The sequence below is a fragment of the Xiphophorus maculatus genome, chromosome 9 (assembly GCF_002775205.1).
Source record: "Xiphophorus maculatus strain JP 163 A chromosome 9, X_maculatus-5.0-male, whole genome shotgun sequence".
NCBI lineage: Eukaryota > Metazoa > Chordata > Actinopteri > Cyprinodontiformes > Poeciliidae > Xiphophorus > Xiphophorus maculatus.
In genome coordinates this window covers 30,997,071-31,058,018 of record NC_036451.1, presented here as the reverse complement: position 1 = coordinate 31,058,018, position 60,948 = coordinate 30,997,071, and the positions used below count along the sequence as shown (strand labels likewise).

Sequence of the window (60,948 nt, the reverse complement as noted above, 5' to 3'; positions counted from 1 at the left end):
GACTTTGTGTTTTTATGATGTAAAGCTCTTTGAAATGCCTTGCTGCTGAAATGTGCTGTACAAATAAAATTTGATTGATTGTAAATTAATCCTGAAGTTGTAAAGCAGAAACTCAGATGCAGGTTAATTATTTTCCTGCTTTTAGATCCACTGAAAACTTGAAGAATAATGGAAGGAAACGATTGGCTGCTTACGGTCTGCTAATGTTTGACAACTGAGACAATATTTTATAACCAAATAGAGTTATGATGGGGGCAAAGGTTTGAGTTTTTTTAGATGACAATCATACTTCATTGGTAATAGAAGTCAGAAAAGGTCAAATGAGAAGGTAAACCACTATTATTCAGCTTTTTATAATAAACTAAAAATGTATCTCATTATTTGGTAAATATTTTACTTGATGTTTCTTCTTGATCTGTCAAATTAACTTTCCTCGTATTTTATTATCAATTGTAAATGTGAAAATAAACTAATTTCTTTACGAATCATTTATTACATTTGATCCAACCGTAGAACTATCGAACTGCGTCCTTTCATCTGGAACATTTCAGTTCCGACCCTTTGTTTCTGTCGGAGCTTCACTTTGCGACACTAGACGGAAGTAGAAATGGCGCTAGTGGCGTTAGCATAGTTAGCTTCCATTCTGCTTGGATCCAGAGTTGAGAAACATCTTCAGGAGGTCCTGAGATCCGAACCGGACCCGGAACCATCACAGGAACCCCATACAGAACCGGCATGGAGCGCAATACCGACCCGACTGTGAGCTAGAACCGGAACCAGAGGTCCGGAGGGTCGGAGGGCTCGGATACTTTATGTGAAAACCTGAAGCTGGACCCAGAACCGGTTTTAGTCCCACGGTTTTCTGGAAGTTTCGGACAGATCTTGGATCAGTTTCAGGTAGAACTTCCGGAACCAGCTGCAGAAATTCAGGCAGAACCGACAGAGGCCATTAATCAGTGTTTATAGATTAATCAATAAATAATCAGTGAACCAGTTATGACCAGTTCCGGCCAATGTTATGTTTTTGACATGAAACTATGGTTGAAAAACTAATAAACGCAAACACAAGGATGATTGTGTTTTATATTATATTATATTATATTATATTTATATATATACATATATTTGTAATATGAACCTTTTATTTTGCTGAAATAACTAACCGGAAATTAAAATATAATTTGATGTTATTTTCATATTTAAATAGAAAATAAAATCAGTGACACAAATAAGGAAAAGTTGATTAAGTCCTGCAGAGGACAACGGGGCGCTGCCATGGTTACGGCTTGCCGACCGGAAGTGACATCATCGTCTCCCATTAAGCCTGATTCTGTTTAGACTGTGTTTATGGGTCTCAGTGTGGGGCCCCGACCCCTGGGGGAGTCGCAGAGGTACTGCGGGGGGTCATAACATTAATCACTTTAGCACAAATCCAACTTGTAGCTTTCTGAGAAAAGGAGGCATAAAATAAACAAAGACATTTACTGATCTACTATTGGTGACCCTTCAGAACCACCGACCCAATAGAGTCAGTCGACTTCTGGTTTTGACCCAATTACTAAAGAGTTTTGCAGTCTAATATTGTAGATCTAGCTCCTGCTTCAATGAGCATCAGGCTGCTAACAGAAGAGAAATGATGATGATGATGGCTCTTTAACCTTCCTCCTCTGGTCTCCAGGTGTGTGCAGGTGGAGGTGTGGCATCCTGCAGGCCACGCCCACTCAGCCCCTCCCACCACCACAGGCGTGTTTTCAGCAGCAGGTAAAAGAGTAGCACTCAGGTTATCACCGTGACGACGTTAAAACTCTCACAGGCCAACGATCGACATCAACATGAGAAAATCTGATCATCCATACAGGCTGATCTGATGATTAATTATTGATTAACTGATTAATACCTGGATGGAAAGAATTTGTACAGAATCTCCAACCAGGTGAAGCTAAAGCCGAACTAGAGAAGTTCTGCTAGAACAGATTTACAGACTAAGAAGGTTTTTATCTTACATGTTTATATTATTTTTAATAAAATTTTTAGAATCTGTTTCCTGCAGTTAATCGATTATTAGGTTTCCAGAACCGTTAAAGTATTTTATGGTTCTGAAGGAGAATAAATACACAAACACTTTTTCACACTCCATTCTTTTCCCTGGATAAAAGAAGATCAAATGTTTTATTTTAAAGCTCAGCTCAACTTTTAACTTGTTTTATATTGAAATGAACAATCACAACAGCAGCAACGTTCATCTGACTCGGGTCGCCTGGGAGGTTCTGGTTCTGGTATCGGCTGCAGTGGCACTGGGTCCATTCCTCCCTCTGCTGATAGACGAACCTTTTGTCCTTTGAGGTTCTGATGAAGACCCAGATAATGTTCTGGACCCGACAGTGAAACCCTGAAGAACCCGAGTAGAGCCGGTAGTGTTCTGGCGGGTCGTTGGTTCTGGTCCGATGGTTTCCTTGACCTCTTCTTGTGTCTGTGTTTGTTTCACGTCCAAACTCCATTTTATTGTTGCAGAAACTCTGGGTGGAACGGTACCAACAGAACTTTTCAGTACTCCTCCTGGGGTCCGGTTCCTTGCAGCCCGGTGCGTTCGAGTGCAACTAGTCAATGTTTTAAAACACTTTAAATATGGCCGCCGTCGTCCTCTTCAGCAATATTAACCGTTACTAAATAATGTAATCAAATAACTAAATTAAACCTGATGAAAATATTAGAAAATCATTTTTATTGGCAGAACAGTTTAAAATCCTTCATTCCTTTGCTGAATAAAGTCAATAAACCATTTAGTGACACCAGTAATGAGTTTTAGAGGCTCGACTGGCTGAACATGTTGGTTTAATGTGTTTATAACTATATTTAATACTTGGCTCTGTATCTCTATTGTCTTTACCGCCTGGATTGTTTTTAATGCATTTTCCACATCTTATTTTTTCCTTTTAAATCAAATCTGCTGGGTTGAAACACAAAACTCCTAGAAGAAGAAGAGGTTCCATGTCTGAAGTTTATTCTAATAGCTTTTATTCCACAACAAATAAATGATTAAAAAACAGCAAATATTTCAACATTTTACTGATTTCCAAATACATGTTTGCTGAAATCTCTTGAATTTTTTCTTGTGTTCTTCATCTCCTCAGACGTCCAGCAAATATTTTCTGTAGAATCGAGAGGTTTTTCTTTTACAAAGAGAAGAAATCATTCAGAACCAGAAGAAGCAAAACTCTGCCCTGATGGAAGAACAGAAGGATCCAGATGGTCCAAATATAAAGCAGGAACAGGAGGAACTGCTGGATAAACAGCTGAAAAATGACCAACATGCTGAAGATCTGCAGATTAAAGAGGAAGTGGACGAATACTGCACCAGCCAGGACGAAGTTCGCCTGGTTCTGAAGGAGGAGACGGACACATTGGGGATGAATACTGCTCCTGAACAGAGAAACAACAGGGAACCAGAACCAATCAGGGACCGACTCCAGAACGCGCGACTGGCTGAAAACCAGCAACAGGAAGGGAAGAAGGAAGAATCAGGATTCTGTAAACATCCACAACCAAGGTCGAATAAGAGCTGTCAGAAATCCAGAGTTCAAAGTGACGATGCACACGGTTCCAAACGTAGAAGGCGGAGCAGATCTCTGAGCCAAACAGAAAAAAGTTTGTTTTCCTGTAAAGTGTGTGGCAAGAGTTTCTTCCAGAGTAGCCATCTGAACAACCACATGAGATCGCACGCAAGTAAGAAACAATACCCCTGTGAGGTCTGCGGTAAGTTTTTAAATGACAAAGGTAGCTTAACGGTTCACATGAGAACCCACACAGGTGAGAAGCCTTTCACATGTCCCACCTGTGGGAAAGGTTTTGGTGCGAGGAGCAGCTTCATTGCTCATGTAAGAACTCACACAGGTGAGAAGCCATTTCCCTGCCCAAGCTGTGAGAAAAGTTTCATTGTAAAAAGTCATCTAATCACACACATGAGAATTCACACAGGTGAGAAACCTTTCCAGTGTCTCACCTGTGGAAAACGGTTTGGCGCTAAAAGCAATTTAAACACTCACATGCGAACACACACGGGTGAGAAACCTTTTGCATGTGTGAGCTGCGGGAAAAGTTTCAGTGTAAGGAGTCACCTGATCACTCATCTGAGAACACACACGGGTGAGAAGCCATACTCCTGTCCATACTGTGGCAGAAGCTTCAGTCTGCGAAGTCATTTAAATGTTCACATGAGCACACATACAGGAGAGAAACCTTTTCCATGTGTGGCATGTGGAAAAAGCTTCAGAGTGAGAAGCAGTTTGACAATTCACATGAGAACGCACACGGATGAGAAGCTGCACATCTGTGATGTGTGCTGTAAAGGTTTCACTCAGAGCAGCCGTCTGGCTTCTCACATGAGGATCCACACAGGGGAGAGGCCGTTCCCATGTCCCACATGTGGAAAAAGTTTCAGTGCCAAAACATATCTGAATACACACATGAGGACACACACAGATGAGAAGTCCTATCTGTGTGTGATCTGTGGGAACAGCTTCAGTCGAAAAAGCAACTTGAACAGACACATGAGGACGCACACGGGCGAGAAACCCTATGATTGTGAAGTTTGTGGGAAATCCTTTGGATGTAGCGGTAGCTTGACCGTCCATATGAGATCTCACACAGGTGAGAAACCATTCCCATGTGTCACCTGTGGAAAAAGCTTTAGTGTAAGAAGTTACCTGGTTATTCACATGCGAACCCACACAGGTGAGAAGCCTTTCCCATGTGTCACCTGTCGGAAGAGCTTCCTTTTACGGAGTCATTTGACTCGTCACATGAGAGTTCACACCGGCGAGAAGCCGTTCCCATGTTCGACCTGTGGGAAAGGTTTCAGTGTGAGATGTCACATGATGGCTCACATGAGAACTCACAAACAGGAGAAAGATCTTTCTGACACATGGCCTGTGGGAAACGTCTCCAAGGAGTTGAGATGACTCCGCTAGAGCCCAGCATACCCTACCTGGGGAGACAGGTAAGCGGCTGTGGCTTTAACCAATGAGAGACAAGAGCTTTGTCTGCTAAAACATTGAACTTTGTGAGAGTTGTGTTAAACTGGGAATCATTAAAAGTTGATGTATGTTGCTGTGTGATTTCTGTGAATAATTTCTAAAGCAAGGATTTGACCTCAGTGTGTTTGTCGTTCAGTGACAAATGTGCTGCTTGTGTAGATTTTGTGATGTTTATCTGAATCACGTTTGTCCTCATGTCCTTTAAGAGTCTGGGTCAGTAATGTTTAAGGTTTATGTTCTGCACAACCTTTTCCCTGTTTTCTAACAGTTTATTAGCACCGAATGTCAGGTTTCAATCAATCTGAAGCCTTTTCTTGCCTCAAAACATTTTTTCCCTCAAACATTGTAACCATGACCTGGCTTCACAACACAACAGGTACAAAACATCAGAGAAAGACAATATTACTGGTTAATAAGTCTAACTAAATGTTGGCTCCTCTGAGCAGTTTAGGGTTCCCTTTGGTCTTATCCACAGTCTGTGATTGGCTCCGGCTTTGCAGGCTCACACTTCCATTAATGGCTAATAGCGGAGATCATTTTTCATTTTGCACTTTGGCTAACTTTGAAAACACTTAGCGCACTTAGCTTCCACTAAGTACATTTTTCCAGATAAAATCCAAAGCACTCATTTATTTTGCTGTTTGTAAACGTTCAGTTTAATAAAGTTTATCATCTGTGTTGAAGTTTTGTTTATCAAGTATTTGGAGTTTTCTAAGTAGATGTTTGTATTTATGCTCTTATTTTGAAGGAGTGCTGTTTTCAATGCAAGTCTGTTTCCTCTTGCTTTCTTTATTTCTCAACCTTTTTTAAAAAATAAGAAACATGCAAGAACAAAACACAACATGGACAGAAGAGAAATGAAATTGGTGCTTTAGGGTTGTTTCATTTCAGAGGAAATATCATTTGAATTGAAGTTAGCGCTTTTGCATTAACTTCCTCCAAATACTGTGTTGCTGTAGCAGTTAGCATCAGTGGACCTGTTTATGGAGAGTGCTGTAGGATTAGCGCAGCTAGCTTTTCGGTTAGCGATGTCCAACACTGAGTGACTTTCTGTGAGCTTCAGTTACAAAATCTGGAGAAGTGGGTTCATAGTTCAGCACCAGGGAGGGGAACCTTCATATTGAGTTATTTCATGTTTTTATGAATACATGAACATTTTCCCTTTTTTATTGTAAATGTTGATGAAGGTTCTGCATTTCTGAGCTAAACATGAGAGTTTGTTCCTTCAAATAAGGTTGAGGAAGATGAGAACCAACAATAAAACATGAAGGTAAACAATGTTCTGTTGTTCTTGAGTTTCAGTTCAAACTGAGTCTTTTTCTGGGAGAATAACGGCCTGAATTCAGCTTTATTCCTGTTTCTGCTTTCGATTCTTATGATCTTAACCTGGAAACTCCGATCCAGAAAACGTTGACGGGTTTCTGGACCGTTGGTTTTTGTGTGTCCAGCAGCCACTGGACAACACAGAGACACACTGGAAGCTGGAGTACCCAGAGAGAACCCACACAGCCCTGATCAACAAACCAAATGAACAGGACAATGAAAGGTCATTGGAGAGGTCAACAGCTTCCTGACCATCGTTCAGCTGAGCAGGACTCCGGCGTTCTGGATGAGCTCAGGACTTCAGCTGGACCTCTGGGATATTAGAGCAGATTTTATCGCCTCATTTTCTCCTTTTAAACCAACTCAAACAGAAAACGTCCAACAAGTCTTCAGTTCTCCTGAACTTCAACTCCCAGTTAGGTTGTTACATTTTCTGACAAAATGTGAAATAAGCAAATAAGAATTTGCGCAAACAGACAAAATTTTGTTGCATTACATGGTGGAAATTAAAAGCCCCCAATTATTCATGGAATCATAACTTTAGGAAAGCGTAGCAGATGTGAAATGTGCTGTGATCAATTTAAACTTTAAATGATGTTTCTAGTTGAAGGTGTGTGGATGTAGTTGGCTGTGAAAGTTTTTACAATGTTGGGCCAAATGTTTTAGATTTTCCAATCATTTTAATGGGTCAAACATGCATGAAATTAAAATGTTTCAAAGATTATAGAAGCTGAAATTGATAAATGACACAGGATGTCTCTTAAGAACAAGCTCAGCGCCCAACGTGGGTTTCAGTCTGTGACTTTGGGCTGAATCCGTGACGATGACATCTGAGATCTTTTCCTGCCGGGAGTAATCTTCCTCTAGAGCAGGGGTCTCAAACTCCAGTCCTCGAGGGCCGCAGTCCTGCAACTTTTAGATAAGCCTCTGCTGCACCACCTGAACAGAATAATGAGGTCATTAAGGTTCTGGAGAACTGATCTACACCAGGAGGAGGTCATTCACTCATTTCATTCCAGTGTTTTGTACCTGTGACACATCTAAAAACTGCAGGACTGCGGCCCTCGAGGCCTGGAGTTTGAGACCCCTGCTCTAGAGGATGATGGACTTCAGATAATTTGGAGATGACCTTTGACCCTTCCTAGGTTGATGAGCAGCAACAGTTGCTTCTCTGGGATCATTGCTGATGTCGTTGAAGCCTGGGATTGTACTAGCAACACCTGAGCGCTTCAGAGGAGCAAACTAACCAAAGCTGCTTCTACCTGCTGCTGCCGACCAATCAGAGCTGGCGCTGTGGTCGCGCAGGAACCAGGAAGGACGGGCAGATTTTGTTCAACAAACATTTTCATTTTAATGAACATAGAAGGTGAAACTGGTTCTCTCATCTGCAGGAGTTTGTATTGAGTTTTCATTTTGATAGAGGTCACATTTAATTTAAAACGCTTTCAATTCAGCCAAAAATCTAAATTCAGCATCAAGACCTGTTGAACGTATCCGAAGGCCAGAAGAACAAAGCTGCTGTTAAAAATTCAAAAACTTTGCACTTTGACTTTGATTTAGGAGATGAGAGTGGGCTGGTTCCTCTCTGGACTTTTATTTTTTAAAGGTTTTTTGTTGGCTCTCTCGGCCCTTATTTTGAAATGCTTAGACAGGAAGAAGGCAATGAGAAGGGGAAGACATGCGGCGCAGGTCACCAGGCTGGGATTCGAACCTGCGACAGCTGCGTCGACGACTGAGGCCTCCTTATGTGGGTTGTGCTCTACCGCTGCACAGAACCCCATGGACTTTTATTTTGAAGAGTCAAGGCAGAGTCAAACAAGGTTCTGATACAATGTGGAAAAATTTTAGTTAAATGTTTTAATCACATCAAACAGTGTTGGGTCAGATCAGAACGACCTGCTCTGAACTTCGCTAACCTGGTTAGAGCTGCTGTGATTAGTGATAACTGGAGCACTGATCAGTCAGTCAATCAATCAATCAATCAATCAATCAATCAATCAATCAAATTTTATTTGTACAGCCCATTTCAGCAGCAAGGCATTTTAAAGAGTTTTACATCATAAAAACACAAAGTCATGCAGCATAGAATCAATAATCAAACATGACATAAAGTCGAGTTCCATCATTAAATTGATTATTGATTATGTTTCAAATTAACTCTAACCAGCTGGTTTTAGTCTGGATTTAAAAGATCTCAGTGTTTCTGGTGCAGAACCAGAACCAGAACCTGAGGGGTCTGGAAGGTTGATCCAGCAGCAGCAGATATTTAATGTGTTGTGGTTCTGATCCGTTCAGTGATTTATAAACTAACAGGAATTAAAGTTTCTTCTCTGAGATGCAGGGAGCCAGTGGAGGTTCTGGAGAACTGGGTTTATGTCTCTGTCCTCCTGGTTCTGGTCAGAACTCCAGCAGCAGCGATCAATATATTTGTTGTGTACTGATGATTTTGATTAGTATTGTTTGTTTGTTTCATAACTAGTGACTGTGACGTCATTATGATGTAAAGAACTTTGAACTGCCATGTTGCTGAAATGTTTATTACAAATCAGCTCGTCTTGTCCTTCAGTCATTTATTTGTGATTTATTTGTTGTGAATGTTAAACATAAACCACCCGAGTTCAGCAGCGGATTTATTCAGAACCTGAAATTCATCCTGCCGGCTAGGAGCGCCGCCCGTCCCGCCGGCTGTGAAATGATGCGGAGCCGATGACGCGTCCAGCGGAAGTAATCGGAGAAGTGGTTGCGTTAGCTTCCGGTTAGCCTAGTTAGCTCGTGGTGTGTCCCAGAGCGTGTCCAGGAGGTTCTGGTTCTGTTCAGCAACAATGTGTTCCGTTGAGCCTCTGAGAGAGTTTATCAGAGAGAGACTAACTGCTGCTGCTGAAGAAATCTTCACCCAGCTGGAAAAAACCATCGTCCAGTACGAGGAGGAGATCGACCGGCAGCGGAGACTGCTGGACCTCACCTGGAGACCCCGAACCGAGCCGAACCCCGCAGGTAGGTCCGGCTGGGGCAGCGGGTCGGATCACCATCGGTCACAACCGGACATAACGGAGCCGCCTCCAAACTCGCTTATTGATGAGAAAACGGACTGAAATCTGACCGAAGAGGAAACTTTGAAATATATTGGTAACATGATCACGTTTCCTAACCATGTGGGCCCGGAACCGGTGGGGTTTATGGCGCACATGAGTTGAAATAAATCCGGTTTTCATGAGTCCAATGTTTTACAGTGTCTGATGAAAATGTTCTCCTCTTTTTCCTTTAACACTATAACAGCTTAACGAGAGCAAACAGAGACCCGTCATGTAGAAAATGTGATATCAACTTTAACTGTCAGGTCTATGAATACATTTTAATTTATGAGCCTGTCTATTGTCCTGTTGGTGTGAAACTGAGAACAGATGTGATTATGTAGGAAAAGTTATTTCACTCTTCAGTCTTTGTTTCTTCAAGTTTGTGGGGGGGGGGGCATTTTTTGGCAGATTCTTATCCTGCCAGTATTTGCCTGCCCTGTTTTTCAGCTCAAAATGTGATATGAAAGTAGCTCTGAGAGTGTCGCTATGCAGAAAACCTCATAAAACACATGACCATCCAATATTTTCACATCGCAGGGCATGCATTTTCTGGCAAGGGACATTTGGAGGACATGATGACCTTCCTCATCTGGGGTCACTGGACTGTTTGACCTCATGCATTTGTTATGTCACAACAAGAAAGGGCAGCTCAGAATGAAAGCAGGGAGCCCACCTGCTGTGGATCATTATGTTTTTAAGGCGGTTGGACCGACTGGTGTCGGAGCGTCTGGCGTCGGAGCGACTGGCGTCGGACCGTCTGGCGTCGGAGCGACTGGCGTCGGACCGTCTGGCGTCGGAGCGACTGGCGTCGGAGCGTCTGGCGTCGGAGCGACTGGTGCAGCTGGACAGGCTAAAAAACTAAACAAGCTTCTTCTAATCCAGCCTGTGGGTCAGCAGAGACGTCTGCTGCTCGGCAGGGGTTACAACATAAAACTTTAGATCTTCGATTGTCCAGAAAGAAGAATTTATGATGATTTAAGAAGCTTTGTCATGTTAGAAGAACATTTTTTCATTTTGGTCTCCTTGGTCCATACAGGTCTCCAGCAGCAGGAACCGGTCCACCAGAACTTCTGGCAGCAGAACCGCTGTAACACTCAAGATGTTCCCTCTGACCTGGAATTCAGTCAGCAGAAGATTGGTTCTGGTTTGAACCCAAAGGAACCAGAACCAACAAAAGAGAAACTCCATGACGTCCTGGGCTGGGGAGCAGAGCGGCTCGTTAAGCAGGAGCCCGATTCCTGCATGGTGACTGTCGAGTACGACGACATGTTCCCCACTAAAGCAGAACCAAACACAACCCAGATCTTTTCTCAGAACTCGCCTAAAGCAGAGATCCAGAGTCAGGAGAGAAGCAACTCAGGATCTTGCACAGATGAGGCTCCTAAAGCTCCAACTTCAGATGATCCAGAACTGAGGATGGCTGAGAACGCACCCCTCACTGAGGAGAACCTGTACTCATGTCAGTTCTGTGGGAAAAACTTCACCACTTCCAAGGACCTGAAGGTTCACTGGAGGAGCCACACAGAAAAGAAGCGTCATACTTGTGGAGTGTGTGGGAAAACTTTGAGCGACCGCAGCAGTTTGAGGAAACACCTTCGGATCCACACAGGAGAGAAGCCATATCCTTGTGAAGTGTGCGGGAAAAGATTCAGGAACAGCTGTGGCTTGACGAAGCACCTCCGGATTCACACAGGAGAGAAGCCATTCACATGTCAGACCTGCGGGATGCGTTTCAACCAGAGCAGCATTTTATACAGACACATGAAGAGAAAGAACCACTGAGAAGATCCCAGAGAGCTGAGGAAGACGAGTCCTGGATCTGCAGCTGGTCCTCCATCAACAAACCAGATGGTCGAGTTTTAGGACTCTGTCCCAAAAAATGTTCGGCTTTGGACTGTGTCTCATTTTCCTTAGCAACTAGATTGCAGATAGTAGTTAAAAAGATTAGTTATGGGGTTGTTGAGCTTTTAAGTTGGGCTGTTTGTTAACAAATTCTCAGACTTGAATAGAAATCGTCGTGTCGGCCATCTTGGGGAATTTTTTTCTAATCGGCATTTTCTGTATTTGATAGCAGTTTGTGTATGAAATGATCAGAAATAGAGGAACGATACTGATTAGAGCAGAGGTGGACAGTCCTGGTCCTGGAGGGCCGCTGTCCTGCAACTCTTAGACGTCTCCCTGGTCCAACAGTTGAATCTCCTCCTAAGAAAACTCAGGTTCTCCAGAGTCCTGCTAACGACCTCATTATTTGACTCAGGTGTGTGGAAGTAGAGACACATCTTAAAGTTGCAGGAGACGTTTAGGCCCTCCAGGCCTGGAGTTGCCCACCCCTGGATTAGAGTCTAATCATTAGGAGCACCCCGCCCAATCCTTCACCACTCCTCTTGTCGCCCCGCCGCCCCTCCACATGCAAACATACAGGTAGCTTGGGCAGCGTCCCTTCTAGAATGGCTGCGGTTTTTTTCTTTTAAATTTGAATTGTAGTAAAGCCTCGACAACAGGGAGCTAAAGATGGCAGAAAAACTCCGGGGCACAAAACAGAAAACTGAAGAGGGGGAGGATAAAGATGTTGGAGAGACGAAGAAAAACTTTTCAAAGTGGCTGAAAGACAGAAGGTGAGTAAAGTCAGAGTATCAACTAGAGAGTTGTAAATATTCAGGTTAGCTTAAGCTAGGCTACAATGACAGGTTGTTGTATTGAACCAAAACGGGACGCGATTTATTCCGTATCGCTATAATGTCTGATAGACGCACCTACCACACACACCTCAACAATAAGTGTAATAATAATGACCAAAACAAAACACAGGAAATATTAAGGCCAGTTAAATTGTCGTTGCAGGAGCTAAATAGAACCCCGCCCCCACGAACTGACGCTGTTGTCATGGTTACCTAGAGACGGTTGGTGGCAGCCGCAGTGAGCTGCTGTCTTTTCAAAATGTCCACCGAGAAAACACCGTCCTTAAAGTCAAACACAGACGGTGGTGGGAAGAAACAGGCTAAACAACCACAGTGACGTTTAATAGGAGCATTAAAATAAATGTGTGTCGATATTCAGTGGGTTGTTTGATATCAGACAGAATGGATCAGGAGAGGAACCGCAGACCCGTCAGAACCTAAAGAACCAGAACATCAGTCTCTTCATCCCTCAGTCATTTCCTGAGACCCAAAAATAATATAGATGGCAATTTATAGAACAAATCATACAAATAGATTAATAGTAAATCAATAAATATTGTGAAGAGATCATTAGTTAGGATTGTGTAGGAAAAATGTTGATATCTTTTATAATTCAGTGTTTTGTGGTCAATATTATTTCACCATTTTATTAATGTGGGTTGCCAGTTTGGATCAGGTTTCAAGTTATAAGAATGATAGAAAACATGCTAACAAAGAGCCTCAGACCTGCAGACACAGGAGGTTCTAGACAGGATAACAGACGAGGCTCTTTGGCTCAAATATATTCAATGATGCAATATTGCAGTTTTTTGTTTCATTCTTTTTTAATTGCCCTGTAGGCAGCAATTTATTCACATATATGTACATTTATTATTATTGATACTTTAATTAAAAATGAGTTGTACAAGTTTATGTGTGTATCAAACAAATTAGTCCTCAGTGTCACTAAAGCTCTGAGACTCAATAAGTTTAGTGACTCGTGTTCTAGGACTTGAGTTTAAATGTCTTTACTCAATATTTCTGCTGTGATGTTATGATGCATCTGATCAGCCAGTAACTGTTATCCAACAAGGACATCATTTAAATTAAAGTTTCATTTTTATGTGGTTTGACTGCTGTAATTTTAAACCTACTGAATGTCATTCAGCTGTGAGGAAGAAGAGAAGATGAATCAGGACAAACAGGAAGGCAACAGGTTGGTCTAATATCAGGTAACAGCTACTTAATCCCAAGCAATATTTTTTAAACATTATTTTTTTAAAACTATTAAGTTCTGTAATTTTTTACAACTAATATAAAAAGCTTTTTGACCTCTGATTTAGTGGAGACGCCAAAGACGAGGGTGAAGGAGACAGAGGAGACAAGTGACGACATCAGGAAGGAATAATTACATCAGGGAGGCAACAAAAACCTAAATACCACGATGGTTTGATTTTAATTACTGTATTTTATGAGTACATGAATAAATAAGAGCTGTATGGTCATATTAAACCTGCAGGGGGCGCCGATGACATGTTTGCAAACACCTCAGAAAGTATGTAGTTGCTCCTCTGCCAACAACAGACCAGACTGGAGGGTTCTTCAGACTCCAGCAGAAAAAATTCAACCTTTAATGTCTGAGCTAGCATTAGCTTAGCATGGCTCTACTGTTTGCTGGAAAGCCAGATAGGAGATGCTAACCTGATGCTAACTGTATGAAATCAGGTCTATATTTCATCTGCAGAGAAGCCACGTTCTGACCCGTCTGTTTTTCTGAAATGGATCGATGTGTTTCGTTGATGACGCTGGTAAAATTATTGTGTTTCTTTATGACGACACTCTGAATGAAAATGTTAGAGGATCTGTCAGAAATCCAACATGTTTGACATTTCTGCCTATTGTGTTCATAATGTCAGTCAGAAGCTGAAAGCGTCAGTGAAGCTGCTGCATCCTGTTTGGCCCCGCCCACCACCTGAATGAGTTAATCATTAATGAACCAGGCAGCGAGTTATACCAAGAGGTTTTACATAAATTCTTTCGGAAATGTTTTTTTCTGAGTATAAACCTTTTGAAAGAAGGACTGAGACGGCAAAACAGGCACCTGAAGGCTCAACACGCTGACATTTTGTCACAGGTTAAGTCCAAGTCCACCTCGCTGCAGCAAACAGGAAGGGCGGGACGGACCTCTGTCAGTCTCAGACCTTATTTGGAAATGGGACCATTGCACTCCGGAAGTGAAGGGGGCGCTATTTCCTATATTATCCACGGTCTCCCGTTTTTATTTTCTTTAAAATCTGTGATATATTTTCACCTTTAGGAAGGATTTTCACTCTCAGCATTTATTTGAACTTTTCTCTTTTATTTACTTCACTGCAGCTCAGTTTTTAACACAAACATTTGAAATATCAAGACTGTCGTGATGGCCATGCTGAGGACTGCTGATTCCTTCAGGAGCTGACGTCACGGTTGCCTAGAGACAGACAACAAACACCTTTTTAAAACGTCCACCTGATACTCGTAGCATTCTCAGAACCAAAAACTGTTCCAGGTGCAAGTAGGAAGTTGTTCGTCCCTGACTGAACAGGATCTGTGAGGATGAATGAAGGTAAACGTGAAAATGAAAATGTGTGTGTGAGTTTGAAATCGACAGGCAGACACACAGCTCAGCCTCTGCCGCTGTCATCTGCACAGGCCAGAAAAATATAGATCTTTGAAAAGAGTTGTGTTTTTGTATTTCATATTCAGACGACTTTATACCACAACTGGTTATAAAAAAGATCATTTTGTGTTAATTCTAGTGATTTGATCCAAAAATGTTTGAATTTTGCATATAAGTTTGTCGGATAAATTGACAGTAGACTTAGTCAACCAAAATTTTACAATTAGTCGACCAAAACTAGACCAAGACTAAAACAATTTGGACTAAATAATGACAGACAAAATGACATTTTAGTCAAAAGACTAAAACTAAACATTTTCTGTCCACATTGACCTTGATCTAAAGATTGGATAACCTATAAAAACAGGATGTTTTCAGACGGATGGATTCAGCTTCACTTGGAAAATAAGAATTTGGTCTAAATGATTTTAGTATGACAGGAAAATATTTTATTCATGAAGTCGTTTAAAAAGGATTTAATTTTATTTGAAAGTGCATTAAAACTGAATTGACCAAAGCTTGTATTACTGGATTATGTGAATGGTTTGTAATTTCATATTATGTTTGTATCCATCTATAGATATTCTTTGAAAAAGGTGGAAATGTGAGTTTGATTTTGTTGTTTCTGATCCTTTTCTGCTTTGGACTTTTCAATGAAGAAAAACACAATTTAAAAACTAGCTTATTGTAAAGATAAGCTAGCTATCATCATCATCATCATCATCATCATCAAGTGGTAATATTACCCCTACTACTAACAATAATCATTTATATTGAAGTGTAATTTCTTTGTTTGTAGCATAAAGCGGAACTCTAATTCGATGTTTCTCTCGGAACCTGAAACTGTAACATCCGGTGGAAGTAAACAGAGCAGCTAGCCCGGTTAGCCTCCTGCTAGCAGCTGTCACTGTGTCCAGGAGGTTCTGGTTCTGTTCAGCAACAATGTGTTCCGTTGAGCCTCTGAGAGAGTTTATCAGAGAGAGACTAACTGCTGCTGCTGAAGAAATCTTCACCCAGCTGGAAAAAACCATCGTCCAGTACGAGGAGGAGATCGACCGGCAGCGGAGACTGCTGGACCTCAGCTGGAGACCCCGAACCGAGCCGAACCCCGCAGGTAGGTCCGGATGGCCTCCCGGGGTCTGAGGAACCGGGTCTGGTTAATACCGCGGAGGAACCAGGGCGGCTAGGCGTTGATGCGCCATTTCGTACCACTGTTCCGTCCAAACCCTACTTAGGTTTCGTACCTGTTTTATCCAATATGGCTGCCAGGCAGAACAAGTTTCGGGGATTAAAGGTTTAATTTGTGGCTCTGGTGGATTTTTCGCGTTGAACGAGTGACGTGCAGTCACGTCATCGTGTCGTATGTGCGGATATGTTGCTTTACAGTTACATTTCCTAGAATGCAGATTACAACTAAGTGTTAGCATGCTAGCTGTTAGCGTGCTCACGGGGTTCGCTCCATTTGTCTCCCAGCGAGGAGTTCTGGCCACCGGAAGGAAGGCGGGGACGTTTGGACGATATTTACATCTGGCAGAGCACGCACTAAAAGAAAATCAAAGATGTGATCAATATTAATTTAATGGTGGAGAAATTCTGTGTTTATTAGTGAGTTAGTATTATATTTACAATTTTTATAATGTTAGCTGAATGTGTTCAGAGATCTTTACATACATTTGGAAGTTGCAAGGTTTTTAGGAAATATTTAGGAAGGAAAACGCAAGTATTGTCTTGATTTATAAAAGGTACATATTTTAATACATAGTTCTTATATGAATTAAGAAGTTGTTTAGAGTTATGTAGGGAGGAAAATGTATGTATTCCTACTGAATTTTGATTTATAAATTGTATTTTAATTCATAGAAATGCCCTAAAAGGGACTGGAGGTGCGAATTAGCTGTAGCTATATAAATATTTAGGGGCTGCACAGTGGAGCAGTTGGTAGCACTGTTGCCTTGCAGCAAGAAGGTCCTGGGTTCGATTCCCAGCTCTGAGTTGGAGCACATGTGACAAATGTCTGCGCGAAGGTTCACCAGCGTTTCTATTTCCTTAGACGAGTTCGATTGTGTGGCGTTTCTAAAATGATGATGTTGATCTTCTATAGGAAAACCGTGGAGTCTGTTCTGATATGGCATCACTGGATGGTTTGGAAATCTTACTGTTACATTAAAAACCCAAATTCAAAGTCTGGTGAAGATGCAAGTAAAATCATCAACACTCCGGATCTGTTGTCTCTGATCGGCAAACTCAGAACATCTGATGGGTCACATTCCATCAGAATATGTTCTCCTGGATTCAGGAGAAGGTTCAGGGTTCAGGTGTAAATAGAACCGTCTGAAACATTCGCTTGGACCCTGACCCAGTTCTACATCACCCACATAACCCTAACCCTCTGTCCATCAGCCTGATGAATGGCCGACTAGCCGGGCCTGGACAGTACCAGGAGGTCCAGACGGAGACCAAGAGTAGCATGTAGAGGCAGTGTGTCAGTGGAAATGGTTATGCGGATGAACGGCCAATCCGACATTTGTGCTTTTATGTATTTTTTGTTTTCAGATTATTTCTCATCAGTAATTTCAAAGTTGTTCAGATTTTCTCTTGTTTTTAATCTCGGGGAGAAAAAAATGCCAGAACTTAACAGGACCAGCCTCACAGCTCCGGGTCAGAACCAGGAGTTTGAACCCAGTCAGCTCATCTCCATGGAAACCACTCAGGTTCATTGGAAGTTCACTTTATCTCTGTCTTTATAATTTTGACATGAGTTGTGTAAAATAGCTTTTTTTGTCCTCTGATGAATTTAAAACATTTCTTGACGCCGTGTGATGATGTCATCAATATTTAATAAGTCACAGTCAGATGTGTTTATGTTCCACATTCAAAATAATGAAATGAGAGAAAATCAAATGAAGCAACGACTGATTCTGGGAGAGGAAGCAGAAGATGAGAAAGTTGAGTTACTGAAGTCAGAACTGGTTCTGATGAAGGGAAGCTGGTAAAGACTTCAGAATAAGAGCGTGAATATAAACGTCTTGAAGAATTTTTAAGTCAATAACCAAAACTTCAACACAGACGTTAAACTTTATTTAACTGAAAGTTTACAAACAAAGTAAGTTAGAATTTTAGAATTTATCCAGAAAAATTAATTTACGGGAAGCTAACTGCACCAAACATTTGCAAAGTCAGCAAAATAAGCTAATAAGTTATGTTGTTAGAAAATTAGCAGCTGTTGCAATAAATTCACCCTGTTTGATGTTTTAGCTGAAATATTTTCTGTTTGCTGTTTGGTTCATCCAGGTTTTCCACCTGGTCGTTTCTGTGAGGAGGACGTCCGTAACGACCAGCGGCTCCTTCACCAGGAGGAAGTCGGACCTCCCCAGCAAGAGCTACAGCTCCCCGAGATTAAAAGGAAGAAGAAGAAGAAGAAGAAGAAACCACTGCAGCCTCCAGAGGTCAAAGAGGAACATGAAGAACTGTGTGTCAGTCAAGAAGCTGAGCAGCTCATCCTGAAGCAGGAGACGGAAACACTGATGGTGACAGTCGAGTATGATGAACCCGAACCGAGCAACGACCCACTCCTGCCTCAGAGATCTCCCAAAGCCGAGACTCTGGAGTCGGGGACGAGCAGGTCTGAGGAGCTGGAAGCAAACTGTCTGTCTGAACCAAACACAAGTAGAACACCTGTCAAATGTGACTTCTGTGAGAAAGAGTTCAGGTTTCAGTACGCCATGAGGAGACATCGCAAAATCCACACCGGAGAGAAGCCGTTCTCCTGCAAGACCTGTGGGAAGAGTTTCATCAGAAAGTTTGCTCTGTTGACTCACATGAGGGTCCACACTGGGGAGAAGCCATACTCCTGCTCCGTCTGCGGGAAATGTTTCCGCTGCAGCAGCGACCTGTCAAAGCACACCAGCATCCACTCCAGTGAGAAACCGTACTCCTGTGAGACCTGCCGGAAGAGCTTCACCACCAAGCGCAGTCTGATCCTCCACAGCAGGTGTCACTCAGAGGAGAAACCTTACTTCTGTCCCATTTGTCACAAAGGCTTCAGGAGGAGCGACAACCTTTCAGTTCACATGAGAACCCACATGGATGAGAAACTGTTCACATGTGAGTTCTGTGGTAAAAGTTTCAACCAGAACGTCCATCTGGTGATCCACAGGAGGACCCATACGGGGGAGAGCCCGTTCCCATGCAGCATGTGTGAGAAACGTTTTAAGAACCGCTCTGCGCTGAACAGTCATCTCCGGCTGCACGCTGCAGACCCGCTGTAGGGAACCAGAACAGAACCAGAACCAGGAGCTCTGCTGACACACCCAGTTTTCAGATTGTTTTATTTCTTCTGGTTCCTTTGAGGCGTTTCCATGGTGATCAAAAGTTAACTTTTGCATGAACGGAGCTTTAGGCTAGTCTAGAGGTTGAAGTGGAAAATTACAATAAGGTCACATCTGCTAGTTGTATTGCTATATGTTTATTCTAACTTCCTGTATAGACCCACTAAAACAGAACTATTTGGGTTCCATGTAGAAGGTTGGGAGTCGTTTTCCACAGCTGCATCAGAACCAGACTGTCTCGCCTCTTGTTTTAGAACCTTTAGAACTCATGTGTTGTCTTTTCATCCAGACCTGCTTCATTATTGATTATTGATTATTGAAGCTTTCTGAGTTGTGCACAATTCATAAATAAACCTGATTGAGTGATTTTTACCTGAACAATGCTTGGTAATAGTTTTTTTTCCACAACAAGGTCCAGTTTTAAAGTCTTGGTTCTGGTTCCATCTGGACCTTCTGGACCAATCAGGAGCTTCAGATGAGTGACCTCAGAGTGAAACTCTACCTGACTCCGCCCACTCTCCCCGCAGCCGATGCTAAGTCTGCTAGCGCTTAGCTGATGTTCCACAGTCGTCTGCTTTGCCAGAGTTACTGGGCCAGAACCCACAGGTTCTGGTTCTGCTGGAAGGACTGCAGGAGTCGGGTGGAGGTGGATGTTCTGGTCTCGGTTCTGGTCAGATGATCAGAACCAACATTTAGAACCTTTTGAACTCGTCTGGTACTGAGCTGCTCCAGATGTTCTGAGGAGGTTCTGTTGTCCTGCTGCTCCATAAAAACCCAGAAGAACCAATCAGAGCCTCAGGAGAGTGAGAGGAGGCGGAGCTTCGTTCTCCCTGACGTTTTGTTTTCTGGTCAGAACCAGGTTTCTGGGTCCGGCTATCCTCAGAACTGCAGAACTTGTCCATGAGGACTGAAGGTCCAGAAACATCTGGTGACCTTCTGACCTTTAGATCCCATCCAGGTTTTCTTGACTTGTTCTGTTTTGCATCTGAACGCATGAATTATGTCTGTAGATTTCTTTTCAATTTAAATGTTAAATAATAAATCTAAATAATCCGATTATGTTGATATTTTCAGATATGAGAAAATCAGCTTCAGTTCAGCAGAAACATTTTAATAACTTTGTTATGACGAGTTTAGCAACATGAAGATTTCTGCTCTGAAATACGTTTCGATTTTCACACCATGGACCATGAAATGGGATAAATTGGAGGAAATTATGTTTTGAATCAAAAATGAAATTATTCCTGAATTATCTTTTTGTTTAGAAACAACCTTTAAAGTCACTAAATGTATTTTTTATTATTTCTGAGCTGCTGATGTTCAATAATTCGCCTATTAGAAGCTGAATTAAAATGATGTAAATATTTTTAGGAAATGACCTCAGTGGTGTTTCAATCCAGAGGATTCTACATCTGTTCACACACACACACACACACACTCACACACGCACTCACACACACACACTCACACACACATTCACACACTGATGATGGGAATCGAACTGGCAACCCACCGATTGGAGGACTCCACCTCAGACTTTGACTGGACCGTCCAGAACCAGAACTGGGACGAAGTGGGGTCAGTTCCACTGGTTCTGGATGGGGTTGGACTGTTGAGGCAGCTGGACCAGGTTCTGGTTCTGGTTTCATGGTTTTCAGTTTTAACTGTTTCATAATCATAACTTTTATTGTAACTGTCATTTTTTTCTGGCTGAATGTTTGAAATCACTTCCTGTTTCTGCGTTTCATAAATTCCATCCAAAGTTTCCACTATTATGAAATTAATAAAAACTCAACATCTTGCTTCTCTGAACGTCACAAATGTACATCAGACCCACAAACAGAAGTTTGGACGGGTTCCTACTGAACGGTACCGCTGGGTTCTGTTCAGCATTACGGCCTGGTTCTAAAGTTACACTGTAAAAAAAATTCAAAGCAATATTTGGGTTTATTCATTTTTCAGTCACAATTTCACCGGGTTTCTAAATGTCAGTTTCAAACTAAATATCAGACGTTAAACATTTAGCTGAAAACTAAAAGTTTAGTTTGGACGACATTTAGAAATGAATAACAGCGAAAATATGAATGTTAAAAAATAAAAACCATTTTTTTCTCTGACAGGCGAAATGAAGAAAAAGAAGAAAATCAATTTATTTTGTTGTAAAACTGGAAAATTATGAACCTGGAATGTTTAGTAAACAATTTCTACATATTTCATGTTCAGATTTATTGTGTTGAAACTGTTTTATTTGTGTAAAATCTCAGATCCTCCTGGAGTTATGACCCAGGCAGGTCAAAGGTCAGATGGAGCGGTTCAATGACAAAATGTTAAGACGTTATTAGTAAAAGTCAAATCCAACCTCAGAGGTCAAAGATTCTCCAGCACAAATATTATTATTCAGAACCGACGAGTCGGTCGCAGCAGGTTCAGGTCCTGGCGCAGGTTCTGGTTCTGGTCCAGGCCCGGTTTGTCCTGATGGTTTCTGTTTCTGATTCATTCTGATGTTTTTTTCTGAACTTCCTGTTTTGTTGCTTCTGTTTTCACGGGAAAACTCCTTAGAGCATCTGACCTTTAACCTCAGCTGAGGTTCTGCTGTTGGCCTTTACAGTGACAGCAAACCTAGGTGAGTTCTGCAGGTCCGCTCGGTTCCTCCGACCCGGTCCGTTTCACCAGAACCTCGGCCCTGAAGCGGGTCGGCTCTCAGTGGATCTGAAGAAATGAATCAAAATGAAATTCTGATTCCACAGAAATGATGAAAGCAAAAACATTTCAATGAAACATTCGGCCCGCAGCATGACTACTTTCTAAATTACGCTTTTGTCCGCCTGATGATGTCATATCCTTTTACTAATGTCAGGAAAGTTGCTGGGCAGGAAGTTGGCCAATGTTTAGTCAACCAGAGCAACCTGTGTTGACAGAAATGTTGCCGACTCCGCCCCGACGCCGGCCCTTTAAAAGGAAGATGTCCGCTGTGCAGCAACACTGAAACGTCCCGCAGCAACTGAAGGCACCACGTTGGAAGATGCATTCAGGTAACTTTGAAATATTCCATATCAGTAACAGAACCTTATTCATCCTGAGGTGAACCGGACTCCACCAGAACCCGGCTGTATCCTTCTTTCGGTGACGTTACCATGGTAACCGTTTGTGTCGTTTCCAGGAAGGATGTCCTGGTTCGAAGCGGTCCTGCTGGTTCTGGTTCTGGCTGTCTGCTCCGGGCTCCCAACAGAACCGAAGGTTTCTGCAGTGCTGAAAGGTTCCGACCCAAATCCAATAATAATAATAATAATAATAATAATAATAATTAGTTCTGGTTAAAAATGTCAGATTCTGTCCAAATTATTCCAGGTTCTGAAGAAAAAACATTTTTATTCTTCAGAGGATCTAAAATAATCTGAATTTTTTCCCCATTTGGAAGAAAGTTATGAAAATATGATTTCTGGATGGATTCTGAGGTGAAACCAGGTTCTGATTCAGGTTCTGGTTCTGGAAACAGATTTAGAAGAAACAATTTCAGCTCTAAAGCTCCTGCTTCATTTATTTGACTGTGAAATTTTTGTGACTATTTTTAGTTTTTTTGTGGGACAAAAATGTGAAGGAAATCAAAGGATCAGTTTGAGGCGGATCCAGACGAACGGTTCCAGTAACCGTCGACACGCAGGAAGTAGGCCGCAGATTTAAATCCATAAACCAAAGAGGATTTTTCATGTTTTCTTCACAGAAACTTCAGTTCCAGTCAGCAGGAGTTTAAAGAAAACTTTTTCTTTAAAGTAAAACTTCTGACACTTGAATGTTTTCTCCGTAACTTGCAGCGTATAAAATGAGTTTCTGACCCGACTGCAGGAAAAGTCCAGGACGTTTATGAAGAACTGTGGCTGAATAACTCGGACCTGGCCCGGCAGACGCTGGCGGTTCCCTTCCTGCAGCACATGCAGCGCGGCGACCTGCAGGCCGACGACTACATGGCCTTCATGCTGCAGGACATCCTGTACCTGCTGAACGTGACGGACATGTTGGGGCAGATGAGCCGCAGGACGCTTCCCGACGACCTGAAGACCTTCATGCAGCATCGCTACCAGAGCTACCAGAGCTTCTCCGACTACATTCTGGACCGGTTCAAGCTCAAAGTAAGGAGGTTTTCCTCAGGTTGGTGAAACATTGAGAGGTTCTGGTCCTGAACTTCTGCTTGCTGCTCTGCCAGGCGCCGCTGGACATCAGACCCATCCTGGCCATGGAGCGGTACCTGCTGGACTACAGAACCATCATGGACAAAGAGGAGCCCATCTTCTTCGCCGTGAGTCTGCTGCCCTGCTCCAGGCTCTGGATCTGGATCGCTAGCAGCCTGGAGGAAAGCTACTGCAACGCCTACTTCGTCTGGAAGAAGGGCAACATGCACGGCAACCCGGAGAAGCACTACAAGGTTCTGCTCAACAAGAACCTGAAGACGCCCGACCGCATCAAACGGGCCAACCAGATCTTCAGGCAGCAGATGCAGAACGAGCAAAACTTCTTCGCTGCTTCGCTGGTGGAGTAGAGCGAAGTCTGGTACCAGAACCGGCACCAGTTCCACAAGCAGAGTGAACTCTCAACTCTAGTACCAGAACCGGTTTATCACAGTGGAGGTCCAGAAGATCCAGTCGGATCACAACAACCAGCAGCTTAACTTAGGAAGAATATTAAAGTAGTTCCAGCTGTTATGAAATGATATTTATCAATCTGAATAAATAAAGTCTGATTTCATTTCTCTGATTCCTGAAGTTTCACTCTTCAGTCTCTACGGTGGCCTGCAGGGCTCACAGGCCCACACATCATAAATACAGAGAGCAGCACATAGTGGGACTTTAACTGTACACCTGCTGCTGCAGACATAACCGCCAGAGGAGCTGTCAGTTCAGCAACAAGTTGTGAAAATAAGTCATTAAATTGTCTTTAATAGTAACTAGATAGATATACATGCATTGTGGTGGTTTCAAAGTGTATTTAAAGCAGAGACTAGCTAAAGCTGCAGTCAACTACAACACACCCGTATAAAACTCATTAACTTACTAAACCGCTAAGTCAGGATGTCACACAGCTGTTAATAGCAAAGTGTCTGACGATCTACGTCATGATTCTATGTTGCTGATTAAATAAAATCATATGGTGATGACAGTGTATACTTGTCTGACAGATATAGCCATCAGTTTGTGCGGATGACGATCTGACAGAACGGCGGCCGGCTGGGCCTGAAAAACAGCTGGTGGAAAAGGGGCAATATAAATATAATATTTATTTATTGAGTTTATCAAAGCTGCAGAATTTGATTTAATGGTTTCAACATAAATTCAAAGATTTTAAATTGTTTAACATTTAAATGTAAGATTTTAAGGAGCTGGCAAGTTTACTTTGTAAAAGTTCAAACAACAATCTTCATCGTTAGATTGTTTTGTTACCATAGCAACAGTCTGATGCTGTGACTTTGAGCCGTTTGTTCTCAAAAACAAATGAATAAACTGTAATTATAACTGATTGTTTTTGGTTTGGCCAGTTAATCTACTCTCTCTCTCCCAGATTAAATCCAACCCAGAAACTGTTAGAGGTGCTGATGGTTTTAGCAGCAAGAGGGGCCCCTAGGTCAGATTCTGCCCCAGGCCTCATGCAGCCTTGGACCGGCCCTGCAGGATGAGTTCAATCTGCTGCACTGATGCAGAGATGAGCAACAAACGGAGATTTAATTGAATGTTTCTAATGTTTCTTTAGCAGCTCTAACATTTCTGTCGGTTGAGTTTTTAAAACACAGAAACTGTTTTGGTTGCTGGAGTTTATGGGACGAGAGTTTCAGATATTTTCCACATTAACTCTTTAGTATGGGCAGCGTGTAGAGATGGAAATGCTGCATAATTCTTTGTTCACAAAGATAAATCATTCTCTTCGCTCCTCAAAGCTCCTCAGAAAGCCACTACAAGTTATTCCTGCGGTTCATTGAGCTGCACAACCAGAGCTAACACGGCGGTTTAAACTCTGACCTTGATCAAAACCTCTGGAAAGAAACTTGATTCCTCACAGGAAGTTGATGTAAATATCCATACAGGTCAGCCTGAGTCCAGTTTGAGTGAAAGGAGGCCTGAGATCTGAGCTGAGGTAAACTTCAGAGATAAAGCAGCAGCAGCACAGAGGCGCCAACGGTGTGATTGGTCCGGCTTTAAATGCACAATCTATAAACCTATTTTCTATAAACTGATCTTTAAGGAATCAATCTGCTCGGCTAGTGAAAAGCTCAGAGCAACACAGACACTTTCAATCCGGCTAAAAAAGAAAAGAAAAAAAAATTAAGTGTGTTTTTCTTTAAATTTTCCTAAAAACATAAACAAGCAATGCTTAGCCTGGCGGGGCATTAGTAAAGCATGGCGGGCCTCCAGGCTTATAATACCCTGGGGGTAATGCTGCATCTGAATAGAAATAATCTACACAACAGGTAATATTTAAAATGATAGAAGTTGATTTTGTATTTGACTTACGATGATTATCGCATAGTGTAACTACAGGGTGGCATTTATAAAATGTTTTCAAAATAATCACAATTATAAAGTCCAGAATTTGCAGATTTTTATTCAAAACTTCAAAACTACACATTTAGTGGTCTGATGACAAAAACATTCAAACATTGTAAATGACAGTTATTGTTATATAAATGTGTCCTTAACTAAAAGCAGTTTATGTAACCAAAGCCTGTTGGTGCCTCATTTTATATTCCTTTATTTAACCAGGTAAACCCCGCTGAGATCTAGATCTCATTTTCAAGAGGGACCTGAGCAAAAACATTTGCAATACATAGCAACCTGGTTACAAGATAAAACCAATGAATACATATGCACAAGTATAAAACAATAAAAACAATTTAAAAACAATGACACTGTTTCATAGAATCTTGTTGCCTATCTTTAAGAACTGATCGAAATAAGTCCAGTCAAATCATTTCCGACATCTTAAGTTCAGACTGCAGCTGATTCCAGGCTGTGGGGTAAAACACTGAATGCCTGTTTCACTGTTTCAGTTCAAAACGTGGGACATGCAGAACAATAAAGTTATTGGAGCGAAGAGAACCGACAGTTCTATGTAGGAGAGTGGATAAATATGCTGGGGTTGGACCGAGTAAAGATTTATACATCAGGATCATTAAATGATTGTTTCTCCGTTCACTTAAAGGAGCCAATCAGCTTTTGCCTACAAATCACAATGATGTGTCAGACGTCTACTACCGGTTATAAACCTTAAAGCTCAATGATACACAGTATGTAATGATTGATGACATTTGGTCGAAGCATTCATATATAAAATGTCTCCATAATCCAAAAGTGGCAGGAATGTTGCTGCTACCAGTTTTCTTCTAGCTTTGAGTGTAAAACAAGATCCATTTCGATAATAAAACCCAATTTTCATTTTCAATGTCCCTAGTAGATTTGCTATGTGATTTTTAAAAGAGAGTTCATTATCTAGAATAAAACCAAGATATTTATAATTACTGACAAACTCGATTTGTGCTCCAGCAGCAGTGGTCAGCAATAGGGAAGTTTCTGGTAGTTTTCTAGCATGTGAGAAAATCATTGCTTTTGTCTTGTCCACATTCAAAACCAACTTCAGAGTTTTAAACGTGTTTGAACTACATTAAAAGCAGACTGCAGATACTGTATTGCCTGCGATAGTGATGCAGAATAGCAGTATATTATTAAATCGTCAGCATAAAAATGGTAAAAAGCATTTGACAGATTGTCACACAAGTTATTTATATAAATAGAGAATAAAAGCGGACCCAGAACTGAGCCTTGAGGTACGCCATTTAAAATAGTGAGAGTAGAAGAAGTGAGACCAGAGAATTGAACTCTCTGGGTTCTGTTTGACAAATAATCAGCTACATGGTAGCTTGATGCTAGAGCCCAATCCTGTGCAGAATTTCAATTAAAAGCTTGTGATTTACTGTGTCAAATGATAAATCAATAAACAAAGCAACATGTTGGACAGAGGAGAACAATATGGAGTTTTATCACAGTAAATGATCAACGGCACAATAAATATCCACTTCTAGTCACACAGTCAAAAATGTACAGTAACTGGAGTTTTTAGTCTACATAAAAGAAAAAAATGGGTGTTAATTTTTCAAAGTCAAAAATGTACTTTTAACTCATTTTTAAATGTTTAAAAACTAACTTCTTAATGAACAAACTAGATACGTAGCCCCATATGTGCCTATTATTAACTATTAATTAGATGTCAAAGATCCCATTAACTGTATGCAAAAAAAGTAATAACTTCAGCCAGAGTTTGGTTTACAAACTTCTACTGGCTGTGAAAAAACTGTACAAGATGAAATTAACTATTTTAGTTAGATTAACACAGGGGTCCCACTGGAACTTAGAAAGAAAATTCCATGACTATTCCATGACTCTCCCTGACCTTCAGTATAATTTTCCATGACCCACGGTCAACAGGTTCATGTAGAAACGCGTTTGACTGACAGAGCGAACAAGTGGAACTAAAAATGAGGCGGATAGGAAGGAAATATTGTGGAAATGAAGCCCAACAGACGGGTCTGAATTGAAAAGTGTCAACATATTGACTGAGGAATCATATGATGATAATGTCATAAACAAAAACAAAAACATATTAACAGTGATGCAAACACAAGATTGTACATGTATGTAGAACCAACAGAGCAGGCAGTAAGACTGCAACATGACTAGTCTTTAATTGGAGGCTTATTCAATGATTAATATATATTTTTAACATAATAGCTACTGCAGTGTGCGCAGAGCAACGTTTCAGCTGCAGCAGTTCATTTACAACAAGGATGAGACGGGAAATGTTTCTAATCTGTGTGAATTCTGACTTGGTTACTTAAACTACTTCTGTAACTGAATTATTTCCACTGCTTTACATCAGAAAGTCTAATCTGTGTGAGATTTTATGTGACCATTCAAATTACTTTTACGACCAAAGCTTTTTCCACATGTCATACATGGAAAAGGTTTCTCAAACGTGTGTGTTTCTATATGTCCAATCAGCTCATCTCTTTCACTGAAAGATTTTCCACAGGTGTTGCAATGGAACATTTTCTTCAGGTCGTGCCTTCTCATGTGGTCAGTTAAGTGACTTTTTTCATAAAAATCTTTTCCACAGGTTCCACAGGTGAAAGGTTTCCCTCCTGTGTGAGTTCTAATGTGGCTATTCAAATGGTTTTTGTGTCTGAAACTCTTCCCACATGTTATACAAGAGAAAGGCTTCTCAGCTGTGTGAGTTCTCATGTGGCCAGTCAAGATATTTTTTGTACTGAAACCTTTTCCACATGTTACACATGAGAAAGGTCTCTCACCTATGTGAATCCTCATGTGGCATTTCAAATTATGTTCCTGACTGAAAAATTTTCCGCATGTTAGACATGAGAAAGGCTTCTCACCTGTGTGAGTTCTTGTGTGACGAATCAAACTGCTTTTATGACGGAAACCTTTCCCACATGTCATACAGAGAAACGGCTTCTCACCAGGGTGACTACTTAAGTGCCCAATACATTTAAGACTATGACTGAAACCTTTTCCACAGGTTGGACAAGGGAATGGCTTCTTCTCTGTGTGAACTCTCATGTGGCTATTCAACCGACTCTTTTCAAGGAAACGTTTCCCACAGGTTAAACATGAGAAAGGCTTCTCACTTGTGTGAGTCCTCATGTGTACAGTCAAATTATGTTGGTAACTGAAACCTTTCCCACATGTCATACATGGAAAAGGTTTCTTACCAAAGTGACTACTTCTGTGTTCAACCCATTTAAGACTTTGGCTGAAAGATTTTCCACAGAAGTGTTTTTCGCCTGTGTAATTCCTCATGTGGTCAGTTAAATCACTTTTTTCATTTATAACATGTAGAAAAGGTTTTGGTGAAAACAGCGTCTCTTCTGAATGAACTACCATGTGTTGATTCAAACTACATTTTTGCTTGAACGTTTTTCCACAGGTTACACATGAGAAAGGTTCCTCACCTGTGTGACTTCTCATGCGAGTTGTTAAATACCAATTCCATTTGAAACTTTTCCCACACACTTTACATTGTTTGCATGTTTTACTTTTGTGAATTTCCCTGCCCTCCATGCCTTCCTCTACTTCCTCCCTCTGTCCTCTGGCCGGCTGAGCTGTCTTCTGTTGCTGATCATCTCTGCTGGATCCTGAGGCTTCATGAAACTTTATTTCCTGATGATCTTCATGTTTAGGGAAGTTCTGAAGGAGGATTTGCTCTCTATTTAGTTCTGGTAGTTGGTTGTCTGTACCAGCAGTCTCCTGCTTCTGTACATCCTGGTCTTCATTCTGGCTGATACCTTCAGCCTCCATCTTCACCATCTGCTCAGGTCCTGATCCATGCTCCTCTTCCTTCACTTGCTTAGGTTTTAGTTCTACTGGTTCCTCTTTGAGTTCAACAGGTGCGGAGTCTCCTCTCATTAAGGTATCCGTCTCCTGTACAGCCTTATTTCCATACTGACTGATGTCTTCAAGCTCAACCATCTGCTGAGATTCCAATTGATGATAATCTTCCTCCATCTGTTTCAGTTCCTCTGGTTCTTCTTTTATTTCAAAAGATACATATCCATCTGCTCCCGTTACAGGATGTGTTTCTTGCTCGAGTTCTTCTTTCTTGACAAACTGCAGCAGTTCTGATCCATACTCTTCTTTGGCTTCTGTCGGTTCTGGTTCCTCTTCCCTCCCTTTGGTTTGTGGAGATTCTGTTTCCCTCTGGTCCAGATCAGCAGCCTCTGGTTGGTTGAGTATAAAATGATGCTTAGTAATAAACATAATGTTGTGGCAAATCTGAAGAAAAACAAAGAAAAGCAGAATTGTTATTTTGAAATTTTAGGTCAATAGGTTGCTTTTTCATGTCTCATTGACTAGTTGCTTTGCCAGCAACTAGTCAATAAGTTGCTGGTTGAGCTGCTTGATTCCATTGGTTAACTTGTATTCACAAGGCATTGCCTGGACTTCTGCTGGCCTAGATTTGCACCGCAATTGCACAGAGAAATGTTGACGCTTATATTTGGCTTCCATCTGTGCCTTTTGCTCAGTAAAAAGGTTTTTATTAACTTTGCTTCCTTATCCTGAAATTTGATGCAGAAAACGTCCAAATTGATTTGATCTCACTGACTTCTTGAGGTTCTACTTCATCCCGTTTGGCCATTTTTGTGGTTTGACAGCAGCAACACAAATAGATACCAGTAGAAAACCTCATTATTTTAAAGTTTTTAAAGATGTCAACTAGGAATGCGCGATATAAACGGTATATGGTAGAAACAGTAGAAATTTGGCCTGTGAGGATCAGGATAAATGTTCCTTAGGTAGGAGTCAAGCTTAAATCCACTGCGTTTGTTCTGCTGGTGCAGCTCAGTGTGAAGCGCAGACGTGAGCTGCACTGTCTGTGCTGATAACCTCTGAGTTCCCGGTTAGCCGGAGCATAATGGACCGGTGGTTCAGCGGAGGAGGAGCTGTCACACTCGCCTCATGACTAGCGCAGCACGCTGGCTTGTTTTTATTTTTTTTATTTTTTTTGCGGCGACACAACGCACATCAAATACTTTGTCTATTTAAAGTTGCTGCGCAGCCACACGGAGATCAGAACAACTCGTCCCATGAGGTTCGGGCAACCAAAACAGTTTCTGTGGCGATTATTAAAAACTCAATAGAGACGAAATGGAAGAGCTACTAATGTGGCATAAATTAAATCTCCCGTTTGCCTCTCTGCATCCAGCAGAGATGCGCAGTGCAGCAGGTCTAGCTCATCATGCAGGGCCGGTCCAAGGTTGAACGAGGCCTTGAGCAGAATTTGAGTTAGGGGCCCCATCAGCACCACTAACAGCATTTCAACATAGATTCGGTGAAATCTGGGAGAGGGGTCCTAGTTTAATTGACCCGCATATGTAATTATAGTTTACTAAAATGCATTAATGCAACTAAAACTCAAAGATTAAACTGAGAGCATCAGATTGTTGCTATGGTAACAAATCAATCTAACTATGAAGATTGTTCTTTGAACTTTTACCAAGTAAACTTTCCAGCTTTGCAATTAAATGTTAAATAATTTAATTGATCTATGCTGAAACCATTAAATCAAATTTAACAGCTTTGATATTCTCTTAGTTCATTTATACCTTGGGCCGGCTCTAAATGTGATGAGCATTACATCATGTTTTAAGATCCACTAACTGATGATTTAATAGAAGTGCAAATAAATGATATTTATTTTCAATTCTTTCGGTTTTATTATTGTTTGCAATGTTTTCCAGTATCATAATTACCCAGGAATATTTTACGTTTCCTGTCAACTTAACATCTTTCAATAGAAAACGCCGGCGTTTAAACGCTGGAACCAAACATTCAGATTTGTCTACTTGCAACTTTGGCAAAACTGAACTTGGACTAGAAAATCACTGCAAGAAAAAAAAATGTCGGATTCACAAAAGTGATCAGTTGAAAGTCGAGACCCAGTTTGTGATGGAGGAGCCGTCATGAACTGGGACTTGGTGTGGAGTCCGTGTCAGCATGCGAGCACGTCCACACACACACACACACACACGCCCACACACACACACACGCCCACACACACACACACACACACACACACACACACGCCCACTCACACACACACACACACACACACGCCCACACACACACACACACACACACGCCCACACACACACACAATTGCTAACTTACTTTTTGTTGCAGTTAAACCGGCGCGGTTCATGGTGGTGAACGCTCGGTGTTCCTGCTTCAGTTCAAATTCATCCTAACCTTTTACTTTCAGCTTTAAACATTTTCCCGGTTCCATTTTCAGCAGGTTGTTTCCAGATTGTGGCGCCAGGCGGGAGTCACATGATGACGTAGTGATGTCATCAGAACGTAATGAGTGTTTTCTATTAAACTGAGTATTGTATTTTTGATTACAAGTTTATTTATTTTATCTAATTATTATTATTATCATTATTATTATTATTTTGTATACTTTAAGAGTTTATTTGAGTTAGAAGTAATTGTTTAGTTTTTTTTTTTGCTTGTTTGGACTTCCTGTGGGCGGAGCCTGTGGTTTTAAACGCAGGTCTCTGCTCCACAGGGGGTCAGTCTGTGGTCAGACTCCTGAGAAATCACACTGAAGGTCTTGCTGCTTGTCTGATTTTAACCTGCCTTGGTATATATATTTGTATATATTCTGCACCTGCCACCTTTGTTCACCTGAAGAAAAGCTAAATAAATTCCACTAAAGTGACCTCTGACCTTGGCCAGTCATTTCTGTTTGACCAAGTCATCATAGAACCTCATCACAACCTTATTCCAAAACAAAGACAAAACGCGTTATAGGCAAAAGCAAAAAATGAAAAACATAACCCCAAAAGAATATAAAAACATCTAAGCAGCATCAGCAGAGAATACATTTTAATTCTCTAAAACTACACAAAAAATGTATTTAAGGGCTAAAAAGTGGATTTTGCCTAATATGTCCCCCTTAAGAGAATTATCAATGTGTAACTGCTGACCTGGGACCAGTTCACCCTCTGATCTATAACATGCAATGGATGCAAAGGGGATGAAAATGAACGGATGGTTTTGCCTCTGACAATGAAGGTAAAGCCCAAAAATATGAAATATTCCAACCTGCTCTCAGTAAATAATTGTGCCTGGAAACACATTGAGCTCTGAGGATAAAACTTTTTAAGACGCTTTCAGCAATAAAAAGGTCTTAAAATCTGTTTCCAGAATGAATGAAAGTTTCCTAACTACATCAGTCAGGTTTGAGGTATTGATGTGATTTGAACATGAATCTGTTTTTATGTGGTTAAACCTCTAAAATCGCAACAGCTTTTGTGATTTATGAAACAAATAATAGTTTCATAAATCACAAACTGTTTTAGCTTTTCTTTGTGTGAAATAATAAAACTTAAGATTAAACATTCAAGGTGTTTCAGATTTCAACCTCCAGAGTTAAAATGACCGTATCCATTAATTGCAGCACAATAATCTTTAAATCAAGACAATAAATCCGGAAACAGCGAAAACTACCTGGAGGTTCCGAAGGTTTGGGTTTCCGGCGGGGATCCAGCCTCTGAGCCGGACATCGTCTCTTCCTCTCCCGGATGTGGTTGGACATTTGTTGGTTTCTCTCTGATGATGAACCGAAGATCTAGTTGCTACAGACTGAAATATTCATTTCTCACAGCAGAAACCGTCTTTTTATCGACGATAACCACGAGGAAGCCTGGAAGCTAACGCTGCTAGCGCCATGTTGTTTACTTCCGCCGGAAGTCTTCCCCCAGAAACAGACAACGACAAAACTTCCGTCTCCAATTAAAAGTATTTCTTTTCTCCAAAGACTTTAACTTGTTTAGAGACATAAAACGGAGTTTTTGCAAGTTGAATTGAGCAGCTTTTATTCCGACTTTATATCCTGAATAAACTAAATACATTAACATGTTAAACTGACTAATCAAGTTTATTTGAACAACATATTTAAGCAACAAGATGGTTCAAAGTCCTTTACGCCATAAAAACATAACACAGTAACTAATTATGAAACACGCAATAAACTTATAAACATTGCAATTATTACATTTGTCAAATTACATTATCAAAATCATCAAGCAAATATATAACAAATATGTTGATCAATGTTGCATTTATGAATCAAAAGCTCCTCTAACCAGGTGGTCTCAGCCTTTACTTAAAGGAAATCAGTGTTTCAGCTGTTTTGCCATTTTCTAGAAGTTTGTTATAGATTTGTGGTGCATAGAAGCTGAAAGCTGCTTGTCCTTGTTTGGTTCTGGGGAAGCAAAGCTAAGACTAGCATCCAAGAACTCTGACTTATTAATTATGGAGTATTTTTATAATCATCTTGCAGCCCAGAAAAGGAATTAGAACAAAGTTAGAGTCCAGAGAAACGACTCATTACTTTGATCAACATTCAGGACCATCAAACATCCAGTTTGATCAAGTCTTGAATCAAGAGAAGAAGCTGCTAGTTTAGAGATTCTTACTCTTACTAAACATGAGGGACCAATATGTAGTTCTTTACTTTTGTTTGTATTTCCTCTAACTCATGTAAAGCACTTTGAATTGTCTTGTTGCTGAAAATGTGCTACATAAATAAATTACCTGATAATATTTCATCAACTTGAATGTTTGTCATTCTTCTGATTTGGTCTTTTCTCCACATTTAGGATTTCTGATCAGTGTGTTTGTTTTCCTGGACTCCCCAGAAGGATACAGAAGATACTTTTATAGAGTCATAAAAGTAGAGCAAACCGCTGATGGAAACATGGCTGCCAAATGCAACTGAATTCATTCAAACGTGAAAATTGCTTAAGATAGTTTGATAAATTAAGACAGATAAAACAATAACTTCAAAGTTTTTTTTCAAGCGGATAATTAAACTTATAAAAACATTTCTCAGTTCCAATGACTTTCAGCTGAAGGATGAAATCAAACGTTTTCATGCAGAAAATTAAAAATATTCAGGAATTCAACTGCATGAAAATGATTTTACTGAGATCTAAACGTAACAGATTTATTAGCTACAGAGAAAACGAGGGTGAATAAATGGTAATAAATAATAAATGGTCTTTATTAAAAAGGATTGCTTCTACTGAAACAATGAACAGGATAATAAACAGACAAAAGGTTTATTTAATGCATTTAAAATTATTTCATGTAAACTGGAGATAAAGTGGTGTTCAATAAAACATCCATCTTGCAGGATTAGAATGTATTTATAATTTGTTGAAGCAGAAATCATCTCTGACGCCGGAGAAAATTCACCAAAAATAAGACAAACATTTATTTAATAAAGAATTTGATCAAACTTCAGGATGCAACAGGCAGATTTTTCAAATGATCAATTCAAATTTTCTCAGAAGTAGGAATGTACCAAAACTATTTAAATAGAGCCTCTGAGTCCAACAGGCTTTTATTTTGAAACTTTGTTTCATTACTTTACGCTGAAGCAGGGGGTGGACTGACAACGTGAAATATTAGTATAAATGTTAGTGCATTTAATTAGTAACATAAATATAATAAAGCGCAGACCCACATTGGTGCAGGAAATACGGCGGCCATCTTGGAGAGGTTGTCCCTACTTGGCTAAACCAAAACAGCAGCAGAAGCCTCAGCACCACTGGATATTGTTGTTCATATCAACGGACTATTGACGTGAGATCTCGGGGGATAATGATTCACAAGTAAGATGGTCATATTACCGTTTATATTTTGTGAATACTGCGACAGACTGGCCACCTGTCCAGGTGACCCCGCCTCTCGCCCGGAACGTAGCTGGAGAGGCAGCAGCTCCTCCCGACCCCAGAAGGGACAATGTGTTAGAAAATGGATGGATGGATGAATTTTGTGAATATAATATTACTAAACTGTATTTATATCCACCGGCAAAAAGCCAGCTAATATTAGCTATAGCACTCGGTGTAATACTGGGTTCAGCCCCGCTATGAAGGCTAACCGGGATTTTGTAAATCTTTATATATATAAAATGTATATACATGTGCATTTCAATATAAAATGTATAGCTTAATATATATTTGTATTAATTTGTGTTTGTATATTTATATGAATATGTATTGCCATTACTAAATAAATAATTATAAAATCTATTTGTGTCTATGTGGTTGTAAAATAACCATCATAGATCAAATCAGGATATTTTATTCTCCCCAGTAAGGATATTTAAATATGCTGAACCACATATCAAATTCAAAAATACTTTAAAAAGTAAATGTTCTTGTACATGTAGGTATAAAAGTTTGAATAAGGTTTACAGCAAAAAAGCATGAAAATCTGTTTAGTATTTAGCAAGTTGTTATTAAGTGTGCTGATACTTCATAGCACCTGCCAAACATAACGTCCATCCAAGATGGCCGCCCTGTCAGCGACAACAGGCTAGAGCGGTGCATGACGTGTCTACTCTTTATTATGTCTGCGGCACAAACAACCACACAGAAAAAAGTGGATTTTATCAAAAAATAAAAGAATTTCAATTTAAAATCTGAACTGAACATCAAGACTGACTGTGTGAACGTAGCCTTAGACACTGGGAGAAGTCAAGAGTTGGGACATTACTGTGTCCAGTTTTCAGCAGCCTGCAGTCGTTATTCACCTTGTTGATTCTGCAGTGAGCTGCAGCAGGTAACGAGGAAAACCCAAATTGGAGCTTTAGCTGCACGTCTCCTGTGAATCAAGTGGAATTAATTTTCTTGCGAGACGTCTCAATCACAGCGACTATTGTGACACCCATGCATTCCACACTGATGATTGTGAGCTACATCGCAGCCACAGCTGCCCTGGAGCAGTCTGACGGAAGTGAGGCTGCCATGCTGAACTCTCGGTTAAACCGCCTCGCCTGTGTGAGTTTTCATGTGGGCAATTAAATAAAGGTTCTTGGTAAAACCCTTTCCACAGGTCTGACAGGAAAAGGGTTTCTCACCTGTGTGAGTTCTCATGTGACGAGTTAATTGACATTTTACTGCAAAGCTTTTTCCACATGTAAGACATGAATATGGTTTCTCCCCTGTGTGAATCCTCATGTGAAACTTCAGATTACCCTTTAAACTGCAGCGTTTCCCACAGATCTGACAAGAGTAAGGCTTCTCTCCGGTGTGGGTTCTTATATGCTGAGTCAAACTGCTCTTCATGATGAAACACAGTCCACAGGTCAAACAGGAAAAGGGCTTTTCACCGGTGTGAGTTCTTATGTGTGTGAGCAAGGCACTTTTCTGATTGAAACTCTTTCCACAGGTTTGACACATGAACGGTTTCTCTCCTGTGTGTTTTCGTGAGTGAACTTTGAGACCTGGTTTCTGAGTGAAACTCTGTCCACAGATCTGACATGAGAAAGGCTTCTCCCCTGTGTGACTTCTCATATGACTAATCAAAGTACCTCTGGTACTAAAACTTTTCCCACAGGTTTTACAAGCATAAGGCTTCTCTCCTGTGTGAGTTCTCACATGAGTAGTTAACTGACTCCTGCTAGCAAAGGTCTTATTACAGATTTCACATGGAAAGGGCTTCTCACCAGTGTGCGTTCTCATGTGAAGAGTTAAATTCATCCTCTGAATGAAACTTTTCCCACAGGTCTGACAGGAGAAAGGCTTCTCACCGCTATGAATCTTCATGTGGTTTTTTAGATGACTTTTGAGAATAAACTTTTTGGCACAGGTGGAACATTTAAAAGGTTTCTCACCTGTGTGGATCCTCATGTGTGCAATCAGATACTTCTGAGTGAAAGTTTTTCCACAAATTTTGCAAGATGACAGATTATAATTGGTGTCACTTTTTCGGTGCCTTTTTAGTTTTGTTTTGCGACTTTCCTTGTCTTGCTCAGACTCTTCTGTGCTGGATCCAGAGTCGTCTTCATTGCTTTCTTCCTGATTCTGGTACTCGGCATCAGCAGAGTTCTGGTCCGTGTTTGGTTCTGGTTCTCTCAGGTCATCGTCATCAGAAACAGGACCCATAAAAGCCGCCGGTTTGAGGTCGCTGTTTGGTCCTGGCTCTCTGGGGCGGTCCTGCTCAGGAACAGGACTCACCTTGAAGGTATCCGTCTCTTCTTTCAGAACCAGTTCTGCGTTCTGACTGACATGAAGCTCATCGTGTTCCTCTTTAATCTGCACAGATTCCATTTCCTCCTGATTCAAAGGCACCTCCGCCGTCGGGCTGCGGGGCTGCTGGTCCGTCTGAACCTCCTCCTCCTTGCAGATGTAATGCTGCGGGACGTCTGCAAGCAAAACAAAGAAAACTGATCACTGTGGCTCAGAACAACGCCACACTTTATCCAAGCCACACTGGAAGAATGTGACACTGTGTTAACAGAAGCTTTCTGCATTGGAGAGGACTCGTTGTTGGGCCGCGCGTCTAGAACTAGCCGAGCCGACGTGACTCCAGCTGATAACCAAGTGGCTAGTCAAGCAGCTAACCATTCCTTGTGTGTTGCCACAAGGTTAATTTCTCAGAAATTAAAACTTCCACAGCGATCCGATGTAAAGATGCAAAACAAATATTTATTCCACAGTTTTGCGTAATTCTTTTGCAAGAGCAGTTGGTTGTTAGCTAACCTCCACAAAAACAAACTACGGTTGAAAAAGCGTGTGGCTCTGTCGATCTACTTGCAGCTCCTTTCCTGGTCTGTTCTCTCCTTCGTCTTCCCTCCAGCGGCACACCTCATTTGCATAAATTGCAAACTTCTAATAAAACACTTATTCACAATAAAACATTATGAAATTACTTACATGTATTATAATAATTCAACCTAAACCTCAACTACAAATGCACTTTTTGAATTACTAATTAAACAAATAAGTTTTAACAGTAACTGAATATTTTATACATTAACTTGGCCTCCACATCCCGGTTTCGCTCCAAAACAACACTTCAAGCAAACGTGTGAATTAAAACTAAGGTTTTGTTTTTATTGTGTTTTTCACTCGGTTAGAATCCCAACAAGAAAATTCCCACAGCATGACACCACCAGCACCAGCAGCAGCAGAACCAGCAGCAGAACCAGCAGAACCAGCAGCAGCACCCAGGACAATTCATAAGAGGAGGAATGGATTCAAACGTTGATGGTCATGTGACACTGGTGCAGTGAAGGATTGTGGGTTTCTTAGCTGAAGCAGAGAAATACCTCTGTGATGGCAAGCATGACAACACACGTGATACATTATGATGTCACCAGGTGATGAACCATCCAATCACTGAACAGATGCTGAGCAGATTTGAACAGATTTGGTAAATGAGCCAAAATGTTTCCCATCTGAACAGAAACCGAAGTTATTCCAGAGGAACGATGGAGCCACACGGCTTCAGCTGCACCACGGAACCGGTCCGGGCCGTTAAGCTCCCCAGAACCGTCCTGACCCACTGCATCAGACCAACGACGACCTCAGACAGGCAGAAACAGAAAGCCAAGAGCAAATTCTGGGATTTTAAAGACTAAAATGAAAAAACAAGAAAATTATGGCAGATGAAAAACTTTCACAGATTCATTTTCTTTAACAAAACAACCTTAAGCAGCCAAAACCTTCAATGTATTTCTATGTTAGAATAAAGAAGTTCCATTGAAAATATCTAGTGTTTGTTTTCTGGGTCTCTAAATCTCAGCAGATAGAAAATAATATTAGAACAAAGCTGGTGTAGAAACAAGAGGTCTCACTGTGACAAATTCTCGGACTGTGTATTATTGTTGCATTTTTGTTTGTTTTTCATCACTTCCGGTGGGTAGAGTTTCTGAAGTACAAAGTACGGTGAAGGTAAAACTCCTAAATGTCCAGCTTTGGATTTATTTGCCGCCATGTTTAACCGGCCGTTTGCCCTGCAGTGACCACTCTGCGTCTCTCCACACCGCCTGTCGTACTGCCTCTGGCCAGCAGGGGGTAACTGTACGAATCAAGCCTTGATAAATTCACCTCCAGGTTTCCTTAAACTTTATCTCCCAGCAGAACCCGACCGGTACCGCTCGGCTCCGAACCTGCTCGCTGTAAGCTGACCCGGGGTCTCCAGCTGAGGTCCAGCAGTCTCCGCTGCCGGTCGATCTCCTCCTCGTACTGGACGATGGTTTTTTCCAGCTGGGTGAAGATTTCTTCAGCAGCAGCAGTTAGTCTCTCTCTGATAAACTCTCTCAGAGGCTCAACGGAACACATTGTTGCTGAACAGAACCAGAACCTCCTGGACACGCTCTGGGAAGCGGCTGCTAGCAGGAAGCTAACCGAGCTATAGGAAGCTAACGTTCCTAGCCCCTTTGTTTTCCTCCACCGGAAGCCTTGCTGCCAGTTTCCGGTGTGACGCCTGACTTTAGGCGGAGTTGTTTTACCAAACTGAGTGAAAAACGTCTCAGAAAAAGTAGCAGAAGAAGTATTTCGGTATTATTTGTGTTTAAAACCCGATTTACCGGAGAGACTTTCTTACAACTAATCCGGAAGTTACCGTGGCTCTTCTGTGAAGACACAATTTAAGCCAAATCAATGAATTACAGGCCATTTAATGCGTCACATCCCTCCAGTATGGAGTGATACTCCTTTGCATCCGGTTTCAGGTCCTCACCTGTATTGCAGCATCACAGAAACTCCATCCATTTTTTTCTTGTTTTAGTTTTGCAGCTGACGAGCTTTGCTTCGTTCTCTTCTCAGTTCAGAAATAAATAACCATAAATCAGATTTTTCTTCTCTAAGAAGCTGTGCATTATGCTGCTGATTGTCTCGGCAGCAGTCTAATTAAAGGACCCAATGAAACCCGGATTTATTTTTTCTGTGAAATAAAAGCCACAGAAAGCAGCTGTGCTGCAGATCTTTGCCTTTTTTACTCCAAGCTACCAAAATAGCCAGTCTGCTGCTCTGAAATGAAAAACGACCCAGAACTGATTCTGACCTGAAAAACTTGGTGTTTTGATGAATGACCATAACATTAATGTTTTCCTATTAGCCAATCATTGTATACAAATGTCACTTCTTTTAAACCATTCCTTATTTTATACAGAGGAAGAATGAGTTAAATTTGTTTTGCAAGTCTTTTTGTTTTGTGGAGTCAAAAATGCTTTTAAGTTATTAAAACAACATTTGTACTTTAATGCAGTGAATTTTTTAAGTTGTGTACAATTTGCTCTGCTACATTTTCAATTAATTTTCGGTTATTTGTGTTTTGTAAGAATGTAGTGTGAAGACATAATTAATACGTCATGGTACTATTTTGGTGTTGAATATTTATGTTCATATTAATAATAATAATAAATAAATGAATTGGTGAGCTGAATGTTTGTAGTGTCTCCCCCTGCTGGACGGAAGACAATGCAGCTCTGGATCTGGACTTTCAGCAGAAAGTTAATTATTTATGTCCTTTAATTTTGCTTTAGTTTTATTTGCTCCCTGTGATTTTGTTCACCTGCCTCATCATAAACCAAACCAACTTTCAAATCATCTAAAGTTAAAACGTTTAATAATCAAGTCTTTTAAAGAAAATGTTTATTTTCATAAGAGAAGGAGCTCGACCACGTTGGTCTGAACTGGACTGAACTATTAAAAAGTAAATAAATTCCTACCCTACATATGAACATCAACACTTTATTTTATAAATACAACAAAGCTTTCCATGGTTGTTTATGAGTGACCGCAAAAAACAGTCTTTAGAATAATTTATTACAGCTTTGACAACTTGAGATGCATTTTAGATTTTGAGCTGGAAAATAGTGAAACAGCAGAAAGAAGCCAAAGGTCAAACTACCATTCAGACACCAACTTCAGCACCATGTGGCTGAAACCTGAGGAGCAGAAATCAGCTCAACGTTGGCTGAGTTTCTGCAGCTCAGCTAATTTAAAGCCATTTTCCACATTAAAAATGCCATCAGCAGTAAATGTTATACATTTCTATGTTGTTTCCTTCCATTCTAACTCAACATTTTTCAGCTCTTTGCGTTTCTCTGGATCTTTTCCTCAGGCTGGTAGATTTTATAATTTGAGCCGTTGTTTTCAGCTCAGCTGTGGAGCTGCCGGTCCAAAACCCTGCTGGTGACGGATCCAGTAACCAGTAAGAACATTTTAATTCTTCTCAGGTTCAGAGTTTATACCGTGAATTGAACTAAATCCATCCAGTGACTTGTTGAAGACTCAGCAGCAGAAAATCAATTAATCAGCCTCATTATATCTATTGAGAAGCAAAGAGCAGAAATCTTTTTATTTCATTGAAGGATGTGTTCAGAAACAGAAAGGGAACGATAAATGGAGGCTCAGGCTGCAAAGTGGCGCCGTTGGTAGCACTGTTGCCTTGCAGGAAGACCAGAAGGTCTTTCTGCATGGAGTCTGCATGTTCTCCCTGTGCATAGTGGGTTCTCTCTGGGTACTCTGGCTTCCTCCCCCAATTAATTGGTCTCTTTAAATTCTCCCTAGGTGTGTGTGTGTGTTGGTTGGCATGGTTGTGTGTCCTGTCTGTCTCTGTGTTGCGACAGACTGGCGACCTGTCCAGGTGACCCCGCCTCTCGCCCGGAACGTTTGCTAGAGAGGCAGCAGCTCCTCCTGACCCTTTGGGACAAGGTGTTAGAAAATGGATGGATGATCAAGATACATGCATGAGTCTTTAACTGAGCAGCCGACTGCCTGGCTCTGTTGGTTTTTGGTTCCTTTATAAATTAATAAACTTCATATAATATTATTTATATTCACCAATGCATGCTGGTGTAAACAAACTGCATGTTTACAAAATGGTGCTAAATCTGAATGGGTTGAGAATGATTATTGTCCTTTGATGTTTATTGGCTGAATTATCAATGACTGAACACAGTCAGGTGCAGCTAACAGGATTTAAAACGGGGCTAGCGGCTCTGGAAACGAACGAGAGCAGCAGATTGAATCTTAGTGTCTTTCTGTTACAACTCCGTCAAGCCGAAGGGCAATAAACAACAACCAGAATGAAGTTAATATTTATTGTTACACAAATAAAAAGGTTACATGTTAACTTTATCCATTCGTTGTCAATCCAATAATGTTCAACCCGAATTTAAAAACCACTTCAGGCGGACAAACCCGCATAAACCACCTCAATGTTCACTGCAAACTTAAGATTCACTGCAGAATGATCACATGCCATCCAAACTGGAGATCACACCAACAGAATCAGGTCTCAGATATTTTAGATCAACAGCCACATAGAACCTGAGTATTCAGGAAGTGACCCAAAGACAGACGGAGGACAAAACAATAAATGTTAGGTTGTCAGTCTGACCACAAACACTGAGAGGACACAAACAACCCAAACTGGACGCACTAACAAGAAAATCAAACTCTAAAAGGAAGCAGTGATAAAACTGTAAAAACAAAAATACAAAAATTACTAAATGCTTATTAAATCACTTTAATCACGTCAATCTAAAACATTAAAACACTGAATACCTGCATCGCATAAACTAGACCTCTGAGGTCAACCTTGATGTAGTAGATCGGGTGCAGCCCTGCGGCATCGAACAACCACAACAACCACACGCCCAGGTAACGCTACGCTCCCACAGAAACGTCATTAATAATGCAGCACACAGCCAGCAAACAGCGTGGGCCAAACACACACCTGGTCTCACACACAGGAAATGAACACCTGGCCTCCACCTTCCAGCTTCCCTCTTATAGAAGCTCAGGCTGTGGAGGGAGCGCCACCTGGTGGTGCCGCCTGTTACACTTCTTACAGACTCAAAGTCCAGTGAATGAGAAAGTGTTGCCAAGGTTACGGCATCACACCTGCGTGACTCAAACCACTTTTTGCCGTGAAGCACTTTCCACAGAGTTCACATGCGTAAGGCTTCTCGCCTGAGTGAGTTCTGGAATGAATTTTCAGGCTGTATTTTGAACAGAATCTTTTTTCGCACGTCTTACACAAAGATGGTTTCTCGCCTGTGTGAGTTCTGATGTGAGCCCTTAAAGTTTCATTGCGATTGAACTGAATTACACAGAGTTTACAGTCAACTGCCTCTCATTGGTGTGGATTTTTATGTGACTCCATAAGTTTTCAAAGGAACAGAAGCTCTTCCCACACATCTTGCACATGAAAGGTGTCTCCCCTGTGTGACTTCTCCTGTGAAGTTTCAAAGAGCCTGAAGGTCTTTCCACATGTCTCACAGGTGAACAATTTCTCACCGGTGTGGATTGTGATGTGATGCTTCCGGGTTTTGTTTAAACTTAATCTTTTTCCACAGGTCTTGCATTGGAAAGGTCTCTCTCCTGTGTGTGTGGTCAATCAGCTGACACTTCTGACGGAAACTTTTCCACACGTGTAACACGTGAACGTCCTCTCGCTCGTGTGGATTCGGAAGCGACACATCAGCTGCCCTTTCTGGGTGAAATTCTTTCTGCAGATCTTGCAGATGAATGGTTTCTCTCCACTGTGCGTTCACATGTGATGCTTCAGGCTGATTTTCACTTTGAAGCTTTTCTCACACATTGTACATGTGAAAGGCATCTCACCTGTGTGGATTCTCATGTGAACAAGCATGTGGCCTTGAGCGATACTTTTCCCACAGACGGTGCAACTGGAGCAGTTCTGTTTCTCACACCGGTCACTGGTCTGTAGACAGATGCGGTTCGGATCTTTGGCTCTGGATGTGTCCTAGTTATCAGCTTTAACAGAGCCTGGGGAGGGCAGTGAACCCCTTTGGGGTTCTGTGAGTTCTGCTTCTTCAAAAGCAGCGGCCACCTGCTCTTCATCCTGATGGACGCAGCCTTACACCGGCTCTGCCTTCACCTGCAAAGATTTTAGAGCCTCTGGATCTAAACTGGAGATCCTTTGCTTGTTTCAGAGCAGCTGCTCAGTCCAAACCTTCCCCACCTTCCAGTCATCAAACGGTAGACGATCTGGATTAGCAAACAGAAGCAATATGTCAGCCATTAAAGGATAGAAAAGGAGAACGGCTTTGCCTTTATTTTAAAATGAGAAATACAGATAAAAAGTTGTCAGCATAAAATGAAATATCAGAGCTGCTGCCGGTTTTTGAAAAATGTTTTAGTAATATGACCTGTTATAATCCTTTTTTTCTTCTTTTTGAAGACAAAAGTGAATTGTTCTGCTGGAGAACTTTTGTCCATGTCCTGGAAACTGTGGTGAAGAGGAGGACACTGAAGAAGGTTCTGTCTATGATGGACAATAAACAGCCCCCTCTCCACCACATAGTGGACAGACAGCGGAGCACCTTCTCATATAGGCTGCTCCAGCTCCGCTGTCGTAGGGACAGATACAGGAAATCCTTCCTGCCACATGCCATCTCACTGTACAATAAAAGATAAATCATTGTTCTGCACTAATCAGTCCGATTTTGCACAACTGCACTGTGGCACACTGCTGTACATATATTTACATATACATATCTGCATTTTTTGAATCTTTGCAATGACTGCTCTAAGCTGCTTTTATATTAACAGCATGTTATATTTTATTCTTATTTTATCTTGTCTACAACTACTACTCAGTGGTAGTTATTGTGTCTTGTCTCTATGCTGTAACTGCGAAGTAATTTCCCTGCTGGGATGAATAAAGTACTTCTTATTCTATTCTATTCTATTCTATTCTATTCTATTCTATTCTATTCTATTCTATTCTATTCCAGCTCTTCATAGCCTGCAGAGCTTCCTCTTCCTCTGGTCAAAAACAGTTCATCAGATTTCTCCTTTTGGTTCTGTTCTACTGCGGCCTGGCTGTTACTGAAGCTGGAAGCTGCCACTGCTAAGCTAATGCGTGACCCAATAAATGTTTGTATTCTCCAGGCTTTTTCAAACTTTCTTCTGGCTCTTGGTATAATATGAACTCTGCAGCTCCAGATAGTTAGTTATGTCGATCGCCTGGATGCGGGTAAATCCTCAAGATTATAAGAGAAGTCTTTTTTACAGAGATAATATGGATCATGTCCTAAATATGTGCATATTTTTCTAGATACCTTGTCTGTTCCAGCCTATTTAGGGAATTAGTTACACTCTGTGATCAATTTAGCTTTGTTTTGAACCGGAGAAATTCACTTCTGGACCTTCATCTGAATTTTGTGAAAGCAGGCGCTGCAAACTCTGGCGTTGTTAGTTTTCACACCTCCTGTTTTTAGTTGTGGATAGTTGATCCACTTTTCTCCTCTTTTTCCTGTAAGTTTTTTAATAATTAACTCCCTTGTGACCGACAATCATCAAAACACGAAATTAACTTTTATCTTTCTCTCCATTAGAACTTTTGGAACAACCGTACAATGTGTGAGAAAGGAGTCAGACTTTAGGCATTTTGATGCTGGATCAGCAGAAATAAATGGGCTGAATTTACTTCCTGCCCTCCATCTGCATTGGGTGCTACGTCATCTGCAACACAGCAATATCTGACAAGACCTATCATATTCTGTCGTTGTCTGTATTTCCATAACAGTCATAATATTAGTGGTCATTCAAATGTTAATGTTTATTCGTTGTTCGGCTTATTATTTATTTTTCCTTTCGTCACAATATACGGTGCTCACAGAATATGGTACCACACCGGAACTAAAAGTGTATTTTCTATTTCTGGGGTAGAATTTCTTGTGACACTTCCGGCGGAAGTAGCCAACACTGAGCTAGCAGCGTTAGCTTCCAGGCTTCTTTGTGTTTATCGGCGGTTAAAAAGCAGCTTTGCTGGGTGAGCTGAATGTTTAAGAGTCTGCAGTAACAATATCTTTGGTTAATCTTCATAGAGAATCGATCAGAGAGAGAATCGATCAGAGAGAGAATCGATCAGAGAGACTAACAGCAGCACCGGAGGAGGAAGGATCGATCATCAGCCCGGATCCTCTCGGAGCCTCCAGGTAGAGTTTGCTGATCCAGGCTTTACTGGAGCTTCGACCTGATGTTAGTTTCTGTTTTACAATTTAAATCTTTCTCGTTGCTGAAGTTGGAATTCTGCTGCATTTAATGAAATCCCGTTTATTTCAATCCAATCTAAATGTCACAAAAACATCGAATGTTTAAAATTGAGCTTCATAATTTTATACAAACAAAAGATTAAAGTAAAGACACATTTTGATTTTACATTTCTATTGTGGCAAAAATCCATATTTTATAATGAAATCACATCAAATCTGGACAGAATTATTGCAGTTTGAAAATCTTCATTCAGTTTGTGAAAACAGATTTTAAAGCTTTTTTAGTGTTAAGAGCATTTTGGCTTTAAAAGTACAGATTGTGAATTTAAGTTTACTACAGCCTGATGTTAATATTATTTAGATCTTAGGTATATTTATCTAATCTAAATCTTAGTCTCTTACTTTAGTTTGGTAACAGAAAATACATGTGTGTATTTTTCTACACTTACTTTATACTTAACTCAGTTTAAACTGTTTTAAACTTGTCAGCTGTAGTTTTACACACATCAGTTATTTTTTTATCTTGTCTTTTGCCTAAAAAATGAATTTTTAAACTTTGTTTTGAGTTAGAGAACGAAAAATTACTAAGATATAGTTATCTGACTTCATGTTTTTTATAAAATCCTACAAAAAGACGTATCTTAACCACCACTGAACAAAGTTAAGTGTCTGCAGTGTAATTTCAAAACCCAATAATAGAAATATAATAAACATTGTGACAACAAAAGTTAGATTTTCCTGTCTGGAAAAAGGGGGAAAGTGTTGTGTTGAAACGGGAGCTCTGCCTAAGTTGAGCTTCCTTTCTGAAAGGGATCCACGATTAGTTGCAACAATCGACTTTATTTGACAAATATTTATTTTAGATGTAAAAACTGTACAGTAATATTACTGTAGGTTATACATGTAAAATCTACTAATCTGGTAAGTAGTGGTGCACCGATTTATTGGTGCCGATTTCCTTTATTTTGAGATTGACTGGTTTTTACATGTGGAGCCGATCTTATCCACCGATGTCATCAACCTCAGCAAACGTCTAAAAATCAACTTCTGGGCCACCAGGTCACGTCTGCACATTTACAGTTAACAACAGTCACCTCGTTGTTGCCAATTCAGAAACTTTTTTGATATATTGAGCAACATCTCAGACAAAAAAATGGTATCGGCCAAAGTTGTAGCTGCCGGGTTAGTTTTAACCACATCCCAGTCGTCGTGGACACAAAGTGAACCCGCTCCTTTGCATCCTGACTCGCCCTTCTTCACACGTCGTCCCTCAACACCAAAAAAACAACCTGCATATAGCAGGAACATCGTTTACTATAAAATATACAATTCTATTGACTCTTTTCCACCGGCTCGGCTTGGCCCGGCCCGGTCCGGTCCGGCTCTACTCGCTTTCAGAACTTTTCCACCAGCTTCTTTTCGGGGCTGGTCCTGCTTTTTAGGGTCCTGCTTCGGAGACGGGCCCAACTGGGCCTGTGACGCAAGCTTCACTCCAGTTTACTGATGGCCTGAGGGCGCAGTCAGACGGCCAGACGGTCGTCAGACGGCCAGGCGGTCAGATGGTCAGACGGTCAGACGGCCAGGCGGAGCAGCAAAGAGAGAAAGAAAACGAGGCGCAACGTTTCAACTCGCTGCAACACGGAAGTGATGGAAGATACAAACAAGCCGTGAACAAAATGTCGGCTTTTCTTTGCTTCGCATTTCAATATTCAGCGGTATGTTGATGGAGCTGTGAGGAACGAGTCGTTTTTGTCAACGTAGTGAAGAGAATGAAAACCTCGGTGAACAGATGCAGCTAACGCCGCTGCTGCTCTCCAGCCAGGTGAGCAGTTTGGAGATATCTCTGTCTGCTTTTTGTATGTCTGCATAGGTCTAAAACTTAATTATGTTTTGTCTTTAATTAATGCAACTATTGCAGTTATTTATAATTGTTCAGGTCTGGATGGTAAAAAAAGTATTTGCATATATATAAAGTAACATGTCTGTTTTAAATAATTCCTTCTGTGTTTGTAACTCCCACATTAGTAACTCTGTTATTTATCTACATTTATGTGCTGCAAGCTCTAACATCTGATTACTTTTCCCAGAGAACAGAAGAGGAGGAACATGGCTGACATGATGGAGAACGATGAGGAGAACCGTCAGAACAACAACTGGATCTCCTTCAGGAGGAAGCAGCTACCAGCTGATGGCAGAGCTCCACGAAGAGCCGAGGCAAATAAAAGAAGAAAATAAATGCTGTTTTCTCTCAGTGAACAAAGTCTCTTTTTTATAATCTCTCCTCACATTATTGTACAAACTGTAGTTTGTTTGGCATCAAGGTCCTAATACAATCCTCCCAAAACGAGAGGAGCTTTAGACAGAGTGAAAATAACATTATGTTGTAGAAATATGTCATTGACACATTATTAATACATTATTCAGCAAACCAAACATTTTCACCTTATTATCAGGGCTGCTATTAACAAAAACCCAAAATACAAGTCATGTTCATTTCTACTTTCTACATCATCTTTCTATCCACTCTGTTTATCTGTCTGCCTGGAGAATCTTCAACGTAAGAAAGAGAGAAAATGTGTCCAAAACCTGGAACCTTAATTAGTGATAAATAAGACTAAGAGTTTAAACTTTAATTCTTAGAGACTAAAAAGTGGAAACATGAAGGTTTGATTAAAACTAGAACCAGTCAGATTAGAAGGAATACAGTTTTATTTGTTCTCAGTGTAACTTGGACATCAGATGAATCATAATTAAACATATTGAAGTGAAAAACAACAGATTGTTAATGCACTTCAACTCTAAGAACATCAGACACATTTGAAATTAGAAATGTTTCATCAGCACATGGAGCTCATGTGGTTCCTGCTCCAGAAGCTGAAGGTCTCTGGACATCCTGGAGGTAAAAACCGACCGGCGGTCAGGAAGACGGACACTGATGAGATCCTCCAACTCAGAGGCTGCAGGAAGAACCGCGATGGTCTGCAGTTCACCAACATCTGAAAAGGGGGCATTAGTGAAACTTTATCTCCTCACTCCGTGTAGATACAATTATTCCAAGCTGTGATAAATAACTTTTGTCTTTTAGCTCAACAAAACATCACAACATAATATTCACTGAATTTACATCAATATCTTCTTTTCGGCACTATTGAATTCCATACAGTGGAATAAATAACTCACTGTCACCACATTCTTTATCAGTATCAGTATTTCAGAACGAAAAGGCGCAACAACAGCAGAACAGCCTTTGTGAGTTATAATAAGCATCGCTAATTCACATTCACATGAGACAACATGCATTCTCACCCATAAACCAGTATCCCTGACTGGTATTTTCCCCTTTCAAAATGAAATTACAATCTAGCTTTAAACACATCGCCGCTAAATATTAGCTTGTGGCTAATTGATAGCCAACCAAGCTAATTAAAGCTCAGAATTTACCAGAGATTCACATCAAGAGAAACAAAAAGCAATTCAAGCTCAAACAGCAAATTTCTTCCAGATCCAGATAGACGGGAATCAAAAATCAGCGATAGATGAAAACTATGTAATATTCTAATATTTCTTGGAAAAAAAGAAAACTCAGTTTTATCAGTAAAGTGACCACAAAATGTTTTTTTCTTCTTTGGTTGTTCCAGCCCATGTTCTGCAGCTTTAGGCGACTTTGTCAAAATTGAAGGTCAAAAAGTCTTGAGGTAACAAAGTAGTTTATGGAGCATTTCTATGCGATTGCAACCAGAAAACATGTCAGTGCCAACCCTAAGATTACAGGAAGGTTTGACATTTTCTATTGAAGTGTTTTTGTCCGTCTGTTTCAGGCTGTGTATCGATAGTTGTCTTAATGCTGTGTTAACTTTAACTCTGAAGTCAATGTGTAGAAACCTTTTTCTGCCTTAATTGTACAGAAGAGTTTAAAGTCAAAAAGTGAACTTCGACCATCAGTTGGATCCTGAAAATGTTGAAATTCATCTGGGAGGCAATAAGCTAAAACTTGCGTTATATTTTCTATTTGTCTTTTTTTCAGATTTGCCTCAACAGCATGTCTGTTATCAAGCAAGATGTTGCTTCTCACTATTTTGTTCTCAACCAACAAGAGATCTCTGTTTTGGACCAGAGGGAAACAGAAGAACCAGAACTTAGGCAAGTAAAAGAAGAAGAGTATGGACCTCTGCTAAATGTGAAGAAAGACGAAAACATTGTACTAAAGCAAGAGACAGACACCTTAATGGGAACAGATTCTGCATCTCTTGAAATAAAGGAGGAACCAGAGGAAATAGAACTGCAACAATTGAAAGATGACTGTTGTCAATCAGAATCTCAGCAGATGGTAAAAATTGAGGTTGAAGACATCAGTCAGGATGAAAACCAGGAAGTACTGAAGCAGGAGACGGATACCCTAACAGTAACCGATTCTGGATCTGTGGAACTCAAAGAGGAACCAGACAAACTAGATACTAAAGTAGTGAAGGAAGCGGAGCATGCATCAGGACTTCAGCAGAGGGTAGAGAAAGATACTGTAAGCATCAACCTTCATGAAAAGCAGGATGTACTGAAGCAGGAGACTGATAATTTAATCACAAAGACTTCTGTTGGTGAAACAGACCAACAACCACAACTCAAAGGAAACCAATTCCTATTTCAGGACATCCCTGAAGCAGATCATCATCAGAAAATAAAGACTCACAACAAAGGTCAAAGTGGCAATGTAGACAAAGGGATGGAGGGTAGGAAAACTTACAAAGGTAAAAACTATAAGCAATGTACAGTGTGTGGAAAAAAGTTCAAATGCAGTAGTGATTTAACAAGTCACATGAAAACTCATAGAAATAAGAATCCTTTCTCATGTCTAACCTGTGGGAAATGTTTGAGTCGCAAACAAAGTTTAGATAGACACATGATGATGCACACAGGTGAGAAGCCTTTCTCATGTCTAACCTGTGGAAAAGGTTTCACTCAAAAAAGTTTTTTGGACCAGCACATGAAAACTCACACAGGTGAGAAGCCCTTTTCATGTCTAACGTGTGGAAAAGATTTTATTCAAAAAAGTAGGTGGACTTGCCATATGAGAATTCATAAAGCCGAGAAACCTTTCTCGTGTATGACATGTGGAAAAGGTTTTATTCAAAAACATAGTTTAACTTGCCACATGAGAACTCACACAGATGAAAAGCCTTTCTCATGTTTAGCTTGCGGAAAAAGTTTCATTCAAAAAAATATTTTGACTCGCCACATTAAAACTCACACAGGTGAGAAGCCTTTCTCATGTTTAACCTGTGGAAAAAGTTTCATTCAGAAAAACAAATTGATTCACCACATGAGAACTCACACAGGTGAGAAGCCTTTCTCATGTCTAGCTTGCGGAAAAAGTTTCATTCAAAAAAATATTTTGACTCGCCACATTAAAACTCACACAGGTGAGAAGCCTTTCTCATGTCTAACCTGTGGAAAAGGTTTCATTCAAAGACGTAGTTGGACTTTTCACATGAGAAGTCATTCAGGTGACAAGCATTTCTCATGTTTAACCTGTGGAAAACATTTTATTGAAGGTAGTTGTTTGAGAAAGCACATGAGAACTCACACAGGTGAGAAGCCTTTTTCATGTGTAAGCTGTGGAAGAGATTTCACTCATAAATATAGTTTGAATTGTCACATGAGAATCCACACAGGTGAGAAACCTTTCACTTGTACAACCTGTGGAAAAGCTTTCATTCAAAAACGCAATTTGACTGGTCACCTGAGAACTCACACAGGTGAGAAGCCTTTCTCATGTCTCACCTGTGGAAAAGATTTCCTTCAAAAACGTAGTTGGACTTTTCACATGAGAAGTCATTCAGGTGAGAAGCATTTCTCTTGTACAATTTGTGGAAAAGATTTTAACCAAAATAGTTGTTTAAATCAGCACATGAGAACTCACACAGGTGAGAAACCTTTTGCCTGTATAACATGTGGAAAAGGTTTCACTCAAAAATGTAGCTTGAATAGCCACATGAGAACTCACACAGGTGAGAAACCTTTCTCATGTATAATCTGTGGAAAAGGTTTCAGTCATAGATGTAGTTTGAGTAACCACATGAAAACTCACAATGGAGATATGTCTCATTAGAAGGGCTCAAAAAAGTCTACAGGGTTTAAATTGGGTATAGATAACCATTTTCTAGATAAAAATATTCTCAACTTCTCAATTTTAATGTATTGAACTTTTTATTTTGTATATACAGTACAGACCAAAGGTTTGGACACACTTTCTAATTGAATTCAATGAGAAGGTGTGTCCAAACCTTTGGTCTGTACTGTAGTTTTCTATAATTTTTCTCAATGGCCTACTTCCAGCTATATAACTATTTGTATACTTTCACAAGAAATCTGTATTTTATAAAGCTGATTAAAATACATTTGCACCAGAAACCTTTTTCACGTGGAACTTGCGTTAAAACGGCTTCAAAAAGGTTAACTGTGTTAGAACTCGCACAAAATACAAACTTTTCTTATCTCTTGTAGCAACGTTCTCAGTCGCTGTATTTGCTTCTCTGAAACTTGTAAAATAAGCCATAAAAAGTCCATGTCAAAAGGTATTGTTTTTGCTATAATTTGAACATTTCAGTTTTCTTATAGAATAGAATAGAATTCAACTTTATTGTCATTGCACTGTCACAAGTACAAGCAACCAGATGTAGTTTGCATCTATCCAGAAGTGCTCTACGAGATATAAATATTTATTTACAGATGTACAAGACTATGTATGTATGGACTATAAGGGGTTATAGCAAGAGATATAGATATTGTGTATAAATATAAATATGGGAGCTATATGCACAGATTATACAGAATATATAATAATGTTAGGGAATGGATTATAGATAAATAATGGCAGATAAAATGTACAGGTTGTGTGTGTGTATGAAGAAAACAGTCCGTGATGTGTGTGTGTGAGGATAGTCCATGTGTTATTGTTGTATGAGAGGATAGGGGAGTACAGTCCTTATAGTTTATGTTTTATGTCAGGAGGCGTTCAAAAGCGTGACAGCTGTGGGAAAGAAGCTGTTCCGGTGCCTGGTGGTTCTGGTCCGTAGGCTTCTGTAGCGCCTCCCAGAGGGCAGGAGGGAAAAGAGTGTGTGTGCTGGGTGAGTGGAGTCCTTTGTGATTTTCCCGGCCCTTTTCAAACAACGCTTTCCGTAGATGTCCTTGATGGCAGGGAGCGTTGCCCCGGCGATAACCTGGGCAGTTTTCACCACCCTCTGCAGCGCCTGCCGGTCGGAGACAGAGCAGTTCCCGTACCAAGCTGTAATACAGTTGGTGAGGATGCTCTCAATGGTGCAGCGGTAGAAGTTCGTGAGGATCTCTGAGGACAGGTGGTTCTTCCTCAGGGTCCTCATGAAGAAGAGGCGCTGATGCGCCTTCTTAATGAGTTTGGAGCAGCTGGTCGTCCAGGTCAGGTCCTCGGAGATGTGGACTCCCAGGAACTTAAAGGTGTCCACACGCTCCACCACTGTCCCCTTAATGTGGATGTGGGTCAGCGTTCCTCCTGAAGTCCACGATAAGCTCCTTGGTCTTCTCGGTGTTCAGCTGCAGGTTGTTTTTGTCGCACCACTCAGCCAGACGGTCTACCTCCTCCCTGTAAGCGGCCTCGTCATTATCTCTGATGAGGCCGATCACTGTGGTGTCGTCTGTGAACTTGATGATGGCGTTAGAGCCGTGGACAGGTCTGCAGTCGTAGGTGAAGAGGGAGTAGAGGAAGGGACTCATCACACAGCCTTGTGGCACTCCGGTGTTTATGATGATGGTGGATGAGAAGTGGTTGTCCAGCCGGACATGTTGAGGTCGACTGGTCAGGAAGTCGAGCAACCAGTTACACATGAGTGGACTGATGCCGAGGTCTGTGAGTTTGGTAATGAGTTGTGATGGGATGACAGAGTTGAATGCTGAACTAAAATCTAAGAACAGCAGTCTGGCGTAAGTGTTCTTACTGTCCAGGTGAGAAAGGACAGAGTGCAGCGCTATAGAGACTGCATCCTCTGTGCTCCGGTTCTGCCTGTATGCAAATTGGTGGGGGTCTAGTGTGGGGGGGAGACTGGATCTGAGGTGTGCTAGGACCAGCCGCTCCAAGCACTTGGTAATGATGGGGGTAAGGGCTACCGGGCGGTAGTCATTGAGTCTGGTTGGGATTCTTGGGGATTGGGACGATATAATTAGAGACACATCAATCCAATAATAATATTTGACTTGGTATTGAAAAAAATCTAGATTGGGTATCGGTGACAATGTGCCCGATCCATAAGGACCGATCTATTGATTGTAATTCTATGCTTATTTGATGGTGGGACACAGCCTGGCAAAATCAAAGTCTCACACCAACAGAAACCAGATCTGAGTACTTTGCATGTTCTCTTTAGTTTTGCGGGTTCGCTGTGGTGTAATTGTTTATTTAGTTTCTATAAAAGTTAATACATTACATTATGAAAAATATGCTTGATATTTGGGGCCTGCCCCACACAATGCATGGCAGGCACTTGTTTAATACTTATTTTTACTCTGTCACCATTGATGCAGCCCGAACCGCTGCGTGAAACCCCACAAAATATGTGTCAAAATGTACGGCTTGGTCTCAAGGAGGAAGTTATTACTTCTGTTGGCGTTTCGACTTACCATGGCAACGTAGTTGGCAAAAAACTATGGCTTTAAATTACAGTAGAAATCAATGGACCCTAGAAAATAAAAGCATTCATATTTGAGTGCACTCCCACAAAATATACACCGAAACGTGTGACTCAATCTCAAGAAGGGGCTATTAATTCTGTTGCCGTTTCAACTTACCATGGCAAATAAAAACTATGCCTTTAAATTACAATAGAAGTGAATGTACCCTACAAAATAAAAGCCTTTTTATTTTACACATCAAGTAATTGCTACTTTGGCTTTTATATGACTGGTATAACCCAACTACTGCTACATTTTGATTTTTGTGGCCTTTCAAAATGAAGCTTACTGAAATTTTCAAAATAAAAGCCTCATGGTTCCTTACTTACGCTCTACATATTTGCAGTTCAGTGGGACATCGGTTTAGGACTCCACGTTTCTCAGTGCACACATTCAACATGCTAGTAGTTCATCATGCTAGTGGTAGCCCACACATTGAAGCTAGCATTTAATGACAGCTGAAATATTTGGTTCCCTGTGTAACTTTGGAAAATAAGGAGCAAATGTTTTAAAATTCTCAAACATAGCTGTGTGTGACGTTAGGATTGAGCAACTGAAATCTCAAGATGATTGGTTAATTTTTGTCCCATGGGGAAACAAAACATTACAAACTGTGAGCTTCAAGCTGAAATAAAACATTTATTTTCTTCTCTGAAAAGGGAGGATTTCTTTCGTCCAGTAGTCTGTCATATTTTATATTAGAACAGGATTTTCCAGACACTCTCATCTTTTCAGGAAGTCTAATTTTTTGTGTCCTGCTATTAGCAGCTTCCTTCCTTTTATCTCAACACAAAAAAATTATAAATACACACAATGTGTTGGAAAATAGTATTTGGTGACTGATATTTGTCAGGCTAAAGTGAAAATGATAAACGTAGGAGAAAGATGGATTCTCTTGACTATTTAAAAACAATACAAAACTGTATGAAGAATCCCACATAAGACCAAGTTTATTTATTTATTTCGTTGTTGTTTTTAACAGTAGCTGTTGATAAAACAAAGTTACAACCTTGACATGATTATGCGAGTCGTTTTACCGAGAAATCGATCAGATGAGCCGTGAAAATGTTCTGATCTGGCTGCAGTTTCCACTCCAGACACAGGGGGGCAGAATTATGTGCTCCGGCAGGGGGGGTTGAACTAAGATCTGTCCAACTTATCGGACAAAGAGTCTGGGATAATGTTCTGTTTTTGTTCTTTTAATGCTACAAATTTAGTCTGAGTGATTGTTTTTCTATATTTGCGAGAAAGTAGCGAATAAAGCATGTAAGTTGCTGAGAAACATTTTTGCTTATGTTTCTGTCACTGCGACTAGTCGACTTTTATCATGTTGAAAAATGTGAAGTCGTGTAATCCCTACTCTTGACCTTATCTCTTCGGTGTCACATGTAAAACAGTTTGATGTGAAAACCGTTTCTACCAGGCAGCTTTTTGTGCGACACCAAGTACGCGCTCATAAAAATGGATCTTTGCTTGGACGTGTCAGCGGACGTCGGCGTTGACCTAACCCTAACCCGCGGACCTCTGGACTGAAGTACCCCTGGGCATATGGGCGTCTTTAGGATGACCCAGTCAAAGTCCAGACCTAAACTGATCGAATCTGTCTCAACATCTGAAAATGCTCTTCATCCTATCTGACTGAGATTGAGATGTTTGGCAAAGAAGAATGGGACAAAATTTCAGTCCCTAGATGTGCAAAACTGGTTGAGACAAACACAAAGTATCGACTCAGGGAGGCTCAATACTTTTGCATAAAGTGGTTTTCAGTTTTTTATTTGTAAAAAAGGTGTGGAACCATGTATAATTTTCTTTTTGCTTCATAATTGTGTACCACTTTGTTTTTGTCTTTCACATTAAATTGCAATAAAATTGATTTATGTTTGTAGTTTCAATGTGACAAAATATGGAAAAGTTCAATGGGTATGAACACTTTTGAAAGCCACTACTTGCTTGTTATCAGGGATTGCTGTAAAGTCAACAACACAAGGCAAGCAATTCTCTGCTGTCGCCCCCTGCTGGTCCAGGAGTGACGCTGCATATCAATGACTCGATGCTCTGCTGGGAAGGTTTTAAGCTACTTTGAATAATTAACTGGGCTTATTGTACTGTTTTAGAACTAGGATCAATTGGAATGTATGTGTGATATTAACCAACTCAACCAGGAAAATGTCAATAAATGAAACTCCTCCCACAGCTTTCCTTGTAGCTCTTCTGTCATTGATCTGATCTGACTGGACAGTAAAAAAATCAGACCACTGATGGACAAATCACTGCTGCAGAATTACAGGCCAATCGATTCAAACGATTGAAAATACTTTGTTTCAATAGTTAGTTGTCTTTTTTAATGATAAACCGTTTTGACGTCTTTCAGTCCAGTTTGTTCTGAGTCCGTTGAGGTCAAAGTGTTTATTGACACCCGCATGAATACACACTGCTGGTATTTACAGTTATTGCTCTGTTTTTCATTCATTTTCAATAATATTTCTGCTTGTAATAACATTGTGCAAGATATTATTATTACTAGTGTTATTAATTTATTTTTTTTCTTAGCACCTTTGGAACTTTTGTGTGAACTTATATATCTGATGCTGCTATTACACCTGAGTTTTCACTTTTTATTGTTATAATAAAGAATATTTCTATTCTATTGTTAAGTTCCCGTCACTTTTTGCCTCCTTTTTTCAGTAATTAATTCAGATCATAACAAATTCAATAATAAATATCATGTAATATAATATACACATTTTATACTGTATTATAGAGTTGTGTATGAAAAGGAGGTTCTAATTCTGTGTTTTTATTTTTAGATTTTGGATAAAACTAGTTTCAATTAGTTCAGATGCTAAACTCAGTATTGAAGTTGCTCAACTTGTGTCACAACAGACAAAAAAACAAAACCGAACAAAAATCTAAAGGCCTCATGTCAGATGTTGTTGCCATGTGGAGTTAACTGTAAATGAGCATTGCTGACATTTTATTGTACCAAAGTAATATTTCTTTTGAACTGTGTATAATATGTAATCCAACTTCCTGTCAGTGAGCGTTACTCAGTGAGTTGTTGTTTTACTCGGTGCATTGTGGGACATGTCCACTGGCTGGTCAGACAAAATGAGCAACAGCTGGACAATCCTTGGCCTGGACAATAAAAGGCCCCAAAATGTCACATTATGTCAGAAGTCATAAAGCCTCAGATGTTATGTCGGAGCCGTTGGCATGTTGGATGCAGGACGCCGTACCGACGGTCCGATAATGGCCCGTTATCGGACCGTCGGCCCTTTAAGAGTTGGTTTCCAACAGACTGCAGATCCTCCTCATCCTCGTCTGACCGCTCAGCACCAGACGGCCACGTCGGCTCGTCCGTCTGAGGATCGGCTCAGACCAGCGACACTCAGCTGATGAGACTATTGGTCTGAACAACAGACGCATCAAACCTCAGACTGTCTGTAACCGCCTACGGGAAGCCAACTGGGTCAGAATCGGATTCCTCAGCCTGACCCCGATCAGGACTGTCGATCCGCTACAAACGGCCGAACCACGATGTCATCGATGCCGATATGAAGATCAGTAATTACTGAAAGTGTATTTTGAATTTCTCTATATATTGCGTAACCCACATGTTCATAAAACTCTTATATTTGACACGGGGCTTTATATTTTTGTTCAGTGTAATATCTGAACAAAATTTGATAGTTGTAGTTGGAGGCGGAACTTAAAGCACATAGTCTGTTTCTGGGTGACATCTCCGTGTGAGACTTCCGGCGGAAGTAACCAGCAAGGCGCTAGCAGCGTTAGCTTCCAGGCTCCATTGTGCCTGTTGTCGGTTAGAAGACGGTTTGTCCGTGTGAGCTGAATATTTCAGAGTCTACAGTGACAATATCTTCGGTTAATCTTCAATCTTCAGCGAGAATCAATCAGACTAACTGCTGAAATATTCAACATCGCAGGAGGAAGAGCTCGACCATCAGGTAACGTTTCCTGCTTTAACTCGGCTTCTGCTTCACACCTTCATTTAACCCGGTTTCTGTTGCATTAATGAATCTGGATTATTTTTGATCAGTCTGAATGTTTAAACAGGAGATTCATTATTTTATGCAAACAAATATTAAATAAAACACAGATTGTGATTCTTGAATCCAGATTAAATGTATTTGGTACATTTTAAAAACAAAGTCTAAAGTGCTGTGTAAAAACAAGACAAATCAAAGATTAGAAATAACATAAAATAAATGCGTAAAATCGAACTAAGACCATGAAAAAAAAGACATAAACGGGACCAAATGCTTTTGAGAATCAGGTTTTTAAAAAGAGGCTTGATGACACGAAGCAAAGACGCCTGACTGATGATCCAAAGTTTAGGATCCAGAACAGGAACAGCTTTGGTTTGATCTAAACTCTTCTGATCAGCTGATCTATCGATCCGAAAGGAGCAAAGTCAGTTCTGGGTTTATAGGAGAACATCAGACCATCCAGCTCTCCCTCTGAAAACCTCCAGAAAAATTATTATTCAACAGGTCACCAAAACTCAATTACTTGTTTGTGCCCCTGCTGTAAAAAAAAAAAAAAGCTATTTAATTTAGTTCATATTTAAAATAAAATCTGTTTTGCAGCTCAGGGACTTTTTGTGTTGATGTTTGAGTTGAAAAAGTTTTGACTCCTTGGTTATTTTATTTTTACTTTATGAAGGATGAGTCTGACTAAGAACTCAAATTATCAAGAAAACTATTTCTTTGCAATCTGTGTTACAATTTTATAAATCTTCCAGGAGCTTTTTAAACACCATGCAGCTTTGTTTGTGACAGCCAACAGAAATGTAAATTTCTTACATGACATATTTCATATTTCCATTTGGCTGCTTCCTGTGGATGACAGAATCTATTTGTAATATTTCTTCTGTTTTGCTCGTTTATATCTCTGGACCTTTCTGTGTTTAACAGATGAATAACAAACAAAATAGTCATAGAATATTATTTATTACTAATTCTACTATTTAGAAGCAAACCCAGTATGAACAGAACATGACATTATAGATATAGTTTTGTAAATATTTTAAGATACTTGTGCTTTGATATAGGTATATTAAAAGTTTTTTTTTGACACCATATATTTTTTAGTTATGAAATTGTATGCTGATTTGAACTGTGGGCTTTTGTATGCTGTTTGTTTTATGGGAACTTAGCATCTTGCTAAAGCTAGTGTGTTTATGACACTATTGTACGCTTATTAATCTGTTCACATTTAATTCAGTATCAAAGTATTTAGAGTAATACTGAATCAAATGGAATCGTGACGTTCTTAACTATCCGCCTTGAATCCAACAACATTCAGCCATTGCAGTTCTCCTTTGTGCAGTAGCTGCGTTTTTATTACAAATATTTGTAAAACTCCATATTCCACTGTCGAAAAAACAGTTTCACAATTGTAATGCTCCCATTGAACAAGAAACATAATTAATATCACACTTGACTAAATTTGTTCACGCGCCACCGTCCTCCTGCCACTTCCTGTTGTCTTTGTCTCGTCTTCGTAACATTTGGTTGTTGTTCACAACTCATGATGCTGGAAAATGTTTCCCTTGCAGCTTTGAGACAAACACAAATTTTGATACAGCTGAGAAACCACTTTGTCCTCAAAATCTTTTTAAATTCCATAAATCAAATAGATTTTTGTAATTCCAATTTTCACAATGGAAACATAGCTAAAGAAGTGGAAAGCTGTTTCCACACTACCAAAATGGCGGCAGAGTACCTGGATGTAGGAAGACGTGGAAACTTTCCGTTGATCCTTTTCTGA

At 40.5% G+C, this 60,948-nt stretch overlaps 5 protein-coding genes and 1 long non-coding RNA gene across 9 annotated transcripts in view; 4 read left to right on the top strand and 2 right to left on the bottom strand.

Annotated features, from left to right (window-relative positions):
• The first annotated feature begins 600 nt into the window (after positions 1 to 600).
• Positions 601 to 20,863, top strand: LOC102232322 (zinc finger protein Xfin-like). The gene is made up of 7 exons (XM_023339833.1): positions 601 to 897; positions 1,679 to 4,948; positions 5,240 to 5,246; positions 9,122 to 9,350; positions 10,467 to 11,210; positions 15,609 to 15,860; positions 18,038 to 20,863. Exons 2-7 carry the CDS (start codon positions 3,225 to 3,227, stop codon positions 19,012 to 19,014), a joined length of 3,933 nt encoding a protein of 1,310 aa, XP_023195601.1. The 5' UTR covers positions 601 to 897; positions 1,679 to 3,224; the 3' UTR covers positions 19,015 to 20,863.
• LOC111609647 lies at positions 11,954 to 14,268 on the top strand. Its single transcript, XR_002753239.1, has 3 exons — positions 11,954 to 12,045; positions 13,256 to 13,319; positions 13,431 to 14,268. It is a non-coding gene; the product is annotated as an uncharacterized LOC111609647 (long non-coding RNA).
• A 1,168-nt stretch (positions 20,864 to 22,031) lies between the features above and the next one.
• LOC111609641 lies at positions 22,032 to 23,776 on the top strand. Its single transcript, XM_023339041.1, has 4 exons — positions 22,032 to 22,106; positions 22,235 to 22,330; positions 22,918 to 23,201; positions 23,276 to 23,776. Exons 1-4 carry the CDS (start codon positions 22,097 to 22,099, stop codon positions 23,606 to 23,608), a joined length of 723 nt encoding a protein of 240 aa, XP_023194809.1. The 5' UTR covers positions 22,032 to 22,096; the 3' UTR covers positions 23,609 to 23,776.
• A 2,203-nt stretch (positions 23,777 to 25,979) lies between these two features.
• On the bottom strand, positions 25,980 to 34,128 carry LOC106700392 (gastrula zinc finger protein XlCGF57.1-like). Its single transcript, XM_023338980.1, has 2 exons — positions 33,138 to 34,128; positions 25,980 to 29,900 (listed from the first exon to the last, which is right to left on the bottom strand). The coding sequence occupies exon 2, from the start codon at positions 29,883 to 29,885 to the stop codon at positions 27,996 to 27,998; it is 1,890 nt and encodes a 629-aa protein (XP_023194748.1). The 5' UTR covers positions 29,886 to 29,900; positions 33,138 to 34,128; the 3' UTR covers positions 25,980 to 27,995.
• Positions 34,129 to 35,620: 1,492 nt separating this feature from the next.
• LOC102218330 (zinc finger protein OZF-like) lies at positions 35,621 to 40,719 on the bottom strand. 2 transcript variants are annotated; one of them, XM_023339001.1, is made up of 2 exons: positions 39,598 to 40,719; positions 35,621 to 37,848 (listed from the first exon to the last, which is right to left on the bottom strand). In XM_023339001.1, the coding sequence occupies exons 1-2, from the start codon at positions 39,767 to 39,769 to the stop codon at positions 36,464 to 36,466; spliced, it is 1,557 nt and encodes a 518-aa protein (XP_023194769.1). In that variant the 5' UTR covers positions 39,770 to 40,719; the 3' UTR covers positions 35,621 to 36,463. The 2 variants fall into 2 exon arrangements, with proteins under 2 accessions (XP_023194769.1, XP_023194772.1); XM_023339004.1 differs by having other exon boundaries at positions 39,536 to 39,691.
• Positions 40,720 to 58,926: 18,207 nt separating this feature from the next.
• Positions 58,927 to 60,948, top strand: part of LOC102218838 (zinc finger protein OZF-like) — a 15,283-nt gene continuing 13,261 nt past the window's right edge. For all 3 annotated transcript variants that reach the window (XR_002753230.1, XM_023339009.1, XM_023339008.1), the window contains exon 1: positions 58,927 to 59,123. The gene's annotated coding sequence lies outside the window, so the exon portion shown is untranslated. The remainder of the gene's footprint in view (positions 59,124 to 60,948) is intronic.

Bases quoted from the DNA above. Each gene is read 5' to 3' on its own strand.
- LOC102232322 (XM_023339833.1), top strand. From the start codon at position 3,225: ATGGAAGAACAGAAGGATCCAGATGGTCCAAATATAAAGCAGGAACAG. The intron at 9,351-10,466 runs GTAGGTCCGGCT...TGGTCCATACAG, and splicing joins AACCGAGCCGAACCCCGCAG to GTCTCCAGCAGCAGGAACCG. The intron at 11,211-15,608 runs GAGAAGATCCCA...ATCCGGTGGAAG, and splicing joins CATGAAGAGAAAGAACCACT to TAAACAGAGCAGCTAGCCCG.
- LOC111609641 (XM_023339041.1), top strand. The intron at 22,331-22,917 runs GTTCCGACCCAA...ACCCGACTGCAG, and splicing joins GGTTTCTGCAGTGCTGAAAG to GAAAAGTCCAGGACGTTTAT. The intron at 23,202-23,275 runs GTAAGGAGGTTT...CTGCTCTGCCAG, and splicing joins TGGACCGGTTCAAGCTCAAA to GCGCCGCTGGACATCAGACC.
- LOC106700392 (XM_023338980.1), bottom strand. From the start codon at position 29,885: ATGTTTATTACTAAGCATCATTTTATACTCAACCAACCAGAGGCTGCT.
- LOC102218330 (XM_023339001.1), bottom strand. From the start codon at position 39,769: ATGTGTTCCGTTGAGCCTCTGAGAGAGTTTATCAGAGAGAGACTAACT. The intron at 37,849-39,597 runs GTTCGGAGCCGA...TTTTGCTTGCAG, and splicing joins GGTCAGCTTACAGCGAGCAG to ACGTCCCGCAGCATTACATC.